Below are 62,829 nucleotides of genomic sequence, written 5' to 3' on the forward strand. Positions count from 1 at the left end.
GCACACATTAAACAATAATCCCCCCATATTTGTTTTTTAAAATGGAAAACAACCATTTGTACACCTAATCCTGAATTGTACCTCACATCCTCAAAATTAAAACATTAATTAATTAACTAAAAAAATAGGAAATGACTCAACCAATAAATAAAGACATTCTCCTAAAACATCCAGACCCCCATCTCGGAGAGGCTGCTGGCCAAGTCAGAAAGAGGGCCCGACCAACACAGGAAGGAGCCCGGGGTTTGGCGTCAGAACACCCTGTTCTGTCTTTCACAGCTGGCATGAGCCCGGAAAAGACACAGATCACTGGATTTCCAACAACGCCAGGTGAGGGGGCCCTGGAATACCTTGCCTCCCTGACCTCTGGGCCTTGCAGGAACAAGTAAGGACTTTTTAACCTCCAGGCCCTCCTCTGAAATCTGCAAGAGTCTATACCCTTAAGGGTCTGTCTCTCCTTTCCCACGTTCAAGAAGAAAGTGACAAAACTAAGGGCCAAGTATAGTCATTGAAGCTGTCCCATTACAGTTCTCACACGTATTACTGCAGATGAGGACACTGTGGCCTGCATCCCTGTTCCAAGGGCAGCCTAAGCATCAGCAGGACTCACCTGAAGGGAGGAGGGGTTAGAGAATCCCACAGGAAAGCACCTCCACCGTCCTGTCACTCAACATTTTTAGAGTTACTGCTCTGTTCCCGGCACCACTTTCTGGATACAGGGGCGAACAAGACCCTGCCCTCACATGGTTTCTAGTCTCTAGAGGGCCCAATGCTTGGAATTCCAGGCACCAGAGACCACCTCGTGAGAGTCAAGGTCACTATTAAATGAGATAATCAGTTTAATGTGATGGTCACCGTGCCTGGCCCACAGGAAGCACTTAGTAAGTAGCGGGTATTTCCACTGACTAGCTCTGTGACCTTGAGCAAAACACTTAATGTCTTCAAGCCTCATTTTTCTCATCCTTAAAATGGAACAATAATAGTATCTACCTCATAGGGTGGTTGTGAGGATGAAAGAAAATAATGCTCAGAAAGTGCTTAGAAAAGTATCTCCTCCATAGTAAGTACTCAATAATAGCTTATTGTTAATAGTTTTATTATACTACTTGGAAACTGAAGGAAGCATAACTCTGGACCCGTACTTTTTGTGGGGATGGGAGGATGGAGGGGCAGTTGTTATTAGGCCTTGGAGTCTCTGAGAATGGGTCTGGCATGGAAGGATCACTGATCAACCAACAGGGAAGAAAGGGGTGACTCAGTTGAGATTTAAAACCCCTTTAGTGTAAAATCCCTTTAGGGTAAGTAAAATCACATACCCCCCCATATGGGGGATATAAGATGCAGTGAACCCAGTTTCTACCTTCAGACATTGTACAAACTGGTGAAAGGGGAAAAGGAAAACGGAATATAATTAGTACAGTACAATACAATACAATACAATACAATACAATACAATACAATACAATACAATACAATACAATAAAGCCTGGCTGGGATAAGGGTGTGTGCACCATAAGTATTTCTTTTGACAAAGGTTTCCACCTCCCGGGACAAGCTCTTCCATTCTCTTTCCCCTTCCCGGATGTGATGCTTTGTCACAAACCTGCCCATTCACCTTCCTTATAAATCAGACATTAATCATCTCTATCTCATCTCAGTACATCCCTTACTCCAGGACAGTGTGTGAGCAAAATGTATTTGGACAAGACTTTCTCTAGAGGGTCATATTATACCAAGGAAATGAATTCCTTCTCTCAGGCTCATAAAATGCAAAAATAAAATCAGCATTCGGGCTGAAGGCAGAGGAACCGGGCTCGCATACTGAACACCTCACCCTGCGGGAGGCAGAAGGAATGGGTCTGCATTTACCTTCACAGAGGCCTGGGCCCCGCAGGAGCCAGAGCATCCTGGTGGCTTCCACGGGATGGAGTCTCTGTGACTGCTCACTAAGCCCCCTGTCTCCTTCCACAGGGGCACAAACCCTCTCTCCCCTGCCCTTTACCCTGCCCACCTGGTGCCTTGCCTGGCTGCCTGTACAAGGCACTGACTAGACCATGGTGGGACTCGAGGGAGCTGGATATTCTGCCAGTGCCTGGGGAAGGTCAGAGACCCTGGGCAAAGCCTGGTGCTCAGAGAGCATCCTCCTCCCCACACCCGGCATACATACGGGTGTGATGGAGTTAAAAACAGGAGGGGACCAAGCCCAATCTTGAACCTGAAGCAGGAGACTATGCTCATACCCTTCTCCCCCGCTTATAGCTTGTGCTGTTAGGCACTTCCTAATTTCTTTGTGCCTCAGTTTCCCGCCTCTAAAGCAAGGATGCCACCACCTTGTTTTAATAAAAGTGCCAATAATTGTTAAATTAATAGTACCATCTCCCATGGGTGCTGTGGGAATTAAGAGAGACAAGGTTCACAGCACCCAGCACCTAACAAGGGTGCAGCAAATGTGAGTTGCAGTTGCTATTTATTTATTTTAATTTTTTTTTTAGAGACAAGGTATCCCTCTGCTGGCCAGGATGGTCAGGCTAGAGTAGGTGCATCATAGCTCACTGCAGCCTCAAACTCCTGGCCTCAAAGCATTCCATGGTTGCTATTTTTCTAAGGCAAGGCCAAAACGGAGAGGCAAGGCTAAATTCCACCTCTTCTTCCTTCCCCATGGAGATGAAGGTCAGCTCTGGCCCTGGATATAAGCCTTCCAGTCCTCCCTCAGAGTGGTGTCCTCCACCTGCCAGCCCACTCCTGGGCACACCGCCAGCATACCGCCATGGCATCTCCCCAGAATTGCTGCACTCCCGCCAATGCCGCCTTTTAGGATGGGTCTCTGTTCAACCTTGTAGAGCATTCTCCAGCCGCAGCTTGCCCCCTTCTCTGAAATCCCTGTTTGTTGCATGTGTGAGGTGCTTAAGAGCTAACCAGGTCAGTGGCCCCCCAACTTGTTTGAGCCAGGGTCCCTTTGTTCCAGTGGAAATCTTAAACACGATCCCGACATGCCCAGGGATTGAGAAGGATGGGCCAAAGGGACTCCACTTGCATCTACAGTGTCCTCATTCTTTACAAGGAGAATATATTAGTATATTTCTTGCATAATTAAAAATTAAATTTTTATAAAGCCCTGCATGCACAGCAGAGCTGCTCTGGCTGGAGCCTCCCACCTGCTCACCACCCCTCCCATGAAGTAAAACAAAGAATCCCTTCCCCCTCTCTCTCACTCCTTTCCCCTTCACCTCCAAGAACCCCAAGGCCTTTTCTCAACACTCCTAAATTCTGCAGAACACACTTTTAAAGATGAGAAAACTGAAGGCCTTGCCCAAACACCCAGAGCCTGATCAATGCCAGGGCCCAAACTGGAATCTGGGTCTCCCGACTCCCTTTTGACAGTTCCTGTTATATGAAGTCATAATTCCCAGAAGATTGCCATTAAAATGACCCATCTATTGCCAGAGAAGGACAGCACATAAAACCTAAGCACTCCCATAAGCACTTAAATTCTAATTAGCTTCTCAAAATAGTTGCCCATCTCCTTGGAACATGGTGTCCAGATCCTAGAAAGAATCCTCTTCTTCTTGGGAGGATGGAAAAACCCCAGTAAGGGCATGCAGCCTATCAGACTAGAAATATCAGAATGTAGGTGGTCTCTGTGCTATTATGAGTCCTACGGCAACTTTGTGATCATTAGAACAAAGTTACCCTCCTCCAGTTAGCCACAGCCCCATGCCAGGGTGCAATGCTTGGTGAAGGAGAGCAGACTCAATTTCAGCCTCCACATGCCCCCTCAGTCAGGTACTCTTGTGCAGGACACAACCTGATCAACAGTACATGGCAGCCCTGGTCATGGTGAGAGAAACAGAAGTTTGGAGTAGAGGACATTAAAGGATGGAGAGAAGTTTTCATTCATCCACTTGTTCAGTCATTCAGTCACTCATTTAGCAAATAATTACTAAATGTTTACTGTGCCAGGCACTATTCTCAGTGCAGGAGAAAATACATGAACAAGGTAGGCAAGTCAACTACGCTGTGAGAACTTGCATCCTAGGGAAGACTGAAGACAAAGCCACAGACAATAACAGTAAGCGCTGTCAGTGTTAGCATAGGTGAGGAAAAGGGCTCTATGGAGTTATCAATTGGGATGCTTCAGGCTGCAAGTAAGAGAAGCCCTACCAAAGGTGGCTTGAGCAGTTGGGAGCAACAAGGCCAGCATAGCAAGAGGTCTAAAGGTAAGGCATGACAGGACAGGTTAGTTTAGCAATTCAACGATGTCATCAAGGGCACAGACCATTTTCAACTTTCTCCTCCACCACCCTCAGTGCATTGGCCTTTGTCCTCATATGTGCCCCTCAGTGTGGTTGTAGCACCTTCAAACATCGTGTCATCACATCATGGTGCTGTCTCCCTTAAAAGCCAGTTCTCCCTTAAATTTATTTTTTGATCAGGGAAGACTATCTTTTCCAGAGCTCCTGGCAGAAATACCCATGTCCTAACTATGAGGGGGGGCAGGGAAAGTGAGAATCTGGTATTTGTACCCTCCAGAGTGGTAGGCAGGCTCTGATAGCAGGAGACGAGCTGAGAGTTAGAAACAGCTGTTGGTTAGACAACCAGCAGTGCCTGACACAGGAGCATCAAGGAGGGACATGGACCCCAGACTGAAGGTGGGCATCTGTGGTAGACAACATAAAGGCCCCCTATGCTGTCCATGCCCTAATCCTCAGAACCAGCTAATACAATGAGAGTACCCCAGATCTTCCAGGTGCCACCAATGTAATCACATGAGCTCTTAAAATTGAAAGAGACAGAAGAGGGGCATCGGCATGTTTCAAGCATAAGAAGTGTTTGGCATGTTGAATATGGAGGAATGAGACTTAAATCCTACAACCACAAGGAACTGAATTCCACCAACAACCTGAATGTGTTTGGAAGAAGTTTCTTCTCCAGAGTCTCCAGAAAGAAATGCAGTCCTACCTTGTGAGACTGGAAGCAGAGAATGCAGCCAAGCCTACCTGTACCTCTGAGCTTCAGAACTTGGAATGATCTCATAGGTGTCGTTGTAAGCAGCTAAATATGTGGTCATTTATTGCAGCAGCAGTGGAAACTAAAACAGGATCCCAAATGAGAATGTATCCATGACGTGTCTTGCAGAATTAAGAGGAACTGTCAGCTGAAGGGAACAACGCGAGCTCAAGTCTGGAAGAGAGAAAGACATGTCATGTTTGGAGACCAGGAGAAAGTTCCTTCAGCTGTGTTATAGTGTGGGAGAAGGAGAGGGGAGGAGAAAGAGAAAAAATAAGGGCAGGAAGATAAATGGAAACTACATTTACATCACATCATGGTCCTGGAAGACTGGAAAGCCAGTTCTCCCCTTAAATTTATTTTTTGATCAGGGAAGACTATCAGGTGGGTCATCAAATGTCCAGCTTAGGCTTCTTCATGATGGCACCAGGGAGCCATTGAGGGGCTCTAAGCAAGGAAGTGACAGGATCAGATCTATGTTTTTCCCAGATCACTGTAGTTGCTGAAGAACCGATTGGGAAGTGGCAAGAGAAAAGGCCAGATGACCAGGTGAAGAAAGCGGTCGTGGTCCAGGTGAGGGATAACGACAGATTTGACTGGGAAAATGTGGATGGGGATGGAGATTAGTGGACCGCTTTGAAGGAAAAGGAGAGAACTGACAGATATATTGATTGGATGTGAGTGATGAGAGAGAAGAATCAAAGCTGCAACCCATTCGTTTATGCATTCATTCATTCAACATGTGGACATTAGCGCCTCCCAGAGTATGCATTCTAAGGACTGAGCTAGGCACAGGATATCACCTCATCAAAAACACAGTTCCTGCTGACAAAGAACCTGGAGACTTCTGACTTGATAAGTTGGTCACTAGTGGTACCATTCACTGAGAGAGGAAGAAGAGTAGAGGAAGGAACAAAGATGAGGCAATAAAGATAACGAGTTCTATGGATGTATGTATGTATTTTTGAGTCAGGGTCTTGCTCTGTTGCCCAGGCTGGAGTGCTGTGGCATGATCACAGCTCACTGCAGGCTCCAACTTCCGGGCTCAAGTGATCTTCCTGCATCAGCCTCCTGAGTAGTTAGGACCACAGGCTAATTTTTTTTTTTGGTAGAGATGAGGTCTTACTATGTTGCCTGGGTTGATCCCGAACCCCTGGACTAAAGCGATCCTCCCCCCTCAGCCTCCCTAAGTGCTGGTATTACAGGCATATATGGGACAACCAATGGGTTTATCCACCAAGACTTGGATGTGTGGGTCCAGCACCCATGAGTGACATTGGAGCTGGAGCTGGAGAGCTGAAATCACCAGCGTACATGAGAGAATGACCTTCAATCACTCAGAAAGTGGTGAGAAAATACCTATGGAGAGACATGTCAAGAATTGGGTCCTGGGGGTTTTCCTTCAAAAGCTGTCAACTCCACCTTTTTGCCTGGGTTCAGCCCTGAATGAGAGATGAACTGAAAAAGGGGACTGTTTTCCTCAAGTCATGCTGGCCAAGCCTGGTGCCAAGAAGCCCAGGGATGTTCAATAAAGGTTAATTGAATGAAGGAATTACTCAAGAAGGCAAACAAATGAAACCCAGTGGGCAGTTCTCTCTTAGACTATTTGCTATAACTAAAGATTTATCCTCCGCTTTCCTTAAGAAGTTCCACTGCCCTGGATGCAGTTTCTCATTATTTGAATGCCCCAAACTGTCACGTATATCAGCTGCTCACTTTTGAAGGAGTGAAGGCTGTGCCATTCCAAAGTATGTCGAATTAGTGTATTGGTCATTTCAAGTTAAAAACATCAGAGAAATCGCAGTCACAGAAAGATTCCTCTGGGAAGGGTACCCTTCCTGGACCAGAGCAAGAAAATAGCCCTTACTACCAGAGACTGGGAATTGAGGGCTGCAGTGGACCTGGAGAAAATACACTTAACAAAGTACCATTTTATTATCCAGTAGTTTTATACTGTCTATGTCCTGGTGACTCACCTGGAAAATTACCCCAGCCAGAAAGTCTTTGTCCTGTCTTCTGAAACATATTGTTCTTTGTCTTAAAAAGTACAAAGACATCTTACTTTGGTCATTTCTTCAGACTTCACTCTTTTTCGAAGAGCCCCATGTGCATGTAAAGCTAATAAAATTTATATTTTTTTCATGTTAATCTGCCTGGTGTCAATTTTATTTCTAGATTCAGTTGAAGAACCCACTGAAGAGCTAAGGGAGGGGGTCGAAGGTGGCCTCTGACTCCCCCAATACCTTCAGTGGGGCTCTTCTCTTTGGATGACTAACACACCTTCATGGGAGAACCATCGAATCTGACATTCTGACTGTTTCCAAGTCAGAAGATACTTGAGCTCATCAGACTGGGGGTGGTTGTAGAGGAAGAGGCATTAGGGACACAGGATTTGGCATCCACATGTGTACCTGACTATTTTCCATCCCGGGACTCAATATAAAAACTATATAAAATCTATATAGTTTATTTTAAAGATGTGGGGTACAATTCAGGATTAGGTATACAAGTGGACATTGTATAGGTAAAGTTTGAACCTCCCTTTGGTCCCCACTTGGCCTGGTTTGAGATCAGGTACCCTGATTGATGTTGTGTCCTCCCGCACCCCCCAGCGGTATCCCGCTACTGCCAATCCCTTTCTTATCTTATTATGGTAAATGTTCATGGTCTTCTTATGAGTGAGAACATGTGGTACTCTATGTTTCTTTCTTTTCTTTTCTTTTCTTTTTTTTTGAGTTGGAATCTCACTCTTTTCACCCAGTGTGCAGTGGCACACTCACAGTCACCACAGCCTCAACCTGCTGGGCTTAGGCAATCCTTCTGCCTCAGCCTTCCAAGTAGCTGGAACTACAGACGCATGCCACCACACCTGGCTAGGTACTCTAAGTTTCTGTGACAGATCACTGAGTATTATTGACTCTAAATCCATCTAAGTTGCTGTGAAGTTCATATGTTTTCCCTTCTTTATGGTTGCATAATATTCCATTGTGTATACATACCACATTTTTTTTCAGTCCAGCTTTGGTGGGCAGTACAGTTGGTTTCATGTTTTTGCTAATGTGAATAGTGCTGCAATAGACAGGCATGTGCACGTATCTTTTTGGTAGAATGATTTGAGTTCTTCTGGGTATATTCTCAGTAGGGAGATAGCTGGGTCATATGGGAGGTCAATTTCTAGTTCTTTTAGAAATTGCCACACTGTTTTTCATAGAGGTTGAACTAGTTTGCATTCTCATCAGCAGCATAGAAGTGTTCCCTTTTCTCCGCATCTTCACAGCATCTGTTATTGTTTCTTTTATTAACGATAGTCATTCTTTTTTTTTTTTTTTTAATCAGAGTCTCACTGTCACCCAGGCTGGAGTACAGTGGCATGCTTATGGCTACCACAGTCTTGACCTGCTGGGCTCAGGTGATCCTTCCACCTCAGCTTCCCAAAAAGCTGGAACTACAGGTACACACCACAACATCTGGCTAATTTTTGGATTTATTGTAGAGATGAGGTCTCACCAAGTTGTCCAGACTGGTCTAGAACCCATGGGCTCAGGCAATCCTCTCACCCTGGCCTCCCAAAGTGCTGGGATTTTAGGTGTGTGCCACTATGCCCAGCTACAATGATAATCATTCTTACTGGGGTTAAGTGGTATCTCGGTGTGGTTTTGATTTGCACTTCCCTGATGATTAGTGAGGCTGAGCACTTTTTTATGTGTCTGGTTGTCTGCCTGTATGTCTTCTTTTGAAAAGTGTCTATTCATGTCTTTTGCCCACTTTTTAATGGGGCTGTTTGTTTGTTTCCTTTCAGCATATTTGAGTTCCTTGTAGTTCCTGGATGTTAGGTCTTTGTCAGATATATAGTTGGCAAATATTTTTCCCATTCTGTAGGTTGTCTCCCCACTCTCTTGATGGTTTCTTTTACTTTGCAGAAGCTTTTCAGTTTAATGAGGTCCCACTTGTCTATCTTATCTCTTATGGCATGGACACCTGGAGTTTTGATCAGGATTTGGTTGCCTACTCTGATTTCTGTAATGCTGTCTCCTGCATTTTCTAAGATTCTTATAGTCTGAGGTTTTACCTCAATGGGTCTTTGACCCATTTAGAGTTGACTTTTGTGTATGGTGATAGGTAGGGGTCCTGTTTCAATCTTCTGCATGTGACGGTCAGCCAGTTTCCCCAGCACCATTCACTGAACAGGTTCTCCTCTCCCCAGTGGTTGTTGGTCAAGGCTTTGTTGAAGATGAGTTGGATGAAGAATTGAGGTTTTGCTTCTAGAATCTCTATCCTGTTTCATTGGTTCATATGCCTGTTCTTGTAACAATACCAGGCTGTTTTGATTATTGTAGACTTATAGTAAATTTTAAAGTCTGGAAGTGTGATACCTCCCACTTTGTTTCTTTTGCTAAGGATTGTTTTGGCTATTCGTGGTTGTTTATGTTTCCATATGAATTTCTGTATTGTCATTTCCAAGTGTGAGAAGAATAATGTTGGTAATTTTTTTTTTTTCTTTTTGAGTTGGAGTCTCACTCTGTCGCCCAGACTGGAGTGCAGTGGCCGCTCACGGCCACCGCAGCCTCAACCTGCTGGGCTCTGGCAATCCTGCCTCCTCAGCCTTCCGAGTAGCCAGAATTACAGGCATGCGCTACCACGCCCGGCTAATTTTTTGATTTATTGTAGAGATGAGGTCTCGCCTGCCCAGGCGGGTCTCAAACCCGCGGGCTCAGGCAATCCACTCACCTCAGCCTCCCAAAGGCGTGGGATTACAGGCTGAGTCACTGAGCCCGGCTAATGTTGGTAATTTAATGGGCATTGCATTGAATCTGTAGATTGCCTTTGGTAGGATGAACATCTTAAAAATGTTGATTCTTCCTATCCAGGAGCATGAAATATTTTTCCACTTGTTTGTGTCTTCTTGAATTTCTTTGAGCAGTGTTTTGTAGTTTTCATTGTAAAGTTCTTTTACATCTCTGGTTAGGAAGATGCTGAGGTATTTCTTTGTTGTTGTTGTTTGTTTGTTTTCTGGCTATTGTGAACAGGATTGTGTTTTTATTTGGTTCTATGCCTGTTGGTGTATAAGAATGCAACTGTCTTTTGCACATTTATTTTGTATCCTGTGACTTTACCAAAGTCCTTTATCAGTGCAAGGAGGTTTTTGACAAATTTTCTTGGATTTTCAAGGTATAGGAGCATATCATCAGTAAAGAGGGATAATTTAACTTCCTCTTTTCCTATTTGGATACCCCTGACTTCCTTCTCTTGCCTAATTGCTATCGCTAGGACTTTCAACACAATGTTGAACAGGAGAGGTGAGAGTGGGCAGCTTTGTCTTGTTCTGGTTTTCAGGGGAAATGCTTCCAGTTTCAGTCCATTTAGCAATATGCTGGCTGTCGTTTTATTGTAGATGGTGCTTACTATTTTGAGGTATGCTCAAAAGCAATCATTTTATATTCCATAAGGAATCTTTGGGATTGGAAGCCAGGAGAAGGGAGAAGGGAGTAGTTGTGCAGTGGTTAGTAACATGATAGTATCGGACTATAAAGGTTTTAACTAACTGTGGAAGCAAAAGCAACTCCATCTTGGCTGCTGACCTGCCATGTTGGCTTCTGATTAACCCCATTCCTGGAAAGGCAGGTATTTACCATAAATCCCGTCCTTCCGTCAAACAACCTTAATGTTATCACACTTCAGTTGTCCCTTCTGGGTTTAGGAGTAATGGCTCAGATATTCACCATCTTGTCTCACCTCTGCTTGAGACACAGACATGATTTCTGTAAATCCCTTTTTAAGTGTTTCTTTCTAAGGAACTGAATGTGTCAGTCTCTTTCTTTGGATCTCAACTTTCTCGGTCTTTGAAGGTACGTTTGTATAGTCTTACCCATGGTGGAACACCCACTCTGCCATTTGCTAGCTGTGTGCCGGAGACAAGTTACTTACCCACTCTGTGCATCAGTGCTCTCACCTCTAAATTGGGAGCAATAACAGCACCTACTGCAAAGGGCTGGGGTGAAAATGAAATGTGATAATGCATTAAAGAGCTCAACATAGGGTGTCATGTGTTGTAAGACCTTGATAAACATTAACTAGTATGTTGACTTCTTAGGGCTGTCAGGACAAAGTACCACAAACTGGCTGGCTTAAAAAACAAAAATGTATTGCCTCACAGCTCAGGAAGCCACAAGTCCGAGATCAAGGGGTCGGCAGGGTGAATTCCTTTGAGGGCTCTGATTGAGACCCTGTCCCACGCCTCTCTCCCAGCTCTGGTGGTCACTGGCTCTCTGGGTTCCTTGTCCTCTGCCGCTTCACCCCAGTTTCTGCCTCCGTCTTTGAATGGCATTCTCCCTGTTTGCATATCTATGTCTAAATTCCCCCCTCCTTTTTCTTTGGTGAAAAACCAAATCTCAAAAAAACACTTTAATTCCAGCCTAACATTGAAATGTCTGGTGACAGACTCTAGGTACAATGCTGTGTGGTAACACTCACACATGGCTCTGAGAAGGCCTCCAAGGGAGGACTTATCCTCAGGGGTCTGAGCCAAGGCAGGGGAAGGATGGCTCCAGAATGGAGGCAGGGACAGGCACGGAGAAAAGGTGCTACTTCCTGGCAAAGGAGATCTTCAGGAAGTTGTTCTGGGTGATCTGAAAGCCCTGCAGGGCATCACGAGCTGCCCCTGCCTGCACCTCATTGTCAAACTCCATGAAGGCAATGTTGTGCCACCCAGGGACCAAACAGACCTCCTTGAAGCCAGGGAACTGATTGAAAAGCACGGACAGCATGTGCTCATTGGTCTCCTCTGACAGGTTGGTCAGATGTGGTTGGTGGATTCTCAGAAAGAGGCTGGGCAGGTGGCATCTGTCCTTGCATGAGCTGTTGCAAGGGCATGGTCCCTGGTGGGCTCTGACAGGCACGAGGCATGTAGGGCAGCTGGTCTGGCATGTGGTGCATGATGCCAGGTGCCTGAGTCATTGGTGGCATGCCTGGGACAGGTCCCTGGACGATCCCTACTGTGGGGGCGACTGCCCCACTCTACACAGACTTCTTCAAAACCAGGGTCTCCTAGCTCTTGGACTTCCTCTTCCCCCGTTTGCAGTCCTGCTCCACAAAGGTGCCTTCCATCTTGACAATGATATCTGAGTCAGTCTTTACATACTGGATGCACATGGGCTTATCTTAGAAAGGGAAGCCCTGCATGGAGCGCAGGGCATGGGTGGTGCTACTGACTTCCTTGGAGGTGACAAAGGCCTGGCTCCTCATCTTCATTGGTGCTGTTGCTGACTTCCTTGAAATTGACAAAAGCCTGGCCCCTCATCTTCAGGCGCTGCGATACCAGGACATCCAGGATCTGGCCAAACTGGGAGAAGATGGCATACAGGGACTACTTCAGTTCATCCTTCTTGAGCATCTCATTGAGGTTGTTGATATAAATGATGTGATTGAGGCGAGTCTCAGGAACTATGATGGAGTGAGTGCGGAATGACCTGCTCAAGGATCTTCCTTCCGAGGAAGTCAAGTAAGATGGGAGTGAAAGGAAGGATGAAGAAATGACTTGGGTGACAAAGCGTGTATAGGATGCCGCTTCTCCTGACCACGTGCTGAGGGAACTCTGAGAAATTTAAATTTCCCCTTTCTTGTTTTTTTTTTTTTTTTTTTTGAGTTGGAGTCTCACTCTGTCACCCAGACTGGAGTGCAGTGGCTGCTCCCGGCCACCGCAGCCTTGACCTGCTGGGCTCCGGCGATCCTTCTGCCTCAGCCTTCCAAGTAGCTGGAACTACAGGCTTGCGCTACCACGGCTAATTTTTTTTTTTTTAATTATTGTAGAGATGAGCTCTCGCCAAGTTGCCCAGGCAGGTCTCGAACCCGCGGGCTCAGGCAATTCACTCACCTCAGCCTCCCAAAGCATGGGATTACAAACTGAGCCACCGAGCCCGGCTTAAATTCCCCCCTTCTATAAAAATATCTGTCACATTGGATTAGGAAAACACTCTACTCCAGTACAGCCTCATCTTAATCTAATTACATCTGCAATTACCCGATTTCCAAATAAGGTCACGTTTCTAGGTACTGGTTATTAGAACTTCAACATGTGAATTTCAGGGGGACATAATCCAATCAGTATTAAGTATTATTACTTTTAACATTACTATTATGCTCATGTTAGATTACCAAGTAAATATACTTTCTTTCTGACTTTCATTTGGTTCTTTTTTTGGTTTTGGGGGGGGGTTTGTTATTGTTGTTTTGTTTTTGTTTTCATTTTTGAGTTGAGCTCTCACTCTGTCACCCAGGCTGGAGTGCAGTGGCACAATCACAACTCACCACAGCCTCGACTTCCTGGACTCAGACAGTTCTTCCACCTCAGCCTCCTGAGTAGCTGGGACGACAGGTGCATGCCACCATGCCTGGCAAATTTTTAAAAATTTTTTTGTAGAGATGAGGTCTCTTTTTGTTGCCCTAGCTGGTCTCAAATTCCTGGGCTCAAGGAATTCTCCCACCTCAGTCTCCCAAAGTGCTGGTATTCCAGGTGTGAGCCACTGCATCCAGCCCTGACTTTCACTTTGAATTCATTTCACACTTCGAAAAATATGACAAAAATATTTCACAGAGGCCCCATGTTACTATTGCACAGTTTTCCTTGATGTTAGCCTCGCCATTGTATAATTTTCTAAACCAGGAAATTAACATTGATATAATACTGTTACCTAATACATAAACCTATTCAAATTTTGCCACTTCTCTCACCAATGTCCTTTTTCTGGTCCAGGACGTAGTCCAGGATGTAACACTACATTAGGTTCATGTCCTTATAGTCACCTCAAATCTTAGTTCCTTGGTCTTTCTATTTTCTTTCTTTTTTTTTTTTTTGAGTTGGAGTCTCACTCGGTCACCCAGGCTAGAGTGCAGTGGCATGCTACGTTCATGGCCACCGTAGCCTCAACCTGCTGGATTCAGACAATCCTTCTAACTCAGCTTTCCAAGTAACTGGAACCACAGGTACACACCACCATGCCCAGTTAATTGTCTTATTTGTTGTAGAGATGAGGTCTTGCCAGGTTGCCCAGGCTGGTCTTAAACCCCTGAGCTCAGGCAATCCTCTCACCTCTGCCTCTCAAAGTGGTGGGATTACAGGCATGAGCCACCATGCCCAGCTTCCTTGGTTGTTCTTAATCATTATCTTGACGCTTTTTTTTTTTTCTTTCTTGAGACAGGGTCTCACTCTCACCCAGGCTAGAGTGCAGCGGCATCATAGCTCACTATAGCCATAAGCTTCTGGGCTCACACCTTGACACTTGTGGAGAACAGTGATCAATGTGTGGCTTGCTCAGGGAATCTCACCAAGAGGGCATGACAGCAATGTGTCTCGGTCCTGGTGATATTAATTTTATCACTTGGTTCAGGTTGTGTCTGAGTTCTCCCCTATACTATTATTTTTCCCTTTGGAATTAATATATCTTGACTGGATACAGTGGCTCATGCCTATAACCCCAGCACTTTGGAAACGTAGGCCAGAGAATCTCTTGAGTCTAGGGGTTCAATACCAGCCTAGGCAAGATAGGCAAAACAATTAGCTGGACATAATGGTGCACACTTGTAATTCCAGCTACTAGGGAGGCTGAGGCTGGAGGATTGCTTGAGCCCAGTAGGTCAGGAGGTCAAAACAGCTGTAAACTGTGATAGTGCCACTGCACTTCAGCCTGGGCGACAGAGACTCCAATTTAATATATATACATATACATAAATATCTTATGCATAGTGACTTTGAGACAATATTACTCCTTTTTTTCTCATCATACTTTTATCCACAAATTTTGTCATACATAGATGATACTTGCAATGATAATTTTGCCTAATGTTGATTTTTCTATTTCCATCCATTCTTTCTACATTTATTAGTTTGAATTCTACTGCTAGGAAAAATTATTTATTCTTCCCATATTCTTTCTAGTAAAACGCTCCTAACTTTTTTTTTTTTTTAAGACAAGGTCTTACTCTGTCAGTCAGGCAGGAGTGCAGTGCCGTGATCACAGGGCTTACTGCAGCCTCAAGCTCCTGGATTCAAACAATCCTAGGCTTCCAAGTAGCTGGGATTATATGCATGCTTTATCATGCCCAGTTAATTTTTGAAACATTTTTTAGACAGGGGTCTCACCATGTTGCCCAGGCTGGTCTCAAACTCCTGGCTTCAAACAATCCTCTCACCTCAGCCTCTCAAAGTGCTAAGATTACAAATGAGAGCCACTGTGCCCAGTCAAAATATCCCTTACTGTTGACTTTCCCAGAGACCATCAGGTTGCCCAGGATCCTTGGTATCTGACCCTTGGGTCTGCCCAGTTCTAAGGTTTTCCACTTACGTGCCTGCATAAAGAAAAAAGTTTCCTTTATTTTACATTTAAGCCATATCATGTTAGAATTAATAGACTCTTTCAGAGATGAGTATGCTAAATGCTTTGCAGGGTGAAGAGGATGTTTAAATTATTCAAGAGAACTGGTTTTATGCAATTTAGATGTACTCGTTTACCCATAAAAATTAATGCTAAATAGATACAATTTCTATCTATTCATTAAAAACAAATCCCAAAGCATTCCAGAAATTCTTAGTCAGCCTAATGTTATTCTTGGCTCTTGAAAACAAAACCGTTTTTCTTAAAAAAGAAAAATCATAACCTGTGTTTTATAAAAACACTGTTGGCACTAATGGTGGGACCTTCTCACTAATCTTTTTCAGCCACCCTCCCCATTTCCCTCTCCTTACCTTTCAGGCATTCATTCAGCAATCATTTGCTCTGGGGTCAAGCAGAGAACAAAACAGACCCAAACTCTTACCCTCTCCAGTTTTTGGTTTCAGCAGGGGAGATAGACAAAAAACAAAATAGCTAGCCAGGCGTGGTGGCTCACACTTGTAAACCCAACACTTTGGGAGGCAGAGGCGAGAGGATTACCTGAGCTCAGGGATTCGAGACCAGCCTGAGCAACATGGCAAGACCTTGTCTCTACAATAAATAAAAAAAAAATCAGCCAGTCATGGTGGTACATGCCTGCGGTTCCAGCTACTTGGAAGACTGAGGAGAAGGATCGCCTGAGCTCAGCAGGTCAAGGCTGCAATGGCTGTGAATGTGCCACTGCACTCCAGCCTGGGTGACAGAGTGAGACTCCAACTCAAAAAAAAATTAGTGGATCTGAGACGTGGCAGCTGCTTTGCAGAAGCATGAAGCCGAGTAAGGGGATGGAGAATAACAGGGGCAGCAAACCGCTATTAAGCTGGCGTGAAACTCAGACGAGGTAGAGGAGAGAAGATTTGAACCCAGAGCTAAAAGAAGTGACGTAGAAGCTCTGTGGTTTTGCGGGGCAGGAAGGGCACATTTCAGGAGAAGGAACTGCAAATGCAAGGCTCTGTTTTAGGGGCAATGACTGGGCTGAATTTGCTAGTGGGAGGGGTTGGTATGTGTCTGTTACCAACTGGCCTGCTTTGCACACGTATACAGACTTCTGCAAAGTCTCAAGCTTTCAGTGCCATTCACTTGACCTCTCCACCGCCAGCCAATTCTGTTAACATGTAATTTTGAATATATTTCCTCAACTAGAGGACATTAAACATATTTTAGATATAGATAGATTTTATTTGCTTGTTTGTTTTGAGTCAGCGATCTTGCTCTGTCACCCAGGCTGGAATGCAGTGGCATGATCACGGCTCACCACAACCTCAACTTTCTGGGCTCAGGTGATCCTCCCGCCTGAGCCTTCCAAGTGTCTGGGACTATAGGCACACCCTACCACACCCGGCTTTGTTTGTTTGTTGGGTTTTTGTAGAGATGAGGTCTCTTTATGTTGCCCATCAGGCTGGTCTCGAACTCCTAGTCTCAAATGATCCTCCTGCCTCAGCCTCCCAAAGTGCTGGGATTATAGGCATGAGCCACTGTACCTGGCCAAAACAGTAAGCTATTACTTCAATTATATACATATACATATTGGACTCCTTTTCTTTTGATGTGGGACCGCTGGCAGCTTTTGAACCTCACCATCCCCTCTTCCCCCTCTCCCACACCTGGGCAAGCAGCTAAGAGAGCCTGAGTGTGCCCTCGTTTGGTGTAACATCCAAACCAAATTTGGGGTAAATGTTCACAACACACACTCATCTGTGCTGATCATATAATAGGCCTCAGACACTTGAGACTCTCAACCACTGGAAATGTGGTAAGACATGCAGTTCATGTAAAATATATTTGGATGTTCAAGATAGTATGAAAGAATGTAAAATGTCCCATTACTCATTTTTAAGTTGACTATATGTTGAAATAATATTTTGTATATATTAAGGTACAAGTATTATTAAAATTAATTTCACCTATTTCTTTTTGCTGTTGTTGTTGAGTTAGAGTCTCACTCTGTCACCCAGGCTGGAGTGTTGTAGCATGCTCACGGCCACTGCAGCCTCCACCTGGTGGGCTCAGGTGATCCTTCGGCTTCAGCTTTCCAGGTAGCTGGAACTACAGGCATCACCTATTTCTTTTAACCTTTTTTAATGTGGGTGTAAGAGGCTTTTAAATTATATATGTCTGGTATTTCTCATTTACCTACTTCTGTTAGATAACACTAATACATACCAAAGTATTAACAATTGTTGTATCTTGGTTTAAGAAAAAAATTCTCTTGAAACCAGGTATAGTGACTCATGCCTATAATCCCAGTATTTTAGGAGGCTGAGGTAAGAGGATTGCTTGATCCCTTAAGTTTAAGACTAGCCTGGGCAACATAGTGAGGTTTTGTCTCCACAAAAAATTTTTTTAACTAACTGAGCATGGTGGCCCACGCTGGTTGTCCCAGCTGCTTGGAGATTGAAGCGGAAGGATCACCTGAGCCGAGGAGATCAAGGCTACAATGAGGCATGATTGTGCCACTGCACTCCAGCCTGGGCGACAGAGTGAGAACCTGACTAAAAAAAAAAAATCCTTCTCTCGGCTCCTCTGCACTTTTTGAGCATATATTTAAAAATAAAAAGATAACTTCTTGAAGTTGTAAGTGGAGGTAAGGTAAGGGGGCTATTTTGGGGCTTTAAGGAGGAAAGTTCACCCTGCCCAAAATGTCCAGACAGTGAAAATATTTTCCAATCAGCCATGAGTCTAAAACTGGTATCTGCATTGTTAAATTAAACTAAACTTGACCCGAGGCTTCCTCTGAACCTTGAGTCCCTGGGTAATAAGCTGCAACCTTACTTAACATGAACTAACTGAAACCTAATTTAGGAGCATATTTGTGTAGCAAACAGCTGAGTCTCAGTCAATCACAGCAGTCAAGCTTCAGTCAGTCACAGGCTACCAACAGATAAGACCATGTCCAAACAAGATGAACACCTGAGCTGTAACCAGTCAAGCTATCTCTGGGTCTCACTTCCACTTTCTGTCAGTAAATACTGCCCGCCCTCATAGTGGAGTGGAATTCTCTGAATCTCTGCAGATTCTGATAGCTGCCCAATAGCTAAGGCATTCTTTGCTCAATTAAACTCTGTTAAATGTCACTTATTAGCCTGACATGGTGGTTCACACCTGTAATCCCAGCACTTTGGGAGACAGAGGCAAGAGGATTGCCTGAGCCCAGGGGTTCAAGACTAGCCTGGGAAACTTGGCGAGACCTCGTCTCTACAATAAATCAAAAAATTACCCAGGTATGGAGGCACACACCTGTGGTTCCAGCTACTTGGAAGGCTGAGGTGGAAGGATCACCTGAGCCCAACAGGTTGAGGCTGCAGTAGCCATGAGCATGCCACTGCACTCCAGCTTGGGGGACAGAGTGAGACTCTGGCTCAAAAAAAAATGTCACTTATCTAAAGATTTTCTTTTATATCATACATATACTGTGAGGGACAGGCGGCCACTTTACATCCTTCAGAGAAAATGACTTTCTGATAGTGTCTGTACAGTTTACAAATGCATCCATGAGCTCCTTAGCTCCTATGTGCTGCTGTCATAGGCATGATTAGCTCCTATTTCCTGTGTTCATCTCTGCAGTGATCATTTGTGCTTGATCCAATCTGTGTCTCCTTATACCACCTCTTCTTGTTCCAGATCCTTGTCCACAAACCAGAAGGACCTAGCTCAGGATGGCTGTCCAGGCCCAGGTCAGCCTTCTCTGCAAGGTAATGTTTTGGAACAAATGGTACAGATTTAATCATGCAAAAATATTATCGTATGGACGAGGTCAGAATTCATAACATACTTGACTGATCCACCCACTGAGTTTTATTATGACTGACTCTGATGAGCAGAAAACAATCCCCCAACTTGTACACAGGCCATCAGCTCTTTCCATAATACCAGAAAAACATAAGTGAAGAAGGCAACATAGGGAGAAAAAAATCAAACATGTTAAACTGGATCATTATATAAAAACTTCAAATGTTCTATCATTAAAAAAAATACACTGTTCACCTTCAGATGATTTTACTGCATATTTTTTACACACATCAATCGTAAAATTTAGGTCTAAGTCACTTCAGTTCTGTACATTTTGAAACTTCATTAGATCAGAAAAAGAATGACCACAGACTCTCAAAAGGCAAGTATATAGAAATAAGCAAATGTGTGAGTTTATGGTTGGGGCCCAGAAAACAGCACCCCAAAGCATGCATGCTGAACAGTTTAAACCAGAGAACTAAGGCCTCTCTGACCTTCTTCCCTCCTGTCTCTCACTCTTCATTCTCCTCTGAACCACGGTGGGGGGAATGGGGGGTTCTCTCTAACGTTCCTTATCTGACTAAAGATAGATCCTCCAAAAAGGAACTCAATGGTCATGAATCTCATCAATGAGGAAAAGTTAGCTATATCACAGGAGAAGAGACTGAAGGTCTGCCCCGTGCCCAGACAGTCTTTGTCACAAACTACCACTTATTCTTTGGATGACTGCTCTGAGACAACTTTCATTAGCAGGAGACTTTGTGTCTGCCTAACCAGACAACCCTTGTTCACCATGCATTCCTTCCCCTCACACACCCATAACCTATGTCACCTGCTCACCAAGAGCCCCAAGCCCCTATTCCTTTCTGTGACTCAGAATGCTACATAGATCATCTTTCATCATCAAGCCTTTCTTTTGAGTCTCATATTTTGTGGGACTCCCATGTATATGCACATAATTAAGATCCCCTGCTAATCTGTCTACTATCAGTTTATTTCCTAGACTCAATCATTGAAACTTAGGAGGGTAGAGAGAAAGTGTTCTCTCCCTTGTGTTACATTCAACCCAAGAGCCACAAAAAGGGAAAAGTTCCACCTTTAAATAATGAAATAGTTACTCAGAATATACAGATCCTCACATTTAACTTCACTCTTCTACTCTACAAACTGAAGCCATTATTAGCTATTGCAAATTGAACATGAAGGTATATAATTTTTCCTAGCTGCTATAATGAGGTATAATTTACATCATATACAATTGACCCTTTTAAAGTGTATAATTCAATGGCTTTTAACATATTCACAGAGTTGTACCTCCATTACCACAATGAATTTAATAATATTTTAAGTACCTTAAAAGGAAGTCCAGCACCTCTTAGCCATCAACCCTCAGCTCCAGCATTTCTCTCCCCTTCTCTATATCCTAGGTAACCACTAATCTACTGTCTCTGAGGGTTTGTCTCTTCTGGATATTTCATATAATTGGAATTATGTAATATGTGGTCCTTTGAGATTTCCTTCTTTCAGTAGCATAACATTGTCGAGGTTCATAGCTTGTTGTATAGTGTAGTATGTGTCAGTACTTTGTCCCTTTTTTTTTTTTTTGAGTCAAGATCTCACTTTGTTACCCAGACTGGAGTGCAGAGGCATGATTGTGGCTCACCACAGCCTCAATCCTTCTGCCTGTCTCCTAAGTAGCTGGGACTATAGGTGTGTGCCACACTGGCTAATTTTTTTGAAGAGATGAGGTTTTGCTATGTTGCCTAGGCTGATCTCGACCTCCCAGGCTCAAGCAATCTTCCCACCTTGTCCTCCCAAAGTGCTGGGATTACAGACATGAGCCACTGTGCCCAGCCTTCCTTCTTTTTATGCTGAAAAATATTTGATTGCATTGATATGACACATTTTATTTATTCACCTATCAGTTGATGGATATTTAGGTCATTTCTACTTTTCTACTATTATGAATAAGGATGCTATAAATATTCATGTACCTATGTGTAAATTTTTAATTTACATAATTTTCATCTTAAGGTTCAGGATGTATCCAAAGAAAGTGAGAATAAAGCAAAGTTCTGCAAAGCAAACTTTTCTTTATCAGAGATTGCCACTCTTAAATCATGCTTTCCCATAGAAAAAAGCTCTTAACAGCCTGCTTTAGGAACATCAAGAAAGCCCCATCTAAAATTGTTTTATTCTTTAACAAACTAAAACATATACATATTTATTGAATATCTGATATTGGGGGGTACTTTTTCCTCTACCCTTTATGGATTTTTAGTTGGTACAACTAAAACTCCTGTAACAAAAGACAGATTAACAACAGAAAAACAAAAAGAAGTTAATTAACATGTATGCTCCATGCATACATGGGAGATACTCAGGAAAAATGAGTAATTCTCAAGAGTAAATCTCTAAGAGGTGGCTTAAATCCCATCTGCTGAAACAAAGAAATAAGGGTGTGAGGAATGTCTAGTTTTGGGAAGGAGGCCAGGAAAAGCATACAAAACAAGGGCTAGCTTTTTTGTGCAGCTTTAAGTCAGTACCTTTCCATCGAAAAGCATTTCTAGTGACGTGAAATCATCCTTCTTTTCCTGGTGCAAAGAGAAAGACACCCTTACAATTAGAAATTTTCTGTATAAATGTAAATTTTTTCTTACAAAAGGGTAACTTTTACTCTTGTTTTCAGAGCTTCTCCCATGTCTGCTATTTCTTAAGATAGTTAGCTCAAAATAATTCTTACACCAAAGAAGCATATTTTGAGATGACATATTCTAGTCTGACACAGCCATATTTTGGGGTGGTGTGTCCTGAACCTCATCACTCATAAACGCAAAGTGCTATTTATGGTTGGTAAATAATTTTAAAATATTTTTAAAAGATTTTTTCTGTATTTTTTTTTGTACCACTTAGTCTTTCTCTGCATCCCTACCCCCATATAGTCATTCATTGCTTAAAGGAATAAGTAACTCAGAAAAAAGTAATTGGCAATTAGATTTGCTACCAAACTGAACTTGCATTCACTCTCACTGCACAGAAAAGCCAAACATTAACATTGAGAGAAAGTGAAGCATTTATTGCAGGGCACCAAACAAGGAGAATTGGGCAGATTTCACTTCAGACATGAACTCCTCAGTGACTTACAAGCAAGGACTTTTAAAGGCAGGGGTACATTTCAGGAAAGCAGAAATTACAGGCAAAATTGTTAATCAATATGTGAAAGTTATACATTGGTTTGGCCCAAAATGGCGGGGTATCTTGAAGCAGGGGCTTATGGGTCATAAGCGGATTCAGAGATTCTTGGATTTGCAATTGGTTAAGGAAGCAAAACTTTGTCTAAAAACTTGGGGTCAGAAGAAAGGAATGTTCGGGTTTGGTTTGTGGTTTTGACTGTCTCTAGGTTCCTCAGGAAGAAATTTAGAACAAAGAAAGGTGGTCAGAGTTCAGTCTTCAGTTCCCCCTTATCTGAGGTCTACGTGACAATGGTCTGTTCAGCATTTCCATCTGGTACAGGTTCAGGTTTCTGAAAAAAACAGCTCAAGGATATATGTCAAGATGTTATCTTTCGTTTCTATAGCAACCAAACATCTTGTGTCTCTAACTTATTTGAGTGGTTATTATTTTAAGCTATTATTGCCGTTTTGCTTATCAGGTTGTTCATTTGCTTCTCCAGAGTAACTAGGTACCTGGAATTTCCCATAAAGTGACTCAAGATTTGCCTTCATGTCCGTGCTTGGATGGGGGGCCTGGCAGGCTCCTTAGAGGGATCCCTGCTCCATCTCAGATTTTAAATCTCAGAAACAAGGCAAAAAATGTAAGAGCATGTGTGATGAGTAGTTTGATCAAAGCTTCCTATTCCTTCCACACCAATTATATTAATTTCTTCCAGAACTGAGGAAGAGGGAGTGTTTGAGGAAAAAGTAAGATCAGGAGAGGAATGTGGGAGAACCCCTGGGAGGCTTGTGGAATTATAGAACAAAGCAAACCTGTGTCTCATTTTCCAGTTGGTGCCCAAGAGAGATGCCAAGACCTCAGAGAAGAAATGGCTGCAGGATGTGCCTAGGCACAGAGAACCTAGACATCCCCTAGAGTCTCCCTTTGGCCCAGCATGGAGTTGAGACAGAAAGGTGACCTAATGCTGCTGAGAGCGGTTTTGGCTCTACCGAATGTCCGAGAGTTGAGGGAAACAGGAATTCTGTTTATGAAGCCCAAGAACAGACATAGCAAGAACATTCAATGACCTGACTTAGCAAAGGATGATGCAGCAGTGACCTATGTCGATCAGTGGCCAAGAGCCAGAACAGATTTTGGATGTTTCAGCAGATACCAGCATGACTAAGTGACAACTGAAAACAAGATATCCCTTCATCTCAATCCACACCCCCAATGTCTTGGCATGATGTAAGGCCCCAGAGCTTCGAGCCAACATTGTGGAAAGGACAGGAACTGAAAATTAACCAAAATTAAATTTCTGCTTCTCAAAAAGAGGGCTCTTAAAATAAATTTTCTAATAGAAGCACATCTTTGAGTTAACAGTCTGAGATTTGAATTGCGGGTTTTTAAAGAGTACTTCCAGGATTCTAAAAACTTGTCTTCAATGATGTCAAAGTTTGAAGTCAAAGTTTTGATTCCCCAGATCATAAGATTTCTGTCCCTTTTCTAGATATGGCTTAACTCTTCTCATTTGACCCCCAGATATTGCTCATCTTCCTGTCCTTCGATCTGACCTCAGTTTCTCTTCCTCCCTACTATGTTAGGTCCTCCTATAAAGCACACCCCATACTTGGAATTATTAATACTTTTTGGTATTTAATGGGCTGTAAGCTCCATGAAGGAAAGGGCCATATGTGTCTTAATCACTTGGCACTTAAAACAATATCTGCTATATAATGAGTATTCAATAAATGGTCGAACAATTCATTCCTACAGAAACACAAAATTGCATAAGAATATATGTAGAAGGATGCTCACTGCTGCATTGTCGGTAATAGTAAAAACTAGATGCAAACTAAGTGTCCACCATTCGGGAAAGAGTTAAGTAAATTAGAGTAATTAGTGTACCTCTTAGTGTGGAATTATATACTTGAGCAAAATGAACCTTGGAAAGAAAAGCATTTTAATTTATTTCAAAGTTGAGCTAGATATTTTCTTGAATTATGTCCTGCATTAGATAATCAATTCCATCACCCTCTTTCCCATGTCACATAGATAATGGGGTTGATCATTATTCTTCATATTCTAATGAGTTCTTACAAGGGCACCCTGACTTATGAAGATTGTAGTCCAGGGGCAGTGGCTCAGCCTGTAAGCCCAGTACTTTGGGAGGCTGAGAAGAGAGGATTACCTGAGCCTGGGGGTTTGAGACTAGCCTGGTCAACTTGGTGAAACCTTGACTCTGTAACAAATCACAAAAACTATCCAGGCGTGGTGGCATGCATCTGTAGTTCCAGCTACTTGGAAGGCTGAGGCAGAAGGATCACCTAAGCCCAGCAGGCCAAGGCTGTGGTGGCCATGAGCGTGCCACTGCACTCCAGCCTGGGTGACAAGAGTGAGAATCCAACTCAAAAAGAAGAAGAAGAAGAAGAAGATTGTAGGTATTTATCAGGATATCCATTGGTTATCCCCAATGATTATATCATCATCATCGGAGGACGTATATTGAATACTTACTATGTGCTATGCACTATGCAAACACAATATAGGTATATTATTTCATTTTGAATCCACATCGCCTCCCTGTGAAGTAGGTATTTGTATACCAACTTTATAAGATTAATTCAGGGATTGTGGCAGATAGACCATATGGTAACCCTCAATGGTTCTCCTCCTAATATTCATGAGTGTAGATGAGACCTGTCACTTGCCTTTAACAGAATACAGCCAATGTGATGAGATGTCACTCCCATGATTACTTCACTGTATACAACTCCATTTTGGCAGGAGTGAGAGTCTGTCCCAGAGGTAGGTAAGCAGTCATATGAGAGAAGTGTGAGGGACCGTGGGAAACCCTAGAGCCTCAAGGTGACTGGCAACCAACAAAAAGCGGGAAGTCTTCGGACATACATTCAGTCATATAACCGCAAGAAACGAAGTCTGCCAATAACCCGCATGAGGATGAAAGCAGATTCTTCCCTAGTCAAGCTTCCAGATGGAAACCAGCCTGGCCAATACCTTGACTGCAGCCTTGTGAGACCCTGAATAGGGAATCCAGCATAGATGAGGTCCTGACCATGGAAACTGTGTGATAATAAACATGTGGTTTTAAGCCACTAAATGTGTGTAATTTTTTATGCAGCAACGGAAAGTGAATGCAGAGAGGTTAAGTTCTAACACTACATCCCACAGATGTCGTGGGACTGAAAATCCACCCCAGGTCTGTTAAACCTAAAACTTATGTTCAGCAGACCTGACCTCCTGCTCCCACACAGTACTTTCAAGATTGTTTTAGGTCCAAGACTGACCCTAAATCATGTCTCAGCTGAACATCCGTAATCACTCAAGCCGAAGGATCTTCCCTGATCTGGACCACCTAGCAGATCACACTCTTGTTTTATGTATACTAAGCTTCCTGGTAGAGCAACAGTATATGAATCTGTCTTGGGCACTATTTGAGAAGTTTTGTTTTGCTTTGCTTTGTTTTGTTTTTGAGTTGGAGTCTCACTCTGTCACCCAGACTGGAGTGCAGTGGCCGCTCCTGGCCACCGCAGCCTCAACCTGCTGGGCTCCGGCGATCCTTCCACCTCAGCCTTCTGAGTAGCCGGAATTACAGGCGCGCGCTACCACGCCCAGCTAATTTTTTGATTTATTGTAGAGATGAGGTCTCTCTGCCCAGGTGGGTCTCGAACCTGCGGGCTCAGGCAATCCACTCACCTCAGCCTCCCAAAGGCGCGGGATTACAGGCTGAGCCACCGAGCCCGGCTAAGTTTCTTTTTTTTTAATTAATTAATTTACTTATTATAAAGATGTGGGGTATAAATCAGGGCTAGGTATACAAACACTGATCATGCAGGTACCCTTGTTGATGAGGCATACCCCTCCCTCCCCTAGCAGCTTCCCCCAAATGCCAGTCCCACCCCCCCTTCCCCTGACAGTTTTCCACTACTGCCAATTGTCTTCCCACAGCGTTATAATTGTTCAAGGTCACCTTATGAGTGAGAACATATGGAACTCAGTTCTTTGTTTCTGTGATAAATCACTGAGTATGATCAACTCCAAATCCATCCAATTTGCTGCAAAGTTCATATATTTGTCCTTTATGGCTGCATAATATTCCATTGTGTATATGTACCACATTTTTTTCTTGTTGTTTTTTTGTTTTGTTTTTTTGAGTTGGATGGGCAACACGGTTGGTTCCATGTTTTTGCTATTGTGAATAGAGCTGCAACAAACATACGTGTGCAGGTATCTCTTTTTTATACACAAAAATTAACTCTAAATGGATCAAAGACCTAAATGTAAAACCTCAAACTGTAAGAACCTAGAAAATGCAGGAAATACTCTTATGGAATTTGGAACTGGCAACCGTTTCCTGACCAAAACCCGAAGTGCCCAGGCCATAAGAGATAAGACAGACAAGTGGGACCTCATTAAACTGACAAGCTTCTACAAAGCCAGAGAAGTTTCAGTGGCCCTGGAAGGACCTCCCTGAAGATGTGTGGTGTTGGATGTGCGGATACTTAGTTACTCAGTGAACTGGATGGCAACAGGCAAGTTGTAGCACTTTCTTTTAGCTGATATCCTGCTTGGTGGTATTAGCATCACACCTACCAGTGTTCTATTAATCAGAATGGGGAATCATCTCATCTTAAGCTCCCAGAATTCCCTGAGAATATCCGTTTATGAGAAATAATTACAGCATTTAGATATGGTGCTGTGCACTTCTGTTATTCTCTTGTGAAAGCATTTGTAAACTACACGAATCAATTGACTATTACACTAAAGGCAAAATGTATTAAAGAGATGGATGAAGATATCTCTCATACATCACGGAGACATAAAACCACAGCGGTTCACCCACGCAACATCACACCAGTAACCAGAATTTACAAATCTATTCTCTTAATAAGCTATCATAAAAACATTTTCCTTATTTCAATATAAAAGGTGGAAAAATCAATAAGCAGCATGCGAAAAGATAAGGGAAATAAATGAAATAAATACATATTATATTCTGGCATTTCTCTCATCCCAGTTGGAAACATTTAAAGAAGCAAGTGTTAAAAATAATGACATTAAGTAAGTACTTATTTTATGGCTTGTTTGTTTATACATTCATTTGTGAATTAAACTCACATTTGTCATTTACCCACCAATTCCAGAAGCTTACTGTGTACCTGGCAGGAATACAAAAGAAATAGAAATAAGTTCTCTGCTTCCAGAAGCTTTCAACTATTTGGATCTAACAATAACCATTTGGATTAATTCAAGCACAGAGAGCCACTGAGACATATCTATCCATTCTTACACGTATATTTTTCAGTACACACAGGTATAGGGAAAAGCCTGGGAGGATGAACACCACCATGTAAACCATTGTTTTTACCTCTGGGTGGTAGGAGTGTATATAATTTTAAAAAATTATTTGTATGAGCCGGGCTCGGTGGCTCAGCCCGTAATCCCGCGGCTTTGGGAGGCTGAGGTGAGTGGATTGCCTGAGCCCAGGGTTCGAGACCCACCTGGGCAGCGAGACCTCATCTCTACAATAAATCAAAAAACCAGCCAGGCGTGGTAACGCATGCCTGTAATTCTGGCTACTTGGAAGGCTGAGGCAGAAGGATCACTGGAGCCCAGCAGGCGAGGCTGCGGTGGCCGGGAGCGGCCACTGCACTCCAGTCTGGGCGACAGAATGAGACTCCAACTCAAAAAAAAAAAAAAAATTATTTGTATGTCTTAAACAAATAGAAATGGCCCTTAAAGCAAACATAATCACATATAACAATAGATTGTTGGGGCTCAGAATGTGATACCCCGAAGTATGGCATGTTGGAATGCTGAATACTTTGAACTGAAAAAGATGGGGGGAGCCTCAGAAACAAGAAACGCCCTCTGACCTTCCCTGCACTCCTTTCTCCTTCCCTCATTTCTCCTCTCAAGCAGGTTGTGGAAATGCGAATTCCTCTTTCCCAGGGCGTGTCATAGAAGCTAGAACTCCTCTCCCCTAAAGCCAGTCATAAAACCTAGAGAGGTCACTCTCTGACCTCCTCCCTGCACGTAGGCCATAGGACTGTCATTCCAGAGGGATCCAGGGATTCAGGGGAAAGAGATCCTACACAAAGAGACCAAAAAGAATCTGAACAGGCCTTGCTAAGTTCCCCCAATTTATTCTCATTAGATCATTCCTTTTTGTCCCATTACATTTCTGAAATTGGCTGTCCATTCTTCATTGAACCTAAGCATAAAAATGCACAGATTTCCCTGGACCTTGAGGTCTTCATTTCTGAAGACGCTCATATGACATAAAACTTTGTTAAATGTGTTATGCTTTTTCCTTGCTAAACTTTATTTGTTATAGAAGTATTGTCAGTGACTGGGCATGATGGCTCATGCCTGTAATCTGAGTACTTTGGGAAGCCAAGGCGGGAAAATCATTTGAGGCCAGGAGTTTGAGAGCAGTCTAGGCAACATGGTGAGACATATCTCTACAAAATAAAGCTTGTTTAAATAATTTTTTAAAAAATAAGTGTTGGCCGGGCTCGGTGGCTCAGCCTGTAATCCCGCGCCTTTGGGAGGCTGAGGTGAGCGGATTGCCTGAGCCCGCGGGTTCGAGACCCGCCTGGGCAGCAAGACCTCATCTCTACAATAAATCAAAAAATCAGTCGGGTGTGGTAGCGCATGCCTGTAATTCCGGCCTCGGAAGGCTGAGGCGGAAGGATCGCCGGAGCCCAGCAAGTCGAGGCTGCGGTGGCTGGGAGCGGCCACTGCACTCCAGTCTAGGTGACAGAGTGAGATTCCAACTCAAAAAATAATAATAATAATAAAATAAAGTGTTGGCTATGGACCTTGAAGTGGGTTATAAAAAAAATTAACACCTTTTTTGCTCCTACAAACTCTGTAAACTGAATAGATCCACTCAAATCCACCAAATGTCAACTGAATAGATCCACCCAAATCCACCAAAACGATGCAAATTTTTCTTTGAGCAAAGATCCAATTAGGGAAAAATGAAGAATATTTACAGTCCACATACTTCAAAAAAAAGGAAGTCTTCTTAAACTTGAGCAATTGTGCCTAAACACTCCTTCATATTATCCCCTCCGTGGAAGTTTAGGCTTATTTTTTGTTTTTGCTTTGCTTTGACTAAAATTTCAAAATCTTTACAACAGTGCATATCCTGAAACATCTGATTATGGTCAGGTGAGGTGGCGCACGCCTGTAATCCCAGCACTTTGGAAGGCTGGGACTGGAGGATCACTTGAGGCCAGGAGTTCAAGACCAGCCTTGGGAAATATAGCGACACTCTGTCACTACAAGAAACATTAAAAATTAGCTGGGTGTAGTGGTACGTACCTATACTCCCAACTACTCAGGAGGCTGAGGAGGGAGGCTCTCTTGAGCTCAGGAGTTCAAGGTTATAGTGAGCTATGACTATACTACTGGACTCTAGCCTGAGCAACAGAGCAAGGCCCTCTCTTAAAATATATATACATATTTTTACATACATACACACATATATGTATACAATATAGGTATGTGTGTATATATATAAAATCTTTATATATATGTGTGTGCATATCTATAAATAAAGATGTTATATATATATATGTGTATATACACACACATACGTAAATATCTGACTGTAATACAGCACCTTTGAATCAGTCCGCGTGAAATAAGCCACGGGAATGCTGGAGGGAGAGGCTTGGTGACTGGGAGTTGGAGGAAACCTCTGGTAGCAGAATGCAGGCACAGACTGAGGGCACACACTATAGCCCTCGTCAGACACTGAGAAAGAAGCTGCATTATAACAGCAACAGCCCACGAAGGCAAGATGCTTTGTAAACAGCTGCCTTCCTTGGCTGCCCATGTATGAAATAGCTAAAAGGGGATGTTCTCGCTGCAACATTCTGGAGCACAGAGAAGAAAAGGGGCCTTTGATTTGTCCTCTGAAGTGTGCAGACCTCTGCTCCACCCCACACTGTCCCAGGCCATGCCCAAGGTGGACGCTTTGTCCTGGACCCAGCTTCTGGGCAGGAGTGTTGGCTGGAATCAGAGGGCTTTTTCACTGTGGGAATAGGTGGGTGAGAAAAATCTCTATATGCTGATGTTGATGCATTGAGTTTCTATTCCTCAAATCGAATGTTTTACCCAGTGACGCTGGAGGAGGTACGTTTGACATGCACAGTCATCCAGCTGCATGCCCCTACAGGGCAAGGGATCCTGTCTTTTATTTGGCACTCTCACATGGCAAGGTACATCCCAAAGGCTCAATAGGTGGTTGGGAAATGGCACAAGGAAGGAGTGAAGGGATGTATACTTTGTTCTGGTCACATTGAAAACTCTCATCTGGCTGGGTGCAGTAGCTCACATCTGTAATCCTAACACTTTGGGAGCTTGAGGCAGGAGGATGGCTTGAGCCCAGGAATTCAACACCAGCCCGGGCAACATAGCAAGACCCCATTTCTTTAAAAAAAAGGGGGGGGGGGAACTCTCATCTGAATATCAACAAGCCTTCTAACTGGTCTTGTCCTTTCTACCTTTGCCCCTTAATAATCCATTCTCACACAAGAGCCAGAATGATCTTTTTAAAAACAAATCATGTTCTAAAATTAGATCATGGTGGTTGTACAACTCTGTAAATATACTGAAAACCATTAATTGCACACTTCAAATGGATGAATTTTGTGGTATGTAAACACTATCTCAAAAAGACTGTTAAAAAATTAGATTGTCATTCCATACTTAAAATTCTTCACTGGTTTCTCCCATTTCATTTATAAATCACCAGACTACTAATTGTGATCTGCAAAAGCCTACCTTTCCCAGGGCTCTGTTTACTCGTGCAAACTCCTCTTATACCTGGCCTCGGCTTACGCCTCCACCATGCCCTGAATCTGCCTGATTTGATCCTACCTGCGGGGGGCCAGCCCCTGCAAGTTTTGGGGAGTCCCTTGGAAGATGTGGTGGCGTCGGCGAATCTGTAGGGATAGATATTAAAAGAAAGAAAGATGGAATGATAGATATAAAGAGGAAGAAAGAGAAAGAAAGAAAGTGGACAACTGTTCAGTGAAATGAGCAGAAGCCGTTTATTGAAAGTTACAGCAGGTATTTATCCCCAAATTTTACACAGGCAGTCTCACAAGTCTTTCACGTGAACACAAAGCCAGGTGCGGGGGGGGGGCATCCCCCACCCACCAGATGCTTAGGTGTGAGGAGAAACAAACCCCAAGATTGTCTCATTGTTCCCTTTGCTAGTTAATGTTCTTCAAAAGCAGTGTAACAATCCTTACTAGTCTAATGATGTTCTGATAGTCAATAACTTCTAAAGCTCACTCAATACCCATGACGACTAAATTAAACTCTACCACTTATACAATGCTACAGAAGCTCTTAATTATAGCTTAAGCCAATTTCCTAAAGAATGTGGCCCAGTCCAAAGATCACACTGGGCCCTACAGGATGTGGCCCAGTCCAAGGTCCACGGTGGGCCACCTTTTGGAACAATAGACTACAATCTCTTAACAAAATGGCTATTCCAAAGTCTTATATGTCTATCCTAATTTCTATGAAAGTTTTCCAATTCTTAATTCTAATATATAAAGTTGATTAGCAGCAGCAAAGCTTCTAAAACCTAAATGTAAATTGTAAATGTACTAAGGCAAAAACTTCGATAGTAGAAAGTGGAGACGATGAAAATTCTTAAAGTTAACTATATTCTTATTAAACCTAAAAATATTATGATTGACTATGTATGAACTAACATGATTCGTAGCATGACCTATTCTACAATACCTTCTATGAATAAAATAAATTCAATTTCTATAACAGGTAGAAAAAAGACCTTACACTAACTGTAGCTAAAGCCGGCCCAAAAGAATGCAGCCCAGTCCAAAGTACGTGCTGGGCTCTCAGGAATGTGGCCCAGCCCAAACTCTGTGCTGGGCCACTCTCGAAAATCATCTTCACCATTGAAAAGCTGCAAACAGCTCTCCCTAAGTATATACTAATTCTATAAATATTCTTTTAAATCTTATAAAGAAGCTTGTACCGTATAAAAGGCTCCCAAATGTGACCTGAATTTGAATTATATCTAATACCTAGGCCGAAACCGCAGTTTATGGGAAACAGGAACAATGGGTTTCTAGAGTCAGCTATGCCTGTCACAGTCACAGAGTCTTCAGCTTAGGCCAGCAGAGTTCCTTTAGGTTGTTCTTGTGCTGCATGGCAAAAGGGGGAGGAAAATGGGGTCTACGGCTCTCGAACACGTCCTAGCGGTCTCGAGGTCCACGGTCCTCCCTGATTCCTAACGCTCAGTGGGCCTCCGTGGCCGGCTCCCAACACCTACCTGGAGGTTTTGTACTCGCTAATAGGTCTGACCATGATACGCTTTTCCATATATTCTGAATGAAGACTCCGGGCATTCAGGTCTCAGCTCAGACACCATCTTCTCACTTTAGGTCCTATGATGGTGAATCGCCTCCACCACAACCATTTCCTATCATATTATTATGTTTTCATAGCACTTCTATTTGAAATGATACTGTTTTTTGATTGTTTCCTTCAGTCAAAGATAAGCTCTGTGCAGGCAGAGAATTTTGTGTTTACCCCTAAAGAACAGTGCCTCAGACATGGTAGGTACTAACAAATATATGTTAAATGTTGACTGCCTGGTTCCTGCATAGTTTATTCTGCCAAACCTGTCAGGAAGAAAAAATATAAATAAGTAATAATAATAATAAAGAGTATTTACCTTAGCATATCTTTTATTTAATTTTTAAATTTTATTTATTCTTATTTAATTTTATTTTATTTACAGACATGGTCTCATTATGTTGCCCAGGCTGGTGTCAAACTCCTGACCTCAAGCAATCCTCTTGCCTCAGCCTCCCAAAGTGCTGGGATTACAGGCATGAGCCATTATGCCTGGTTAGCCTTAGCATATCTTTACAAATTTAAAAAAAAGTTTTAAAAACTCTTATTGCCTTTGAATTTTTCATTTTTTACATGGCATGGCAAAATTAGCAAACTTCTATCTGGGAACAACTGGTGCCCAAAGTAAGAAGATTAAAATAATATTAAATTCCACTATACAAGATGTATTATAATGCAGCTAAAGGGTCAGTCTTATTCATCTTGGAGGTGGAGATGGAAGGAGAGAGTCACTGGTCTTCCAATCCAGGCCAGTGCTAAATGACTTTTGCAGACTTTGAAGCATTTGGATACTTACGGAAAGATATAGATCTTAAAAGGTTTCCTCAGTCTCCTTTCCTGATTATTCAGAACTCTCAGAAAACCAAGATAGTATTTGTAAAATATATACTTAAGAAAAGTTTGGGTCGGGTGTGGAGGCTCACGCCTGTAATCTCAGCACTTTGGGAGGTCAAGGTAGGAGGATTGCTTGAGATCAGCCTGGGTAACATAATGAGATTCCATCTCTTAAAAAAAAAAAGCAACAAAAAAGACAGTTTGTCTTTTTTTTTTTTTTTTGAGTTGGAGTCTCACTCTGTTGCCCAGACTGGAGTGCAGTGGCTGCTCCCGGTCACTGCAGCCTCGACCTGCTGGGCTCTGGCGATCCTTCCGCCTCAGCCTTCCAAGTAGCCGGAATTACAGGCATGCGCCACCACGCCCAGCTGATTTTTTGATTTATTGTACAGATGAGGTCTCGCTGCTCAGGCAGGTCTCGAACATGTGGGCTCAGGCAATCCGCTCACCTCAGCCTCCCAAAGGCACGGGATTACAGGCCGAGCTACCGAGCCCAGCTGACAGTTTGTCTTTTAATACTACACATTTAGTCATTACCACTTCAAGAATAACATAGCTCCATGATAGTCACATGCTCTAAACTACTTTCAATGACATCTGACATTCACATAAGCCTTTGCTGCTTCAAAGTAGTTTCACAAGTATTGTCTCATTTGACTTTCACAATAGCCTATGGGAAAGGCGAACAGGTCTTATCAGCAGTACTTCTTTAAGGAGGAAGCAAAAAGCTCAAAGAGTTTAAGTGACTTTCCGGTAGAGAGGGATTCTGGAGAGGTTTTTCTGACCAATCACTTGTTCGCTCTTCCTGAAGCCGTATGGGAAACCACATCAGTTCTCCTCACAGATGATGCAATCAGAAGTGTCAGTAATCGAAAGTGTTTCAGGGAATAAAAGTAGGAAGGATGTGTACTCAACCAAAAATTGTTTCCTTCCTTTTAATAATCCATATCCTCAAAAAAAGTCATCAGTTTGGCCTTTAATGTGACAAATTATTCACACACAAACTTCAACTTGTGTTCACTGCACCCATGTTGACTTATGGAAACATCACTAAAGTTCAGCAATTTGTGTTCTTGATATTTTTAAGGTTTGTGTTCCTACTGTTTATAAATGGTGTTAAAAGTCATAAGTGCAGCTTTTCAAAAGGAAAAGACATTTTAATAAGTAACAGTTTAGATCAGAAAATATCCTTACAGTAGCATTTAAGTGCTTTCTTACTTTCAAAGTGTAAAAAAAATTGTGGAAAGTGTTTAAAATTTTACATTTTACATGGAACCTCACTGACACTACTGGATCATTGACACCCTTCTCTAGCCCCTCAGGATCCCTGATATTGATTTGTTCCAGTTCTTAACATGCACTTTCTCGAATGTCTTTGCTCAAAAAAATCTATGAAACAAATGCCCAAGGATTTCTCTTTTATGATCTAGATACTCGCACTCCAAAGAGATGTCTGTACTCTGTCCATTTCAGCATTACTCACAATAGCCAAGATACAGAAACAATCAAAGTGTCCATCTGTGAATGAATGGATTTTTAAAATGTGATACACACACACACACACACACACACACACACACACACACACACACACACACACAAAACGGAATACTAGTCAGCCTAAAAAAAAAGAAAACCAGGAAATGCTGTCATTTGTGACAACATGGATGAACCTAGAAGACATTGTGCTGAGTAAAATAAGCCAGGCACAAAGAGACAAATACATGATCTTATTTATATGTAGAATTTTTAAAAGCCAAATGTGTGGAGAAACATGAGGCCTGATTAGGCCAGCATCACTCAGGTAAACTGGGTAAACTATTTTGAGGAAGAAAATTCCAGAATGAGATTACAGAAACTGTAAAAGCTGAATAGCTTATAAACCTTTGGCTGGCCGGTAAGTGGCTTGCAATCAAGGTCAAACATCGACCAACCAGAACTACCTCATTTGTGTGGCAGGAACCAAATGCGTGATGGGAATCCTAAAACTCACCCTAGCCAAAAAGACCAAACTCCACTGGCAATAGCCTCAGGCCAGTGTCTCTTTGCAGACAGCAGATACTCTTGCTGCTGTCCTGCCTGTTGTGCCCTTCACAACATACTTTCTTTTGAACAAATCTACCTTTCTTAATTCACAACTGTCCTGGTGAATGCCTTCACTCCCACTCCTAGCTCTGGCCATACCATACCATACCATACCTAGCCTGCCAGGAACAGGAAATCACAGAGAAGTGAAGAGTACAAATGGTTACCAGGGCGACAGGAGGGAAAAAGGGGAGATGCAGTCAAAGAGTACAGTTTCAGCAAAATCAGAGGAGTACATTCTTTTCATCTGCTTAGCATGGTGACTACAGTTAGTAATAATGTTTTGCATATATCAAAACAGCTAAGATTTTAAATGTTATTACCACAAAAATGTTTGAGGTGAAGTGCTAACTAGCCTGATTTGATCATTTCACATCGCACACACAAAGAACCATAATGTGCCTGTAAGTACATACAACTACTTGTAATTAAAACTTTAAGTAGAACTCTCACCAAGTCCCACATAGCCTCCCCAAAGCAACTCTAAAAACTAGACCCTTAGCTTTTTTTTTTTTGAGTTGGAGTCTCACTCTGTCGTCCAGGCTGGAGTACAGTGGCATGCTGCTCACAGCCACCACAGCTTCGACCTTGTGGGCTCAGGCAATCCTTCCACCTCAGCCTTCCAAGTAACTGGAGCTACAGGCACTCACTGCCACGCCCGGCTAATTTTTTGATTTATTGTAGATTCTTGTCAAGTTGCCCAGGCTGGTCACAAACCCCGGAGCTCAGGCAATCCCCTCACCTCGTCTCCCAAAATGCTGTGAGTTCAGACTTGAGCCATCGCGCCCAGCCCCCAAGCATTTAATTTTATAGACAACTCTTGGGCTGCTATTCCAGTTAATAAGATTAATGAGTTTGATGTAAAATACAATAACAACTTGTCCTTTGAGAGAATTGTTAATTACTTGGGATGAAAAAAAACTCAAAAAGTTTGTTTGGTATTCTTGTTTTACTATTCTTAGCAACTTGTCAACTTAAAAACCAAGCAATTACCTAAACTGCAGTAATGTATATTTTCCTTTTTGCATATCCTTCTTTCCCAGTCCCTATCCCTGATCAGCTCCAATTCCTCTCCCCAAACTGTTTACTTTCTGGCATTTTAGTTGCTTACTATGACCTATTTATCTATTCTTTGCCTTTTAAACCAAACCAAACAGCTACTGTAGGTACCATTAGTCCGGCGGTTTTCGAATGACCTGAGAGGATACTACAACTCTGAATCAGAATTCTATAGTTTCGAGCTGACAAAAATGACTTGGTCCTTCACCAGAAGATACATCTGACTTCAGTGACCTCTTGGCTCATTTGTGTGTGCCACACAACATGGTTATAGATGGTCTGTTCAGGAAGCTATAAGATGCATAAAACCACAACTCCCCCTACTCTGTGAAGGTATGAATCACACACAGCACGTTTTCTCAATAAGCTCAATGACATAATCAAGCACACCAGCTAATAAGCTTTTGGTTTGAGCACCACCTAATGGCAGAAAATGTTTTTTTCTTTTAATTCTACTTTTCTTCCTGTGACTTGCTAACTTTTGCATTTTGGCTTACACCGATTTAGAAAATGTCTGCTTTCTTGACATAGGTGGATAGTTCAAAGTGTTCAGTTTTCTTTAAAAAAAAATTAGGCCCTTTCCATGCCTACATTGGAATAATAAGCTGTCTTTCTCAGGGAGAATGCAGCAATACAATGAGTACTCTCAATTTTCTATTATATTCTTAAATAACTAAATTTTGCTTCATAATTAAGAAACACATTTAACTGAATCATTTTAATTACTTAAGAGTGCTCAAACTCATCTGCCCTGTATATCTTTACAATAATGTCACAAAGAAAACAGTATGTTTCTGAAAACAATGGTACTTACCAGAATTAATTTATCTAATTATAGCTGCTAAAACCAATTGTGAATGCATAAATAGTGATACACACACCTTTAACAACACATACGTTTAATGTTTTTCAAAAAGTTCTTGTCTGAACCTAATGTTTGTTTTGTGATTCAACAAAGGTAAAATATTTGGGGTAATATAGCACAAACAACTAATGTTTTAAGAAAAGATATTTATTATATACACCACTGAAATTAGTCCCTTAAGAACAATATACACCATGTTTCCTTAAAAGGATCGCTTCCTTTCAAATACAAGAACTGTATAAAGCAATACTGTCAACACAAAACAGTGGTCACATTACATACCTGCAGGCTTAAGCACTGTAATTTTTTTTTTTAATCTTATGGCTAGATATTTTCACTGAAACACAGTGTTAGCACTTAGACAAGATAAAGCTGGAACAGAAGAAAACGTTTTGTTCATGCTTTTAAAGGTTGAATCAATGATATGTCCTTTTAAAAAAGTTATTGCCTTTAACTGCTTTTATGACAATGGTTTTAGGCAGAACAGTTTCTACTTAGCCACCAAAGAGACACACTTTCGTTTCTTAATTTTATTCTTCAGTCTTATCTTTTCTATTTCTCAAACTAGGACATAGCGGCATCACAACTGATGTTTTCCAGTTTTACTTAAAGAACACATACATACATACAGACCAAACTGACACAGTTCAGAATTTAGAACTGTAACTAGTGGAGTACAGAAGAGATATCGTGTCTATGACAACAAAATAAAAGATTATTGGTAATTTTAAGCATAACAAACTAGGTTCTTTATTCAAAAACCTTTTTTTTTTTTTTTTTGGTTTTAAAGGGAAAAGCTCTAGTTTCAACATGGATTTGGTAATCTTAGATTTAGTCAGACAGTCAATGAGACAAAAACACAAGACGTAACTTGTTTCAAAAGTCACAAGATGACACTGCTGAGTACATTTTTCTCTACTTTTTGTGGAAAAAAAATCAGTAATCAATGCTGGAGAAAATATTTTTCAACAGTAACCGAATATTCATATGGGGGAAAAAGAATTATTTTAGCATATTGCTATGATCTTCAAAAAAATATAAAATTAAATTTACAAAATATTGGAAGACCAAGTACAAGCAGTCTGGTATTTGCTTTAGTGTCCAGCACTATCATAATGATTTCTAGCACAAAAGCAAGACGTTCCTGGATCTTAAGTATCTTCAGTAACTGCCAGTGCAACTTGTAACTACTGTCCTTGCTTCTTTGACAGATATCTGCAAGAAATAAAATAAAAATGTCAAAGCTGTCTCATGCTGAATTCATGAGGATAAACCAAGTTCCTTCCCAAGGGAGTTTATTTCAGTGACAAAACTGCTCATAATCTGTTGATTATGTGCCATGCACTGTTCTAAGTACATGCATTGATTCGTTTAGTCCTCATAATAACACTAAGGAGTTTCTATTAGAAGATATTCCTATTTTACAGGTACAAAGTTATACAATCTGCCCAAATCCACACAGTCAGCAAGGGGCAGAACTCAGATCAGAATAAGGCTCCAGAGGCTGCACTCACCGACTACTCCACACGCTTTACTCCCAAATGTGAAAGTTGCTGCACTAACTCGTATTGTCTCCTCTAAATACAGGTCAAACTTCATCTAAAGATCTTGTCTTTCTCATATAAAGACAGTGGGTGGAAGACGCTAAAGGACTCTGACCAAGAGTGTAAAAGATGCAAGATGTTCATCCACTCAGCAGGTGCATTTTTCTTTGTATTATTTATTAGGAATCTACCACTAAACTAAAAGTTTTATCTCTATTTCTCAGATAGAGAAATTTCTCTTTCCCCACTCCATAACTGGTGGTGTGGAGTGGGGAAAGAGTTCTTAAAAATCAACAAACTTAGTCGGACTCGGTGGCTCAGCCTGTAATCCCGCGCCGTTGGGAGGCTGAGGTGAGTGGATTGCCTGAGCCCGCGGGTTCGAGACCCGCCTGGGCAGCGAGACCTCATCTCTATAATAAATCAAAAAATCAGCTGGGTGTGGTAGCGCATGCCTGTAATTCCGGCTACTCGGAAGGCTGAGGCGGAAGGATCGCTGGAGCCCAGCAGGCGAGGCTGCGGTGGCCGGGAGCGGCCACTGCACTCCATTCTGAGCAACCGAGTGAGACTCCAACTCAAAAAAAAAAAAAAAAAATCAACAAACTTGGGCATGTTTTGATGGCACAGTCGGCTCACTTTGTGGCACTGCACTAAATACCATGACTCAGTTACATCACCTGCAATTCAAAGATGGGGATAAAAATGCCCGCTTCATCTTCCTATGGGGATTATGAAAAGAAAAGCTTATTAAATGAAACTTTTTCTCTAAAAAGATACTTTGTGTCAAGTGACCTGAAAAGCCAGAGTTTTATTATTATAAGAATAGCGTCCTTTGTTGTTTTATTACTAGAACCAGATCTTTAAAGACTTAACTCAAAAAAAATTGCTTGTAGTACAAGTTATACCTTTCACTTCCCCAGAGGTTTTCTCCAGAAGTTTCCCCGTGTCAAAATCTTGATATTACATTCAATCTATATGCAGATGTGAGCTTGGAAAAAAGACTGGAAGACTATACACCAAGATGGTAACAATGGTTACCTTTATAAAGGCAAGTCACGAGTAATGGTTTTTTCAGTGGAATAAAGTTTTCTAATTTTTCTACTACACACAGAAGTTACCTGTAATTTTTAACACTATTCAGAAAAAATTTTAATACATTTAATTTTATCCTGACATAGTTGCAGTATGAGAACAGGAATTACAGTCCATGTGATTTATTTATTTATTTATTTTATTTTTTATTTTTGAGTTGGAATCTCACTCGGTCGACCAGACTGGAGTGCAGCGGCTGCTGCCGGCCACCGCAGCCTCGTCTGCTGGGCTCTGGCGATCCTTCCACCTCAGCCTTCCAAGTAGCTGGAATTACAGGAATGCGCTACCACACCCGGCTGATTTTTTGATTTATTGTAGAGATGAGGTCTCGCTGCCCAGGCGGGTCCCGAACCCAAGGGCTCAGGCAATCCACTCACCTCAGCCTCCCAAAGGCGTGGTATTACAGGCTGAGCCACCGAGCCTGGCTGTCCTTGTGATTTATAAAGGAGTGGCCTGCCTAATGTCACACAATCGATAGGCAGCATAACAAGTGTACACTAACCTCTCAAGTTCTCCATACTAAAAGCAGTAACAGCATGTGGGAGGTGAGTTCATGAACAAGGCAGAGGTTAAGATGAAAGGGGAGAACACTTCAAGGAAGATGTCACTGGATTAGAAAATATTTTTAGAATTCACCCATTTTAACTAAAAATAAAGAGTTACATATATCCTGGGTCACTATGCAATTTGTTCATTCATTGGTATAAGAAGCAATTAACACTTACCTTTCCCAATACTTGTGATTTAGCTCCAAAAAGTCATCTAATTTTGCTATTTCCTTGAGGTATTGAGTTAATTTTAAAAGTTCTTTGTCTTTATCTCGATTTAGGTGTGCTTTCATAAAAGGCCTTATCTGTTAGGAAATAAAAATTACTCAACACTTCACACTATGATAAGGAAAACTAACAAATCTACATTCTTCTATCATTTAAATGAGAGTTAATGAGGCTGAAACATCACCAAGGACATCAATACTAAAACTTACCTTTATATAAGCCTAAGTTTAATCATCAGAAAGTCACGTATGTTTATAATACAAATGAAAAGTTCTTCCACCTATTTTATCTAACGCTATCTCCTCTTCAGGCTGAACCTGACAACACCAGCTTTCTTTTTTTGTTGTTTTTTTGTTTGTTTGTTTGTTTGTTTTCAGTTGGAGTCTCACTCTGTCGCCCAGACTGGAGTGCAGTGTCCGCTCCCGGCCACCGCAACCTCGACCTGCTGGGCTTCGGCGATCCTTCCACCTCAGCCTTCCAAGTAGCTGGAAATACAGGTGCACGCTACCACGCCCAGCTAATTTTTTGATTTACTGTAGAGATGAGGTCTCGCTGCCCAGGTGGGTCTCGAACCCGCGGGCTCAGGCAATCCACTCACCTCAGCCTCCCAAAGGTGCAGGATTACAGGCTGAGCCACCAAGCCCGGCAACACCAGCTTTCTTATATGGCTACCCTACCTGGCAAAACTGCTTAGACTTTCCTCTTCTATTCATTCCAGTTGCTCCGTATTAAATAATTTTATTCATGGTATTTCACTCATAAAAAGTTAATCCAAATACAAGCTTGATCTAACAGGGAAGTAAGATAAATTTTAGCACTGATGATTTTCACTTCATTAGTTTTCTATGAAATTTTTATATAGCTGAAATATTATACATTTACATAATCTGTTCCCTCCATTTTATCATAAGCATTTTTCTTCATCATTAAATTATCCATAAAAATCATTTTTTAGCTATGCAAGAGTTTTCCATAAAAAGAACTGTCCTATTTTTCAAATGTTTAAGGTTGACAGATTTTACAATAAAAAACGCTCACTGAAAAAGCATTATTTCAAATTATGAAATCAGAATAGTATACAAGGGTGGAGAATTACAATTATAAGGACTATCGTATCTTGACTAGGATGGTGGTTATATGAATGCTTATGCTTATATGCACTCTATATCTAGATTTGCACAAACAGCCATGCTTAGAAAAAAACAGAAGACTACATACCAAGATGGTAACAGTGATTATCTTTGGAAAGGAAAATCAAGAGTAACCGGTTTTTCAGTGGAATAAAGCTTTCTTTACAAGAATTATCTTTACAACAATTTGTTAAACTATAAATTTTCTGCATTTTATGCTATAGCTCTAATCAAGAGTTTTTACTGTTTTTGTTTTTTTGTTTTTGCTCTGTCAACCAGGCTAGAATGCAGTGACTCATTCATAGCTTACTGCACCCTTGAACTCCTGGGTTCAAATGATCCTCCTATCTCAACCTCCTGAATAGCCAAGACTACAGGCACACACTACCACATCTAGCTAATTAAACAAAAAAATTGTAGAGATGTGGTCTACTACATTTCCCAGGCTGGTCTGAAAATCCTGATCTCAAGTGATCTTCCCACCTTGGCCTCTCAACGTGCTGGGACAACAGGTATGAGCCACCACACTTGGCCCTGAGTTTTGCTTTTTTAAAAAAGACATCAGTTCAAATATCTGTATACAACTCAAAATAGCCTTTCAAAATGTTTTAATTAATTTTACATAAAATGATATATTTGGGATCTGCTTCAAAATATCGAGAGGGCAGTGGAGCAAACATATCCAAGTCTAAACTACCCATGAACTGGATGACACATACATGGAGGGTTTGTTAAACAATTCTATGTAGTTCTGTCATATTTGAGTTTTTCTGTTATGTATTTTTTTAAAAACCAGACATAATCATTTCTAAAGCACACATGCTAAGGACCGAATAAATCATACTTAAAAGTATTAATATATCCTTTTTCTCATTTGGAGAAAATTCAAATTGATCATCAGTTATTAATTTTATATGGTAACACTATGTAAAATTAAATGTAAGACATTTAATCATTGTCACTTGCTGAGAAACAACCTCAAGAAATCCAAATGAGTTCACTACCGTATCTATTAAGTGTAGAAAGGTTTTAAGTATTTTCTATAAACTTTTCTTCTATCACTGGAAAAACACACCACCAGGCTGAAATGGACAGAAGAACACCTTCTGAGGGGTGCACTCTCATCAGAATAGCCTGGCGCCTGCCAGAGACCTCCACAGCTGTTGGTGGGATGCCATGCTGTTTGAAGGGCACAGCAAGAGCCGTTAGGCGAGTCTGCCCAGCAGCGAGCACTTGCAGGAGAGTCCGGCTTCGAGCCGGCAGAGCAGCAGCACTGTTTCCCAGCAGCAGCCGTGCTCTTGGGGGATGACAGGCATGACATAATGGTGCAGCCAAGACAGTTTCTGCATAATCCTGGGCCATATGGCAATGTTTTAAAGCATCCCTTCATTCAACTCCTAGAGTTGGAAAGGTAATATAGTAACTTTTAAGCTATAGCAATACATTATAACAAAGTATCCAAGTCTAAACAGCAAGAGAAGATTTAAACTGAAAGAGAAAGTACAGTGTCAGTGGTTAGTAAATAAAGAGTTTAATTCTAGGCCCTCCTAAGTTATTTTCACTTTCCAAACATTTGGCCTTAAGCACTGTTAAACACCAAGACTAACATACCTCAATAATTCTGGTTCTAAAATTTAAAACAAAGAAAGGGTGAGTATCTATTATTCACCTGATTGGCTGCACTTGTTCCAGTAAAATGATTGTTTACTGTACCATTTTTGAGAACTGATCTAAGTGATCACTAGAAGCACAGGCAACACATTATGACCATCATCCTGTCTTATATCAAAGAAATATTTTTTGAAACTTAAGATTGTCTACATTAACTGAATTCTCTTATTCATCACCAAAATGGAGTTTTCAGAATATCAACTACTTTATTCATGACCAATGATCACATTCTTTTAGTTCAATATATACTCATATTCACAATGCCTTCCCCATATATTTCAAACCTTAAGACCAACAAGCTTATATTTAAATAGAACTACTTAAGCCGATGTGATAGCTCACGGCTGTAATCTCCAGCACTTCAGGAGGCTGAGGTAGGAGGATTGCTTGAGACCAGGAGTTCAAGACCAACCTGGGTAGCATAACAAGACCCGGTCACTACAAAAAAATAAAAATAAATTAGCTGGGCATCATGGCACATGCCTATAGTTCCAGCTACTCAGGAGGCTGAGGCAAGAAGATCACTTGAGCCCAGGAGTTTGAGGTTGCAGTGACCTATGATCACATCACTGCACTCCAGCCCTGGGCCACACAGCAGGATCCCATCTCAAATAAATAAATAAATAAATAGAATTATTTTAAAAGTAAGCAGTTTTGTTTTTTAAGATCTGCATGAAATCTTTTGGATACTTCTACCAAGCATATTATAAAACCGTGATAACAAAGCACAGTACTTAAGACTATTTCTTAATTTCAGAACTGCTCCCAAGACAATATGGACAGATAATTCATTCATTTGCAATCGTTGATGTGAATTTACATCATTCTAAATTATGTTGCTGGTTGCCACTGAGATGAATTTATCTCATTGTGGAAGACTGTCTTTTTGCGTTTATAATCTGAATAAAAATACCAATTATGGAATGCTAGTCAGAGTGGTGCCTGAGACAAATACTGGATATGTCTGCAACTTTCAGCTGTATTGTGAAAAAGGTGACAATTTAGAAATGACCGTTTCACTTGTGCTTAACAACAGAAGTTCAGCAATCAGCCTCAGATATTTTTATTTTCACCTGCTCTCAATATTAGAAAAGTGAAAAATTTGCCAGTCGCGAATGTGTTAATAATTACCTTAAAAGAGGTCTTTTGGTAAAAGATAAGCAAGAGATGACCTTGGAATGCCTAAACATACCTCCTGAATTAGAATTGTGAGGATGGGGACATATGTAGTTTTATGAATTCCTTCAGTGAGTTTACCGGGTACCCCAGTTTTAAAAAACCCTGCTGTAAGTAACACAAAGAACCTGAAATTCATAATACCACTTCATGCTGCATCAAGAGATGAGTAGGGCCCAAATGTTGGATAGGAAAATAAAGCTTCTTCTAAACGCATATAAACTAATGATTCTATTTTTAAGAGAAGCTAAAGGTCATCTCAAAAATCATTCCTTGAACATCATGACCCCATCTCCTTGCAAGAACAGGTAACAACCATTAGTTTCATAGAAAATCAGGTTTAACCAAATTGCTTCTCAAAACTCAACAATGTGTTTTTGTTGAACTATATTCAGGAAAAGCACTTCTCCCAAAGCCTCAATTAGTAGCTGTTTTTTTGTATGTTTTTTGTTTGTTTGTTTGTTTGTTTTTGAGTTGGAGTCTTACTCTGTCGCCCAGACTGGAGTGCAGTGGCCGCTCCCGGCCACCGCAGCCTCGACCTGAGTAGCTGTTTTTTTAAGAGTAATATAACCACTTTTCTTCTAGTCAACAGTTTCTATATTTGGGGCAACTTACTACCTAGATTAGCATTTGAAACTATCCTCACTATACGCTAAAGATCAAGTCAACAGTCTATAAGGAAGGCTTTAAAAATGTACTTTCACCAGCCTAGGCAACACAGCAAGACTTCGTCTATACAAAAAAAGGCAAAATCTAGCCAAGTGTGCAGGCATGCGCCTGCAGTTCCGGCTACTTGGGAGGCTGAGGCAGGAGGATTGCTGGAGGTCAAGGCTGTCAGTGAGCCGTGATCGTGCCACTGTACTCGAGCCTGGGCAAAAGAGTAACTCAAAAAAAAAAAAAAGAAAAGTAAAGTAACCTCTTGTTTTTCTCTCTCTTGTCTTTTAAAACTACTAAGAGCCCAGCTGGCAGAAAAGTTCAGCACTGAGAATAAAAATATCTCAGTGTCAGGATTTCCACTTCAAATGGAGGCTCCATTCACATTAGTACCATAATATAGAACTATCTTTTCCACTTTCATTATTGTGCAGGCAACTACGGGTACCAGAAATTTTTAAGTTTCAGACTTCTCTTTCACCAATTTTATGCTGCTACCAGGATGAAATGTCACCATCATGTCCCCACAAGATTATAAGCAACTGCATGCTAAGATCATCACTGACCTAGGAGCCAAGTCACTAGATTCCAACCCAATTCTGTCATTAACCAGTTACATATAAGATCTTGGGCAAGTCATGAACTTCCTCATCCGAAGATTGTTCCTAAAGTTATAATTCTACACATTCCTTGTATAAAAATTTGTGAACACCTCTGTAGTTTCCATTTTAAAAGGAAAAAACAAAGTGCTTTGCTGCCAGCTTTCTAGCTAACCAGAACATCAGAGATTCCAAGATTTGTATACCTAATAAAATACTGAGGATTCCACTTTTGCAACGTCAGTAAGCCCATAGTGCTCCCATAAAACTAACTAAAAACACTTGGATGATTTGTCTAACCAAGGAGATACCAATGCAAAGGACAGAATGTTCAATTTTATATGAATTGTTTTAAATAAACTTTTCTTGCCTGTGACCGTAATAATACAGTTATTTCCAAAAATATATGAAATTCAACAGTTCTACCACAACACAGTCCAGATTACATGAGCATATAACAAGTGAAAATATGTCTTACCTTTAGTCCATTCTGTGGGTTCATTAGAAAATTTCTTCCTATATCATCAAACATAATGGTGTTTTTTTTGCTGTAATACTCCGAAAACTTTCCCCATATAACACCAAGAGGCTTTACCTTAGAATAAAAGTTTAGATTTAACTCAAATTTTATCAATAGTTCATCCTGTCTTAAAAACAGAGATACTGCATACTCCCCTGCATAACAATGCCAGTATTCTTTCCTCCTGTGAGATGGCTATCTAAGCACAACCCACTTTGAAGCACAATGTATCTTGCAATGTTCAAACTTCTGAAAGGTTTGTTCATGTCTAACTAAACTAGACTCATTGTTAAGACTTTCCATAATTTTAACATGAAGATTTTGAATAAAAGAAATAATAATTATATAATTTAAAAAGGCTCTAACGTAATTGTTTAGATGTCTGCTAAGCAGTCACATGACTTTCTTGGCTAATACTTGTCTCCTGGGAGTTTCTGAGTCACACGGGTCTGTTTTCAAAACTAGATCATTCCTTTAATGAAAGAAAATGTATCTGGCTCTTTCAATTGATAATTTAAATATTTTATAGAAAAACAAATTGTGTCTTTAATTCCATGGCAGAGGTGCATAATTTCTAGGGTATTTGACTGCTTAACTTCCAAAGCACCGTTATTTGTTATTTCTGAATTCCTAAACTGAGACTTCAAAAGAGATAATTATATAGTGACAACTGTTGGTACTTGTGTAAAGTCTCTACAAGACTACCAAGAAATAACAGTCATTCTCTGTAGGGAGAATAAATTTGTGGCTGGGGGCCAGGTGGAAAGAAGACTTTTCATTATGCCTTTTCCTTTAAAAAATATATTACACATTCAAAAAATGTTTAAATAAATTAATTTTTAGAAAAAATATTTTTGCTGAAGGCAGAAATCTCATTTATGGTAATATGAGATTATATGGTAACAATAATTGTATGAGATTAAGTGGTAGTAAATGGGGATAGAGGCTGTCACTTAAAAATGTGTGTTTTCTTCTACAGTTTAATAGTGTCCTGTCTACTACAAAGACTGTTACTGAAATATTTTAATTTTACCAAAATACTATTTTCCTGATTTTTTTTCACTATTTACTAGTGAAACAAAATCGGTAAAATGAAGATAAACACACAGGAACTGATACAAAAGGCCATATTTTTTTGTAGTTAACAAAAGCGTCAAGAAATATGACAACAGAGGTCACTCCTTATTACACCCAGAGTTAGAAATCCTATATCCTCTTAAAAAGTATTGTCATTCAGTAATTAGGTCAAGCACCATTTGTTCCCAAAAACATGGACTACTTTGTTTTCAATGAGAAAAGCAATATTGCTGACCACAGAAAAATGTGAAAATACAGAAAAGCACAAAGGAAAATTTTAAATCATCGATAATCCAGTCAGTACCAAGGGTAACAACTAGATATTCTGATGTATTTACCTCCAGGCTTTTTTATAACCAGCAGCAGCCTCAGAGAGTTCACAGATTCTTTGTTAAGCTAAGGGGAAGCCTGAAGCAAACAAAGGTTAAGAACTATTTTCTAATGGCTTACAAACACTGTTCTCTAAAATATTTCCTTCACTTTAACGTGTCATGAAAATTTTTAAGTCATTAAACAGTCTACTACATCAAATGACTAGCTGCATTCCATTATATGGATAACAACAATTTATGTATCCAATTCCCTATTGTCCTATTATTTTTATTCCTTTAATTTTCACTGTTACAAACACTGTTTAACATTTCCCAAATTTTCCTTAGCATTAAGATTTTGCAAAGGCGTTCTTTTACTTTAGTAGGTAATAAACTATATTTTCCCCCGATGTATGCAGTACTTCCTTTACTGAACGAACCAAGTCCCCATCCGCTTAAACCATTCTACTTATGATTTTGATATTTTTAATACTGTCTCACCTAAGTGTTCCTGGTATGCTATGTTCTCCCCAATTCCTATCAGTTCGTATACCCTCAAAAGGCATAACCGTGTCTCACTCATCTCTCTATTCCCAGCGGTGCCCCTACAGGGCTTCAGAGATAGCAGGTGCTCACTAATATAAATAGCTACTAGATGAGTAAGCAAACTGAAGAACCCTCATCTTTTTAGCCCAACCCATTTCTGACAGTTCTTGCTGCTATTCACCAGGAATACACAAACATCATCCCAAAGTAGATGCATCATAACACATCCGTTTTATTTCATATAGGGTAGGGTGAGTATGTTTTGGTTTATTGCTATCTTCCTTAACAATATTCAGTATTTTTTTCACCTCCTCTGTCCAACAACATTGTGCTGTCATCATCACAACACAGTTACCCATGACCACAAGTTCCTTTCCTGACAGTCTTGCTTCAAGATCCTTAATTTTATAACTAGAATTCAAATACATAACCTTAAACACATTTTCCTCTGTCAAATCCCAACTGCTACTTTATTACTCACTCAGATGAATTTCTACACTTTCTGTAATAAATCAGTATAAATACAAAAAGTACACCAGAAAGTGACCGCATCTTTAAATAGAAGTAAAATGACTTCTTACATCTATTAGTCCTCTCCTTGGCGTATGCACTGTTATCATGGCAGCACTGTCCAACATGAAGGTAATCTTGTAATTTGCATTTGTGCTCACTCCCAGTTCCTAAAAACACAAATGTTCATGAGGATAAAACATACCACACAGAAAACTGCAGGCTTTCTGAATATTCTAGTGCAATTTCCCATATGCCAACTTTCTACCCTACTGGCCACTACATCTTGCTAAACAACTAGCAAGTATTTTAGGTTCACTTAAGTCAATAAATGGCAGCCCAAGGAAAATAAACTAGAAACAGATTACTTCCTAATTTACCTTTGTAGGAGAAGATCACCTCTTTAAGTATTACATATCAGAGCAAAAGAAGGGAAAAAAGTATTACTGTAAAATGTGAGAGAAAAGTAGAGGGAGAACTTAGCTGTACCTTTTCTTAAAAAAGGTCTTAGGCATTCAGTACAATCCACCATTAAATACACTTTAAACGGACCTCTACTCCAGATATTGGCACTTATTTATCTACTTAACTCCCTCCAATAAGAATAAAAATCAGTTCCAGAACTTTCAACAAGATAAATGCAGTTTCAAAATATTTTAAAATGGATTGTTTTCTAACACTTACTTTCATTTTAGCTTCAATCCACTTCATATTCGTTGCAGCTAAAACATGAGGAATGATAATACAATAAATATGAAAAGTTTGAATTTCATTTTTTAAATATGTATAAATAAGTTTTCTAAGCAAGACCAATAGTTTTAAATGCTTTGCAAATAATAGCTCCTAGCATATTTATGGTGATTTTCTTTTAAATATTTATAAAAATAAACTTATTTTAGTGTGTCTTCCAACAACACTTATCTACAAGATTCAGGTAACTGATGCGCAAAAGAACTCTGAACCTAGGAAATGTATAAAGAAAACCCAAACTCCTTTTTACAAACAACCTTGCTATTGCCACTATTCTCTCCCAATTCTTAAACGTAAGGTTGCCTGGATCTCAACTTTCTTCCATGTTTCTACTTCTACTTCAAGACAATGCACAGGAATATGCAGTATGTCAACAGAAGCATATTGTTATATGTGAAAAGTTTATGTTGAAGACCAGCAGTTAGGTTCAATGAAAATTTGCATTTTGTCAGGCTCAGCAAACTACACTGAGTCTAGCAGCTTGTAACAAGAAATGTGAGATGCATTCATGAAGGATACCTACATTATATATTTGCTCACGGTCAGATCAACCAGTTTTTGGATCACTGAGACGAAAATTCTAGCCTCATCTTTATGTGCCCTACCGGTCCCAAGTTACTGGACTAAACTATATAGGTATTATTCAAGTAAAATGTTTAAAAAGAGGAAAAGCAGTTTAATTATTTAAAGTGTGTGTACACAGGAAATGCAAAAAACGTATGCACATTTCAAGTATGATGTTCGCTCAAAAGATGGTGTTAATCAAATGAATGCTAGCGTCACCATGTGACAGGCAAGACAAAGAAAATGGCTAAAGTATGGTTGAGCTAACGTCATACTATGCTTTGCTAAGTTAATTCAACTTCATAAAGCAATACATAGATAACATCTCCAAAAATGTGCATACACTTTTTTTGGCACCCCCCCCTGTATTTATTAAAAGCAAAAGGGGTTCCTGAGTTCTCAATATAAAAATCTTTAGCATACACACAAAAAAGAATCACCTTTCATACAAAACAGATCAGTTGAACTAAAATTTTAAAGATCACTGTATCTATGATGAAAACAGTCATAAGACAGGAAAATTTTAAATTCAATACCTATTTTGTATCTATAATTCCCAGAAGAAAAACACAAAGTCTGACAGAAAACAGTTTCTAATTATTAACTATTATATGTCAGATTAGTACTAGTTATTATATTACTAGTTACTATATTTCTAACTAACCTTAATACAGGTTTAGTTATCTCCATTTCTCAGATGAGCAACTAAGGCTCGGAGAGATTAGGTGACTCTCCTAGTGTCACACAGTAAGGACAGAGCCAGAATTAAGATACTAGTCTATTTAACTCCAAAGTGAAGTGCCCTTTTAACATACTATCACAAAACATCATAGTTTACAAAAATAACTTAATCATTGTAAAAAGTTCTCTAACTTTATAAGTCTAGTTTAATAACATATGGAGGGTAAACTTTTTTCTCAAATGTCATCTTAAATGTCACAGTTGCTAAACAAAAATTTGCTTACCAGGAAGCTTTCTTCATCCTGTTTTATTAAACCAGAAAATTATCATAGTTCAACTATGTTTTTAATTTCAACAGTTACGAATTCACATTATCACTGAACAACAGAAGTAGTATGATACAAAGAAATTTACAGACTGCAACAACTATGTGGCTACTCAGCAAAGACCTAATACAATTAAATATAGCACCTTTAATTAATAGGACTTGATTTAATTCAAAATCAAGGTAACCCTTCCCTGCAGGTAACATTGCTGAGGGGCAACTTTAAATATTTGTGGGAAAGTGGGATGTAAATAATGCATTGTTTCATTTTACGAGAAAATCTTGCTACAAAAAAATGGCAATTCAGTTGGGCATGGTGGGTCACATTTGTGATCCCAGCACTTTGGAAGGTCAAGGTAGGAGGATCATTTGAGGCCAAGAGTTCAAGACCAGCCTGGACTACACAAGAATTAAAAAACTAGCCAGGTACGGTGGCTCAGCCTGTAATCCCAGCACTTTGGGAGGCCAAGGTGACAGGATTGCCTGAGCCCACGGGTTTGAGATCAGCCTGGGCAACTTGGTAAGATCTTGTCTCTACAATAAATCAAAAATTAGCCAGGTGTGGTAGTGCATGCCTGTAGTTCCAGCTACTTGGAAGGCTGAGGTGGACCCAGCAGGTCAGCAGTGGGGTGGCCATGAGTGGGCCAATGCACTCCAGCCTGGGAGACAAAAGTGAGACTCCAACTAAAAAAAAATAATAATAATTAAAAAAATAATTAATTGGGCATTGTGGTGTGTGCTTGTAGTCCCAGCTACTCAAGAGGCTGAAGAAGAAGGATCACTTAAGCACATGAGTCTGAGGTTATAATGAGCTTTGATCACGTCCACCTTGGGAGGCTGGTGCGAGAGGAACACTAGAGTCCAAGAGTTAACAAGGCGAGACCTCATCTCTACAAAAATCAAAGAAATTAGCCAAGCATGGTGGCATGTATCTGAAGTCACAGCTACTTGGGAGGCTGAGATAAAAGGATCACCTCACCCAGAAGGCTGAGGCTATAGTGAGCTGTGATTTGCCACTGCCCTCCAGCCAGGGCAACACAATGAGACAACAATTCAAAAAATATATATATATAATTTAAAAGTGAACTAAATAGTGTGCATAGTAATAAAGGAGATTTACTTCTTAGAACAAACTCATTATCTTATTACAGACCTGTATGTTCTTGGCATAAACCACAGACCACAATTTTAGTAAAACTACTTTAGTCCATATATTAATTTTTTTTAAGTAATTCATGTTGCCTTTATTTCTGGAGAACTACGTCACTGTGACTTATTTTTAAACATATCTTGCTTCAAGTGTTTTGAAGCATGAGTGAGGAAAAATGGAGAAATCAACAATATTCTTAAGCAGCAAGAATTCCACAGCAAAGATTGGAAGGAAAAACTAACCAAGGTGGGGCCACTGGGAAAAGAGGCCATTTTCACTCTGACACTATAACATACTCTTGTCCTATATGTAACTATCTCAGAGGTATTTGGTAAATATGGATAAGTTTATATTGTGCTATATGCTTCAATTTAGAAATTTCGTATTTAAACACAGGTCATTTTAAGTCACGTTTGTACAGAGCAGAATAAAATTAGGAACAACCTATTTCCACGGAAATCTAAACAAAAAAATATAGCTTACACCAAATAACAATGTCATAATCCTCATATGCAGATGTTAGGAATTCATGAAGATATGGTCGCATTAATTCTACCCCAGTCTCTGCACAAGACCTGTGGTCTGAAAGGAAATGGATTATAAATAACTATTAGTTTATTATCAGGGACAAGTACCCAATATATTATGAAATATAAAAATACAAACATTCAATTGCAAACTGGTTTAGACTGCATTACACTGGATGACAAAGAGATGTCTTTCAAAACATAATTTAAAATCCTTGAGATCCAGCTTTAACCAATCAATGTGCAAACAGCAGTATTGTAATCATAGGCTTAACTAGTAAACTGTAAATGTTTTTCTCATCTAGTCGCTAAAGTTTAGATGAAAAACAAACTAGGTTCACCTATACTCACCATTAGTCAGCCAACTTGCAGATATAATCACATTTTACCAAAATAATAGGCCCAATTAAATAATTTTAAAATAAGTGCACATTAACTTATGATATATATTTAAAGCTTAAAATTAGAAGTAAATAAAAGTTTAATATCAGCAGTTCTTGCCAATATTAGGGGACAATATTAGGGGACAAAATGACATCTTTATTTTTCAATTGACATGAGAAATCTTAAATTCAAGAATCTGCCTGAATAAAAACAGAAAACCAAGGATAGGATACCAAAAATGACTTTTTAACTATTCCTCATAAACACTTAAAGGTTGGTTAATAGGGAATAACTTGGTTAAATTATGATGCATTCACAAACTAGAATTATATACATATATAATAATATTTAATGTGAATTATTTATTGTGAATATTATTATTACAATAAATAATATTTAATGACTAAAATGTCCAATCTATCATTAAGTTAAAAAAAAAAGGAGGTACAAACAAACACACTCTAGAAAATACACATCAAAATACTAAGAGTGGTCATCTTTGGGTTGCAGGATTAAAGATGACTCTTTTTTTTTTTTGCTTATCTTTACTTTCTATAAAAAATAATTTACTTTTGTTAAAAAAAAGTTTTCAAATATTTCATATGAACCATGAGGTACTGCTGAGAAAAACCAAACAAAAGAAAAAAAAAGTTGCTGTGGGAAACAGAAGATGAAAAGCATTACTAACTGACTCACCAAATAATGTGTAATCAACATCTAGTACCAAAAGCTTTTTCCCTTCCCTGGGAGGATTCAAAATTTCCACTTTGTATTCTTTTACTCGGCGAGAAATTTTCAGTAGGTTTTCTTCCCTAATGAAAAAAATAAAGTCAGATAAAATGTTCACTTTTTCTCACATGATAACTAATGTCTTCTAAAGTGTAAAGCACTTACCTATTTTCTACTTCAACTACTTCATCTTCAATATCAAAGTCATTGACAACATCATCATTGTCAGGGGGTGGACCCAAGACATCTTCCTAATAAGACGGAAAACAGATTTGTTTTACTGTATTATCTTTACCATAACAAATACATGCATAGCATAGGAATCAAATGAGAGGTACAATTTGAGTTCAAGAGGCTTTCAAGAACACACTGTAAAGTTTCCACAATTAATAATTTGTTTATGTCCCCTGGGCAGATTTACTGTGCTAAATTTGACCATTTGGGTTACTACTATACTTACAGGTAACTATATACTAAAAAATTCCCCAGCATTCATTTTCTGCTGAGTTAATTTCACATTCACTGTGCAGCTTTTATTTTTCATTGACTGCTAGACTGACAATTTTGCCACAATTAATACTATGATACAACAGGGTGTAGTATAAATCATAATATCTTCAAAGGGACAAATGGTAACAAAAGTAAACATTTACCAAGCTCTCCTCACGAGTTCCCATCATCATGATTTTAGTATTTGGTTTCAGTTTGAGAGCTCCAAGCTTAACATCATTTTCTGCAGGTTTGCCTACAATACAAGCAAATGACTGTTTTCTCACTAAAGTTCAGGTGCTGGTTTCACTATTCCATTACACAAAACCCTAACATTAAAAAGTTCAGTATAGATGCCACAGCAGTTTTTGTTTTTCTTATATTAACAAACTGTTACTGCTGAACTAGTCATATCAAAGACACTAAAGTCAAAACTAGCAATACAAGGGATCCCCCCTCAATTCCATCTTAGAAGAACATCTTTATTCAACTAACTAAACAAAGTATATTCATGGCTTATTTTGTTGTTCAAGATGAAGGTAAGTGCTGTCCAGGAGGCCTTAAAAATTGAGTGTCTAAGATAAAACTAGATTTACTATTACTCAAAACTCACCCTTCAATGATATGACAAGCACGCACACCATAAAAATACCTTTTAAACAGGATATGAAAGCTGCCTACAATTTTAAAATGTCATCTTTACTTTTGAAACAGAAAAGACAATTTGGGAAGAGTACAAGGCCCAAGCATGAAAATACTATGGGAAAAGGTAAACATCAGAAAATAAATGAGTTTCACCTGAGACTTCTGTGCCAAACAAAGATTTAACAAGCAAACACAACTGTCTAAGGAATCAAAAGTAATCTTACTAGTGGTGGTATTTTTAAGTAACCTTTAATATTCTTACTTTTACCACTAAAACAATTTTAACATCTCTAAGAAATCTTCAAAGAAAGACTTATTAAAGAAAACGACAGATAATAGCAAATAAAAATGATTAAGCAAGTATTAAATTCATAATACTTATTAAAATCCATACTATACAAAATCCAATGCATAAATTTGAAGTGGGGAGAGAGCTACCTTTAACTTTGAGTCCAAGTAATTTTTGGCGTTCTGGCAGCACTCCTGTGAGAGTCTTGAGAAACTGCTTGAGATCCAGCACAGTGTCATCTTCTGAAAGTGTGGTCACTGAATACTCCTGTCCACCCCATTTCACGATGATAGGGAGGGCCATTCCTGACACATAGGAAGCAGCAACTTTCCTTCAGGAAAAAAACACCTAGAAAGGAAGACATATATGATGAACAAGCTAAAACAGATACTGTATATCAAAGCCAAACTTATAACTTTAAGTTTTGTAAGTGTGTGCATTTGAGCCCTAGTTTACAACCTGATGACAGAAAAACAGGAATTTTCTCCATACAGAAGTGCTACCAGAATTTCAAAAGATACTAGGGTTCAAAGTCAAAGTTCCCTCACACTCCCAATTTTTGGCTTGGAGGTACTACTTCAGAATACTCTACCAGATTCTGTTGTTCAACTGGAAATGTACACGTATGAGCTGCCTATCACTCCTGCTCTCTTAGTCAGATTTATGCTACAGCAAGTTCCTCCATGACAGATCATCCACATTCACTTAACATTTCAAAGATGGTGTGGTAAAGGACACAATAACTCTAGAGCCAGAACCGCCTGGGTTCAGATTCCAGCTCTCCCACTCAAGCTATTTGACTTTAAGAAGTAACTTCACTGCCAATGCCTAGGTTTTCTCACCTGTAAAATAGGGATAATAATACTACCTACTTCTTAGGGCTCTTATGAGGGTTAAAGTAGTTAATACTTATAAGTCATAGAATGCCTGGTATATAAAGTGTTGGCTAGACAAAAAAAAAATTTTAAACTGAAAGCTATGTGCCAGGCACTGTGCTAAATAAAGAGTAAAGAACCATTATTTGTTTTACTTTATTAATTGGACACTTTTTACACAAACTCATCTAAGTCTATTCAGTAAGAGTTTTCCCTCTTTTGTAATTAAGGAAACAGGAGTTTTGAGAAGCTATGTAATGGACACACAGTTGGTAACAACTGGCCTTCTTACTAAATTTGATGTTTCTTCCCCTATACAACTGTCTCTTTTCAGTTGGACTTATAGAAGTTAAGGCACCAAAGACCAATAAATATAAAACCCCCACACACAAATCTAAGCACACAAAGATTATACAGTAACTGCTACTCTCATCAATAATCGAATGTAGGTCTCCTTTCCCATAAAGCTTTTGACTTTTTATAAACTCACTCCCCTCAGAGGTCAGAGAAATGGATTTTCTAATCTCAGAGTGATGGTGTTTCAAATGCTTTCACTTATTTGATGAAACATTTTATTACACTCTTCATGCAACTATTGGGATCAACTGCAAAAGGAAAATTTTGAATCATAAATTTTGAACCATAAATTTATATTAATTCATATAATATATGAGGGGGGACCACCAAAAAATCTAAGTGATTTATTTAAAAATGATGTATTCATTCTTACATGTTTAAACTTCAGTCACCTTCAAAGTACTCTCTGTTTGATGCAATACACACATGGAAATGCTTTTTCCACTGTTGAAAACAATTTCTGAACCCAATTTTAATGCTTTTTAGTGCTCCTGCCATTTTTTTTCACCTCTTCCACACTGGCTTCCTTTTGAGGACTTTTTTTAACCGGGAAACAAAAAAAAAGTCACTCCGGATGAGATCGGGTAATAGGGATGGTGGGGCATGGGGGTCATGCCGTTTTTTGGTCAAAAACTGCTGAACACCCAGTGTGGTGTGGGCAGGTGCACTCATAAATCACTCATTGTGAAATGAGCAAATGTGTTGAAATAATCTCCAAAAAAAATTTCACTGAAGCCGAATGCAACCTCAGAACAATGCTAGCTAGTACACTGATAGCAATGGGTTCCTAGACATTCACCTAGCGGGGGTGGGGGGGAACCTGTAGACAAGAGGCCTGGCCTCCAAAAGATAATTCAAGTTTTCTGTGGGCTCCCCTCATAAATATATATTTATTCCCTTAAGTTTACAATGTGTTCTACTGAAATTTTAAAGTGGGTTAATTTAGGGCAATATATTCCATTTCAGCCCCAGTACATACTTTAAAAACGTTAGGATGTTCAATAAAAAGCCAAACGGGTCTTTCAGTCAAAAAGGCAGCTTAAATATTTTTCTGTTAGAAGCAGGAAGAAAAATGATTATTTACAAGAGTTAGGAAGGTAACCAACTAAAACAGCACGTGTTGTGATGGGCAAAGTAGAGAGTTTGGAATGAGATCACTCGAGTTCCAAGTGACCCTGGACAAGTCACCGTTCCTTTAGGACAAGTGGTTTTCAAAGTGCACTACCAGGAATAACTGACTGACCTCACTTGGTAACTTGTTATAAATGTAATCAAGGTGAAGACAAGGGTCTTTAGCAATTTGTGTCTTAACAACCCTCGTTCCCCCATCTCTGATGCATGCTACAATTTTGAGAGCTCCAGACTCTTCAATGTTCTCAGTCTTAAAAAAGAAAATGTGCCAGATGGCATAGGCTCTATGCATTTAATAAAGCAGCATACAGCATTATGAAGCACCTATGCTACAAGTGGGAATTTCAAGCTGGCAATTGCCTTAAAGCAGGAGTCCCCAACCCCCACCCCCACCCCCAGGGGCCCCACAATAGGAGGTGAGCAGCAGCAGTTCCACATTGCTCAGGTCAGTGGCAGCATTAGATTCTCAGAGGAGCCCGAACCCTATTGTGAACTACACATTCAAGAGATCTAGGTTGAACGCTCTTTATGAGAATCTAATGCCGGATGAGCTGAGGTGGAGCTGAGGCGGTGATGCTAGTACTGGGGTGGCTGTAAATACAGATTAACATTAGCAGTGAGGTTTGACTGCACTTCCCCTACCCCACCCCAGGAAAAACGTCTTCCATGAAACCAGTCCCTGATGCCAAAAAGGTCAAGGTTGGGGACCATTGCCATAAAGGACCAAGAATAACAAAAGCCACATCAGAAAAATTTTAATTGCCTAAGTCCTTAAGACTGTTTTTAACAATGAAACTCTTTTCATCATTATTGAGCTCGTTTACACCAATGAGCAGAACTATAAATGCATAAGTTATTTTGTTCTCATATTTAACCTTCTTTTTCACATAATTCTTAATACTTTGTATCATTTCAGACCCCATCAAACCTGAAAAATGATGGGGGGGGAGTTTAAAGCTGGCAATCAAGCCCAAACGAGCAAGCAAAGAGCGCACCTTTTTGATAAAATAGTAAATCTGGAATCAAGAACAGTTGTTTAGGTTAAGAGATCTTCTGCCTAACATACTATGTTGACTTTGCCTGGTCAGTTCCCACATCTAGGACTCAAGTCTTCTCAATCACAAGATGAGGCTATTAATACTCGGTGGACAAGAGTAGTATTAAGGCATGGAATGACACTTGTGATAGCACTTTGCAAACTGTAAAAAGCAGTAAGAATGGCGGTAGCGACAGGACAAAAACATGCTAAACAAGTTAATTATATCATTTAATCTTCACAGTCCTGAACCAACAACCATTGTTCTCATTATACACATGAGAAACCTTAAAAAGAAATTAAACAACTTGCCCAAGACCACACAACTAAAAATTCCGCAAAAGCGGAAATGGAAACTTTGCAAGCCGCAAAAGCGAACTCTTTGGGAACTGATGGGGGAGGGAGGAGTCGATTTTGCAGCAATCCTAACAAAAGGTAACTAAAGTACTAAGAACTCTCGGTCAGGACAGCACAGCAGTGGCCGCTGCGAGCCGGTGCAAGGTGACTGGGATGGGACAGCATCAGAGGCAGGCAGAGCCTGCAGAGCAGAGGGAGTCGGGATGCCTTCAGAAAGAGGGGAGGGAAAAGGTGGACAAGCAGTGAAGTCCTCGAAATAAGGCAAGAAGGCCGGATGGGAGAACAGCGGCCCCCCGGGTCAAGGCCAGGGACCTGGGCGTGGGACGAGGACAGCCACGGTCCCCAGCCCGCCGCAGGGCAGGCTCCGCCACGCGCGCAGCGAACCTGCGGTCCCCCAGCCCCAACGGTGCCTCCACGGGCAGCGCGCCAGGGCGCCCCGCGACCCCTCACCTGGAGCGCAGCGGAACCAGAGACAGCGGACGCAGAAACCGGCCGCAGCGGAAGCGAAGGCGACCGGAAGTGCGGGGTGGGACCGGAACCGGCTGACGAACCGGAAGTGGTAGTTTGAAACGTAAATGCGCTGGGCATAGGAGAGGTGCTTTCCTTGTTTCTCTTCGGGTCCTGATCCTAAATAGCCGCTGTCAAGGATCTCCACAAAGCGTCAAGGAAACTAAGCCTTTCCTAAACTGTAACTGCCGTGCAGATGCTCATATGCCTATGCCTAGGTGGCTGCCGGCCCTCGCCGGCTCTGCGCATGCGCCCGATGGCGGGCTCTTCGCGGGATGGGTGCTTGGCGGTGACGTCTTTTGTATTGTTTAGCCGAAGTCGGAACTGGGGGCGGGGCCGGACGGGGCGGTGGCTTCTCAGGTGTGCCGAGGTCTTTGTGGGATTCGGAACTAGGATTCGTGACTGTTGTCAGGTTCTGAATGTGGCTGAAAAAGGTGATCTTTGAGAACTGAACTTGAGACTCCCTCCATGGCCCCAGAGGCTACTACCAACATTAATAATTTCAGGGATTTTGAATTTACCCAGTCTAAAGGGAAGGGAACCGAGCGCGGTGACTCACACCTATAATCCCAGCACATGGGAGGCAAAAGCGAGAGGATTGCCTAAGACCAGGGGCTCCAGACCACACTGGGCAACTTGGCAAGACCTCGTCTCTATAATAAATCAAAAAATTAGCCGGGTGTGGTGGCTCATGCCTGTAGTCCCAACTATTTGGAAGACTAAGGCGGAAGGATCGCCTGAGCCAGCAGGTCAAGGCTGCCACTGCACTGCAGCCTGGGTAACGTGAGACTTCAACTCAAAAAAAAAAAAAAAAAGACAAGAAAGAGAAGGGGTAAGCCTAAGTGACTCGAGAACCAAGGAAGCAAATCTCGATAAGAGAGCTGTGGTGGAGAATACTATATTGTATCGGGTCTTATTTCCACTCTCCCATCCACACCTTCATTCCTCTAAATGCAAGGAAAGCCGATTACAAACCTGACAAAACAAATGTCAGACTTTGATAGAAATTCACAGCTGTTCCCATCTGGTCCATACATGAAACCCCGAAGCGCACTTCAGTGTCAGTGATGCAACTGATTCATGTTTTTCTTTTGGCAGTAACGGAAAGACAGCAAGAAACCGAGTTTTGTCTTACGAGTTCTTTTAAATAAGAGGCATACACTATTTTAGCTTCTTCCCAACTTTTGAAAAATTTTTTTACTGTACTAGTAATGCATGAATATCTGCCCATTTAGAAAATTCGAACGTCTTTTCAGTGAAAAAAAAAAGGGAAGGTCTTACCCAAATATCTTTGTGGAAACCAATGTTCGGAAGCATTTTCCCAAAGCGTTTTCTTCTAATAGTTTCAGCTCTCTCATTTGTTATGCACTTACTCATATGTGGGAACTAAAAAAGTGGATTTCATTCATAGAGGTAGAGAGTAGAGTTGTGGTTACAAGAGGGTGGGAATTGGAGACAGGAGATGAAGAGAGGCTGGTTAAAAGGTACAAAAGTACAGCTGATAGAAGGACTAAGTTCTAGTGTTCCATAGCACAGTAGAGTGACTATAGTTATAAATCATTTAGTGTACACTCCATAGTAACTAGAAGAGAAGAATGCTCTCAACATAAAGAAATGATAAATGTTTCAGGTGATAAATATCCCCATTACCCCCATTTGATTGTTACATATTGTATGCATATATCAAAATATTACATGTACCTCTGTCAATTTGTATAATTATTATGTTTCCATCAATATATAAATAATAAAATTTTTAGAAGATGAGAAAACCTAAAATTACAAGAACTTATACAAAATTTTTTTTTTTACACATTAACAGTCAAGTTGGAAAAAGATCATCAGAAGACAAGGGGCTGAGCTCCAGAATGGATAACTGTAATTTGTTTCAACCCAATCTCTTTTCCCTGGTTTGTTCACCTACTAACTAACTGCTTGCCATTTATTTTTTACTGTTTGATTAAAGAAGCTTTTTTTTTTCTTGAGTTGGGTTCTGTCTCTGTTGCCCAGGTTGGAGTGCTGTGGCACGATCACAACTCACCACAGCCTTGACCTACTGGGCTCAGGCATTCCTTCTGCTTCAGCCTCCCAAGTAGCTGGGACTATCGATGCACACCATCACACTGGCTAATTTTTTTCTTTTTGTAGAAATAGAATGCGTACTATGTTGCCCAGGGTGGTCTCAAACTCCTGAGCTCAAGCAGTCCTCCTGCCTCAGCCTCCCAAGGTGCTGGGATTACAGGCGTGAGCCACTGCACCCAAAGCTTGTTTTTGTTAATCACCAATGTCAACTATAACATTTTTAAGCTTCACTAATTTTGACATAAGTAACACTTCATACAGAAGTTCTTGTTTTTATGGCAGAATAGCCATCCTACAAGGGGTTGGATAAGTTAGGTATTACTACAATGTAGATAGTTTAATAATTGCAAAGTGTTGAAAAGTATTATTTATTAGCGAATTGGGGTGGTAGAGTATTTGGACAAATGTTCCATCGAATAGGTGATTTTAAGTTACTTTTGCCAATATCTCAGTTCTTCCAAGTTCATTTCTATTTAGCTAACATTCATGAAACTGAAGATAATGTTATGAAAACACTTGGAGTATATTTAAAGATATCATTTGAATAAAGGAACTGGACTATTAATAACTAGGAATTAATACTCAGTGGACCTAGGAAAGGGCTCACAGCAATAAAAAAGATAAAAATTAAACTTCTGCCTTCTGATACTCCCTGGAGCTTCTCTTCTAATGCATGGAGGGTAGAAACATACTTGTCCATCATTCATGCATCTCTGCAGCAGCTAAAAGATGCCTGGGAATTTCTCCATAGATAACTCTAG

General features: G+C 40.5%; 1 protein-coding gene and 1 pseudogene across 2 annotated transcripts; both read right to left on the reverse strand.

Annotated features, from left to right (window-relative positions):
• Positions 1 to 11,588: 11,588 nt before the first annotated feature.
• Positions 11,589 to 30,183, reverse strand: LOC103265033 (annotated as a pseudogene).
• Positions 30,184 to 37,716: 7,533 nt separating this feature from the next.
• Positions 37,717 to 60,025, reverse strand: UBLCP1 (ubiquitin like domain containing CTD phosphatase 1). Of its 2 annotated transcripts, XM_008062736.1 has the most exons (11): positions 59,930 to 60,025; positions 55,873 to 56,071; positions 54,954 to 55,045; positions 54,466 to 54,551; positions 54,268 to 54,383; positions 53,144 to 53,242; positions 49,875 to 49,912; positions 49,262 to 49,360; positions 46,705 to 46,821; positions 40,946 to 41,073; positions 37,717 to 38,802 (listed from the first exon to the last, which is right to left on the reverse strand). In XM_008062736.1, exons 2-11 carry the CDS (start codon positions 56,024 to 56,026, stop codon positions 38,775 to 38,777), a joined length of 957 nt encoding a protein of 318 aa, XP_008060927.1. In that variant the 5' UTR covers positions 56,027 to 56,071; positions 59,930 to 60,025; the 3' UTR covers positions 37,717 to 38,774. The 2 variants fall into 2 exon arrangements, with proteins under 2 accessions (XP_008060927.1, XP_008060929.1); XM_008062738.1 differs by lacking the exons at positions 37,717 to 38,802; positions 40,946 to 41,073 and adding an exon at positions 44,221 to 44,235.
• Between the last annotated feature and the right edge of the window lie 2,804 nt (positions 60,026 to 62,829).

This window comes from Carlito syrichta, unplaced genomic scaffold, assembly GCF_000164805.1.
Source record: "Carlito syrichta isolate Samal-C Ts95f unplaced genomic scaffold, Tarsius_syrichta-2.0.1 Scaffold305806, whole genome shotgun sequence".
In the NCBI taxonomy this organism is placed as follows: Eukaryota; Metazoa; Chordata; class Mammalia; order Primates; family Tarsiidae; genus Carlito; species Carlito syrichta.

Bases quoted from the DNA above. Each gene is read 5' to 3' on its own strand.
- UBLCP1 (XM_008062736.1), bottom strand. From the start codon at position 56,026: ATGGCCCTCCCTATCATCGTGAAATGGGGTGGACAGGAGTATTCAGTG. The intron at 49,361-49,874 runs GTAAGTGTTAGA...TTGTGTTTTTAG, and splicing joins GGATTGAAGCTAAAATGAAA to GAACTGGGAGTGAGCACAAA. The intron at 38,803-40,945 runs GTAAGTGTTAAT...TATTTCTTGCAG, and splicing joins AATCACAAGTATTGGGAAAG to ATATCTGTCAAAGAAGCAAG.